General features: G+C 44.2%; 3 protein-coding genes across 3 annotated transcripts; 1 reads left to right on the top strand and 2 right to left on the bottom strand.

The window, feature by feature from the left end:
- Nucleotides 1-30,762: 30,762 nt before the first annotated feature.
- Nucleotides 30,763-36,458, top strand: LOC123038775 (replication protein A 70 kDa DNA-binding subunit C). Its single transcript, XM_044462250.1, has 2 exons — nucleotides 30,763-31,185; nucleotides 33,889-36,458. The coding sequence occupies exons 1-2, from the start codon at nucleotides 30,911-30,913 to the stop codon at nucleotides 36,206-36,208; spliced, it is 2,595 nt and encodes an 864-aa protein (XP_044318185.1). The 5' UTR covers nucleotides 30,763-30,910; the 3' UTR covers nucleotides 36,209-36,458.
- A 16,668-nt stretch (nucleotides 36,459-53,126) lies between these two features.
- On the bottom strand, nucleotides 53,127-55,715 carry LOC123038797 (protein CHUP1, chloroplastic). Its single transcript, XM_044462257.1, has 2 exons — nucleotides 53,817-55,715; nucleotides 53,127-53,728 (listed from the first exon to the last, which is right to left on the bottom strand). The coding sequence occupies exons 1-2, from the start codon at nucleotides 54,663-54,665 to the stop codon at nucleotides 53,273-53,275; spliced, it is 1,305 nt and encodes a 434-aa protein (XP_044318192.1). The 5' UTR covers nucleotides 54,666-55,715; the 3' UTR covers nucleotides 53,127-53,272.
- Nucleotides 55,716-55,954: 239 nt separating this feature from the next.
- LOC123038786 (elongator complex protein 2) lies at nucleotides 55,955-60,729 on the bottom strand. Its single transcript, XM_044462252.1, has 10 exons — nucleotides 60,452-60,729; nucleotides 60,266-60,353; nucleotides 59,869-59,954; nucleotides 59,532-59,685; nucleotides 59,175-59,335; nucleotides 58,446-59,096; nucleotides 58,016-58,331; nucleotides 57,676-57,890; nucleotides 56,812-56,989; nucleotides 55,955-56,707 (listed from the first exon to the last, which is right to left on the bottom strand). The coding sequence occupies exons 1-10, from the start codon at nucleotides 60,614-60,616 to the stop codon at nucleotides 56,211-56,213; spliced, it is 2,511 nt and encodes an 836-aa protein (XP_044318187.1). The 5' UTR covers nucleotides 60,617-60,729; the 3' UTR covers nucleotides 55,955-56,210.
- Between the last annotated feature and the right edge of the window lie 283 nt (nucleotides 60,730-61,012).

Raw genomic sequence — 61,012 nt, forward strand, 5'->3', positions numbered from 1 at the left:
GGTGTTTGAGATGGTGTGCAGTCTGAATATCCAAAACGACTCAACACCTTCTCAACATAATGAGATTGCAGAAGTGTAATCCCACCGTCATCATCTCTCAGTAGCTTGATGTTCAAGATAACATCAGCCACAACCAGGTCTTTCATCTCAAAGTTCTGAGACAGAAACGACTTGACCTCCTCAATGACTTTGAGGTTGGTTCCGAATATTAGTATGCCATCAACATACAAGCATAGTATAACTCCTTCGCCCCCACCATGGCGATAGTATGCGCATTTGTCAGATTCATTAACAACAAAGCCAACAGATGTTAGAGTTGTATTAAACTTATCATGCCTGCTTAGGTGCTTGTTTCAAGCCATAGAAAGATTTCAGCAACCTACACACCTTTCTTTCCTGACCATCTATCACAAAGCCATCTGGCTGTTGCATCTAGATTTCCTCGTTTAGCTCTCCATTCAGAAAAGTTGTCTTAACATCCATCTGGTGGACGAGAAGACCATGCGAGGCCGCCAATGAGAGTAAAACTTGAATGGTAATCAGTCTGACCACAGGTGAATAAGTATTGAAGAAATCTTCTTCTTCTTTCTGGTCATAACCCTTGTCCACAAGCCTAGCCTTGTACTTTTCAATCGTACCATCGGGCCTAAGATTCTTTTTAACACCCACTTACATCCCAATGGTTTGCAACCATAGGGACGCTCAGTGATCTCCCATGTCTCGTTAGCCATGATAGAATCCATCTCGCTACGGACCGCATCCTTCCAGTAGTTAGCTTCTGGAGAGGCATAAGCTTCTGAAATAGAAGTGGGAGTATCATCCACGAGGTACACGAAGAAATCATCACCAAAGGTCTTTGGAGTCCTTTGTCTCTTGCCCCTACCAAGGGTTTCCTCATCATCCTCTTCAGGATTTTCATCACATGTTCGTTCATAATATTCCATGGGAATGGCAGGCTCAGGAGTCTCCTCGAATTCCTGTCTAGAAGTGCTTTGCATATCTCTCGTAGGAAAAATATCCTCGAAGAATGTAGCATCCTTAGACTCCATACTTGTACAGACTTTCTGGTTAGGTACCTCAGATTTCACTACTAGAAATCTATAGCCAACGTTGTTCTTAGCGTAGCCCAAATTAACGCAGTCCACAATCTTGGGTCCAAGCTTACACTTTTTGGGGATCGACACATTGACTTTAGCCAAACAGCCCCAAGTACGCAAGTACGAGAGTGTTGTCCTTCTCTTGCCCATTTTCTCATAGGGAGTGCTCTCATTATCCTTTGTCGGAATTTTATTCAGGACATGACATGCCGTCAATATAGCCTCCCCCCACCATGCCTTGGATAAACCCAATGTATCTAACATGGCGTTAACCAAATCAGTTAGAGTACGGTTTTTCCGCTTGGCAACCCCGTTTGACTGGGGTGAATAGGGAGGCATCCTCTCATGAATAATACCATGTTCTGCACGAAAGGAATCAAACTCACTCGAGAAGTACTCTCCACCATGATCTGACCGAACTCGTTTAATTTTCTTTTCAAGTTGATTCTCAATTTTTGCCTTATAGATTTTAACGTAGTGTAGAGCCTCATCTTTAGTATTTAACAGATACACATAGCAATATCTAGTGGAATCATCTATCAATGTCATGAAGTATTTCTTTCCACCTTTAGTCAACACACCATTCATCTCACAAAGATCAGAATGTATGAGTTCTAATGGTGCCAAGTGTCTCTCCGTCGTAGCCTTGTGAGGCTTGCGAGGTTGCTTATCTTCCACACATGAAAGGCACTTAGAACCTTTGGCTAAAGTGAAACTCGAGATTAAATCCAACTTAGCTAGACGCGTCATAACACCGAAACTAATGTGACAAAGATGTGAATGCCAAACAATCATTAACATTCAAATGAATATGGTTCACGACTTTATTACAAAAATCTGCGAGGAAAAGGCGGAACATCCCTCCGCTCTCATAATCTTTTCCAAGAAATAGTCCATATTTAGTAACAACTAATTTATTAGACTCGAAGACCAACTTAAACCCTTCTCTACATAGAAGGGGGCCACTAATGAGGTTCTTTTTGATGGCGGGGACATGTTGCACGTTCTTCAGCTGCACGATCCTTTTCGAAGTAAACTTCAGATCGACCATGCCAACACCATCAACAGAAACACTCGCGCCATTCCCCATCAATACGGACCCGTGGCATGTGACCTAGCAAGAAGTGAACAATGAATGTCAGCAGACACATGAACACCTCCACCTGTGTCCACCCACCAATCGGTGGGTTGAAACACTGAAAAAACAGTAAATTACCATACCCAGATGCACCATTCTCATTGTTGCCCATAATCATGTTGACAGACTTGGAGTCTTGTCCTAACTTCTTAAACTTGTTTGGGCACTACTTGGCCCAATGTTTAACCGAACCACAAGTAAAGTAGCCCTCATCTTCTTGTTCTTCTTGAAGGTCTTCTTACCCTTCTTCTTAAAGTCGGTATTCTGTTGGACACCGTTCCTTCCCTTGGCCTTGTGGGAGTTATGGTTCCTCTGATTCACCATGTTGGCGATAGAAGTTCCTTCGACCCCTTTTCCGTATGAGTCCTTTGCCCTCGAATTCTGCTCAACACTCAGATGGCCGATGACGTCCTCTACTGAGAACTCACGCCTCTGATTTCGGAGTGGTAGCAAAGTTTCTCCACGAATTAGGGAGCTTAGCGATTATACATCCCACGACAAACTTCCTCGGTAAATCGCACTTTAGAAGCTCAAGCTCCTTAACGATACATATTATCTCATGAGCCTGCTCCAGTACAGGACGATTTTCAACCATCTAGTAATCGTGGAACTGCTCTATAATATACATTTCGCTCCCAACATCAGTGGCCCCGAACTTAGATTCGAGCGCCTCCTACAAGTCCTTGGCGACACGCACATGTAAATATGCGTCGACCAATTTATCTTCGATCACGCTAAGAAGTAAGAACTGCTCTGATAAATACGATGGTGGCCTCCCTGAACACCTTCTCCTGTTCAGGAGCAATCGTTCCCGTGGGCACACCGGCGACCCAGAACACGTTCATAGCCGTGAGCCATGAAGTGGTCTTAGTCTGCCAACTCTTGAAGTACGTACCGATAAACTTATCTGTTTTCAGTGCAGCGGCAAAGCCACTTGCCGAAAAAATCCTACACATAATAGGTTTTTGGAAAGCGGCCACGCGACTGCTCGCCTCCGATCCACTACTTCCTCTACATTTGCATCGCCTTCATCATCACCATGTCCCAGTTTGACGCCGACTGTCTCGCCACTGAGAAGCTCGAGGCCGACAAGAAGATCATCGAGGACGTCGCGGCGGCTTCTGCATGGCCTACTGGAGGGTCTAACGCATTTGTCCCTCTCCCGATTATTTCCGTATTAGCAGTACTAGCATTATGTGTAGATCTGTCTACTGTTTGCGTAGTACGTGCTTGTTTAAATCAGTATTAGTATGTCATTAATTCTGTCAAAATGCCATGCTAGTCATCTATTTATGGATTAAATTAGTCCAAAAATTGCCTATTTACTCAGCAGTACAATAATAAGTTTTATGTGTGTACTATTTTATTAGTAGTCAACCCACCTTAGAACCTCACAAAGTGTCTTGGGGTTCGTGTTAGAGCTGGCTACTAACCAAGTGCCCACTTCTGTGTCTCTCATTTTCTCTTTCCTCCAACTAAGTAAAGGTATAATATTTTAGTTCTTATAATCTGTTTATGTTACCTTATTGTACTTGCTCTAATCACGTAGTAGGGCTTATACAACTAGTAGATCAGTTACGCCTAAGGAGCTGGAACTCTCCGACACTCCATTTCTATACGTCAGTGCATTGGGTCGTGTTTTTGTCCGCGCAAACCAAGCGACCTGTCCACATAGATGCATCGGTCCGTTGAGTTGGAACACTGCGAAGAACCATTTTTTTGCGGGTGAAAGTAATTTTATTCCATACTCATAGGGTTACAATCGAGAGGCAGAAGCTCGTCAATACATGGCGGTCCTAATTGAAGCCATACTGCAATGCAACTCTCAGTGCGACTATACGATGCCAGTCGATCTGCTACCCTATTCTGTTCTCGTTTAATTTTCATGGGAATGAAAACTCTCAAAGTCATGAGGTGCTTGATTTCAGAGACAAGATGGCCATAAGCTGATCGTACCAAACCCTCTCGGGACAAAGTAGCAAGTGCCTCAGAAGAATCCGATTGTATAATCACTGGTCCTTCTGTATGTTGTAATGTTAGTGACATGCCTTGCATTAACGCATGAATTTCAGCCTCTAAAGCATCATTGCAATTGAATAAAAACCTATGCGCAGCAAATATAACACTTCCGTCAGGCCTTCTTAGAATCATACTAGCCGCCGATGTCCCATCTGCTGCTAAAAATGCCCCATCAACTGACAAGGCCACCTGTCCAGCCTGTGGTGGCGGCCATCTTAGAGCAGGCTCAACCTTCTTCATTTCCTTCACTAGTCCAACATCATCTACTATCATTTTGCCTTTTATAATTTCGTCTATACTGAATACTCTTACCAGTTGTAATGATCTCACATAGCTCTGAAGAAATTCAGCGGAAGCCTCCGGTGGAGCAACATCTTTACCATGTACCAAGTCCGTGTGAACCGACCAAATCCGCCAAAGGAGTATAATTAACATATCCCATACCGGCTCAACACAACTTTCTAGCAAATTCAAAACACATTCATGCCCAGACTCAACCAGCAACGAGTTGCTAGGTAATGGCCACACCTCACGCATCAAATCCCATAGCCTACGTGCATGGTCACAAGTCACCAAGGTGTGGAAACTAGATTCAGTATCTTTTCCACATATCAAACATAAATCTCGTTCAGACAAATGTCTATACTTCTTGCATTGATTAGTAGCTAGTGAACCCGTTGCCACCTTCCATACTATAATTTTCATTTTCTCTGGTACTCTGGACACCCATAGGCACCGCCAAATCAGCCGGTCCCCTGACGGATTACTGCTAGACGCACCTTGCTCAGCTTCAGTGGCCAGGTTCGAGGCAAGATGGTATGCACTTCTTGTTGGAAATATGAGCAATTTACCAAATGATTTTATTAAAAAAAATACTAGATAAAGCATGACTAATACAGTAGAGATAAAACAAGTCATGCGTTCTGACAGAGAGAAGGTAAATAGCTTCTGCATATATGAACCGTAGCCTACCATATCTATAGCAGACAGTAGAACTAGTTGCATGTATGAAATAGAACCTAACATGTTTAGGGCAAGTACTAGTACGAGAAACTGTGGAAGGATATCTAACAGAAAGAAGAACACATACGGGACAGCAGCAGGAGTAGCACTGGACTTGGGGTCGGTGTCCTCGCCAGCCATGTCGTCGAGGAGGTTGTCGACGTCGGGGAAGAAGTCGTCGTCGGGGAAGTGGTCATCGGAGTCCGGGGCGTCCGTGACGAATGAGTCAGTCAGTAGTCGCGCAGAGCGCTCCCCAAAAACCTTATCACCCTTCTCCCGTATAGGACTCAAAGAAGTACGGTCTCGGAGGCCTACTGTCCCGACCTGCGGTGCACGCCGCAAGCCGGGATGAGGAAGACAGCAGCAGCTCAGAGATTGGAACCGGTGGCGAGAGGAAGGAGAAGTTCTGGTGCATCTCTCTGGGAGGAGCGACCTCCCTTTTATAGGCGCAAGAGAAGAAGGCGAGAGGGCAGCGACGGAAGGCGAAACGAAGAGACGGAGGCGAAGCGAATAGCCAGCAGCCGAAGGGCTGCACCGTTCGCATTCGAACTCCACTTTCGCAAAAATCTTTTTAGCTTCCATGTGACCTTTCGTATACCCGTAGTGCGTGGCAAAAGTTTAGATATCGGCTCGGCTCATTCCCGCAACCCGCGGCGCGTCGTGACGAGGCGTGGCGTGGCGAGGTGGGCGGCGGAGGAGGAGCGCGCGTGGATATCCCTCTTGTTCTCATGCTCATACAAGTGGGGAAAGAACCTCCCTTATAAGGAGGTCCAACTCCCACTAAACTAGCAATGTGGGACTAAACTTTAGTAGTATCCCTTGCCTTGCACAAATGGGCTAAGTGGGCATTTAGGATTTATTAGGAATCTCTGAAATAGTTATTGGGCTGCCCAAATAGACTAAATTCCAGCACTTCTGACAATAAACTGGCCACTTTTCTAAGGAAACCAAGCAAAAAAGTCTTGTCTATTTCTTGGTGATGTTCGAATTTTAACAATTTTTCGGATATCCATCTCCCAAAAATGTTCCTATAACCTTTGAGTATTCCAAGCTCCATTCTGATCCAAAAAATCCGCAACCCAGTTGAAGCGACAGTTACGTTTCGGCGTAACAGGTCAAAAATCCGTGCCTCTAGGAATCCATGGATCACTCCAAGTTCTAATCAACGAACCGTCACCAACCCGCCAAATGATACCTTTTTAACCAGCTCCAGGCCATACTCAATACCCTTCCACACAACCGATGCGTTGCCTGAAAAAACTGTATCCATCAGGTTACCATTTGGATAGTATTTAGCTCTTAATAGGCGAGCACACATACTAAGCAGGGAGTTCAAAAGACGCCAAGCTTGTTTAACCAACAATGCTTGGTTAAAATCCCGCATATCCCAGAATCCCATACCACCTCTCGACTTAGGGAGTCTCATCTTGTCCCAACTTAGCCACGTCATCTTTTTCTTGCCTTTCTCAACTCCCCACCGGTATTGTCTCATCAAGCGTGTGAGATCGTCACAAACAAAAGCTGGTAGCCTGAACACACTCATGATATAGGTGGGTATTGCTTGAGCAACCGACTTAATCAAAGTTTCTTTATTCCCAGAGGAAATATATTGTTCACTCCAATCAACTAACCTCTTCCTCATTCTTTCTTGAATGGTTTCAAAATGGCCTTTATGAATCTTTCCTTCTGGCACCGGTAATCCCAAATATTTTGGTTCAAACACTTGTTGCGTAATTTCCAACGTACTCTTCATCTCCTCCGCCACCGCATCCAGACAATTATCAGAAAAAAGGATGGAACACTTGGCCGGGTTTATAAGTTGACACGTCGCCGATGCATAAGTGTTCAACAAACCTTTGACAATCCTTGCTTGTTGGGTAGAAGCTTGAAAGAGTAACATATAGTATCGTCCGCAAACAACAGATGTGATATTACAGGGGCACCACGACATATGGTAATACCCCTCAAACCTTCCTCCGCACTTGACTTGTTGATAAGAGCAGAAAGTGCATCAACAACAAATAAAAAAAGAGAAGGAGACAATGGGTCACCTTGGCGGAGGCCCCTTGTAGGGTTAAATGGCTCCAATAATTTCCAACTTCACTGAATATTTAACAGATTTAACACAAGCCATGATCCAAGATATCCAACCAACAGAGAAGCCCCATTTTTCCAAAGCTCTCTCCAGAAAATCCCAATCCACACGATTATACGCCTTTGATAGATCCAATTTATATGCACACGCAACAGACTGGCCTTGTTTTAAGCACTGGATGTAGTGGATGCATTCAAAAGAAATTATTGAATTATCCGAAATAAGCTGACCCGGGATAAAGGCACTTTGGTTCTCAGAAATTAGCTCAGTGAGGAACAGTCGTAAGCGATTCACCAAGCATTTCGAAATGATCTTATAAACAACATCGCAGAGACTAATAGGCCTAAAATCCTTAAGTTCCTTGGGGTGAGGGACCTTAGGAATTAGGACGATAGTAGTATCATTTATTCCATCCGGCATGACTCCAGTCGAAAAAAATTCAACACGGCAGCAATAATCTCCTTCTTCAGAACCGCCCAGTTTCGTTGATAGAACCTAGCAGGGAAGCCGTCCATGCCAGGTGCCTTAAGAGGACCAATTTGAAACAAGGCATCCGACACTTCTTGTTCTGAAAACATTGCACACAAAGTTGTATTCATATCAACAGTTATCTTTGGCTCTATGCAATTTAGGACCACATCAGGATTCAAGGTTGGATCCTTAGTATACACCTCCTTGAAATAGGAGGTTGCCATCCTCTTCATTTATGACGGCACACTGCACCATGTGCCATCATCCTTGCGAAGTTTCTGTATGTAATTTCTTCTTGCGCGCCAGACCGCCCGCCGATGCAAATAGGCGGTATTCCGCTCCCCTTCTTTCAACCATGTAATACGTGAACGTTGTAACCACAACATGTCTTCCCTGTAAAGAAGCTCATCAAGAAGATTCATTTTTTGACGTATATTTGCATGATCCGCATTACCCATCTGTAACTCAGAAATTTCTTTCCTCAACTTTTCTAACTCTTTGGTGACATGTCCAAAGTGTTATTTACTCCAAGACCTCAAGCTATTCATCATATCTTTCAGAGCATCACGGACTGATCCTAACTCTCCATTTGGTTTCCTCGTATTACATGTACTGGATGATACCCCACGCGTTGCTGCGGGAAATCTTAGCCCCTTACACATCATAGTAAATAGATTGAATAAGTATTACCTACAATAACTATGTTACTGGAAAACTCAATAAAATGCAGCGGGATATAGCATACACTAAAGCAATGTACTAATGGTCAACTTAGGTCGGATGAGATGGAGGCTACATGTTCTTCATATATATAATAAAATGGACCGTCTCAAGGACATAGGTTGGATGAGATGGAGGCTATCACTACTCACTTGAATAAACTTCATGGATATTATCACTGAAACACAAACGCCAACAGAAACATTATATAAACATTTACTTATGACCCATGAGCAAGGTGACGAAGAGCATTGCCAGCTAATTATGTACTCCCTCCAATTCATAATAAGTGTCATGGTTTTAGCTCGAATTATTGGAGGAAGTATGAGATAATAAAACCCTTAACAACTTAAAATCAATAAGTGCAAATGGCTTATCACACTTAGTTGATTCAGCATATGCAAATTGCAGAACACCTGAGCAAAAAAACAGTCAGCATGGATTAGTTTATTGGTATACATAACAAAAGATACTTAAGCAGAGGAAGATATGTAGATGTACAACCCATCAAGGCTTTCCATAAGCAGCATGTGTTCCTGATGATACTTATTAAACAAAGATGAGGATACTTATTAAACAAAGATGAGTGGCATTTGCAAAGACAAATACGAGAAGGGTTGAAATTTGAACTGAGTACATACCATAGCTAACATATTTTCCTGATGATATGTTCCATAACTAACATGTGTTCATGATGATATGTTCAAATATATCTTCCTTCCGAAATCAGAGAAAAGGATTTACACCGCCCTAATTTTCTAGCACTTTGTTTAAACACCTGAATAACCACTTTCAATATCTTCTGCATACCACACGTCGCAACAAAACAAAGGTCAAATGATAGACAATATGGAGTATGTGAGGTCCATCGTAGGGCTTTATATAAGTCCTCTAGGGACAATTTTCACATGACTGTAATCTTGGATGTATGGAATCTTTTTATAGAACCGAACACCATATTTCTGTTTTAATCTCATCAGTTCCCACAATGGGCTCTTGTAGGAACAATCTTCTCATGACCATAGTCCTAGATGTACCGAATCTTTCCATACAACTGAACATCATACTTCTCTTTTAATCTCATCAGTTCCTGGGTTGCGCAAGTATGGCAATACATGGTTAGCGAGCATGGAATTTCATGTTTCTCAAAGCAAAGAGACATCATGGGATAAACTAATCATTACAGATCCATAGCTCTGAAGAAAATCAAGGAGGTGATCATCTCATACAGAGTAATTAGCAATCCTTGTCGAAAATGGAAGACCTTTTACATAGTTACATAGCTCATTGGTTTCACATGGTCTGTACATAAAGTGTTCCTCTGATGTAAGATGACCTGGGTGTGGAACTTTTATGTTCGACTGACAATGCATTCCTTGGATAGGTACCCTTTGTCAGGTAGCTAAAACAAAGAACTGGGGAAACACTTAGTAGTAACCAATAGTCGTGCAGATCTTGGACTGAGCAGCTACCTGGTAAAAAACAATGGATGACCAACAGCCTTATGAGAGTCTAATGGTGTATCGGGTGTCGTAAACAATTTGCTTCTTTAGTACTTACAAAACGAATCATCATACACACCACTTACCAGAGTCACTTGAACAGAAATCAAAAACTCTAGAGGAGGAGAGCAGCGCGGCCGCGCTCAGGATCCAGATTGCGGCAGGCGACCACACGACCACCCCTCCGTCCTGGGCAGCAGTAGGTCGACGGCGTGGCGTGCCAATAGATCATCAGCAACCACTGACCCCTCGGCAAGGCGCATGGGGCGGCAAGAGGAGGTTAGGGGGGAGGCGCAGTGCATCGTGAGGCCGCCGGCAGCGTGGGCAGAGAACAACGCAGGAGGTCAAGATGGAGATATGACAAGGACACGATGACGACTTTTCTATCCTGCGAGACGAAGTGGACAGAATCAGTTCATGGAAGAGTGTCCCTCAGACTAACCCGTCGGTTAGGGAATAAGAAGAGGAAGCGATCGCTAATTTACTTTGGCGACCAGCCGTGTTCTTTCGGGAAGAGAAGCCTGGGCGTCTGTTAATCTAAAGAAAAAACAATGACATGGCACTATAGTGACATGGATGTGCTGCATGTAAAGATAATTAGGATAGTGGGGGTGGAAGGATGATGTGTCACATCGCTGATGTGGATAGTGTGCATGATGAGAGAATAGGAAGTAGTGAGGAGCAACTTCTTAAGAATGATAGTTTAGCAACCAGCCCAGACAAAGCCGGGTCCCTTTCCCACATTATCTCGTAACGCGGGAAGGGCCGAAAGCACTTGGTAACATCCTTGTCCAGCTTAATTTGCATAGGGCTATGATCGGAACAAGAGGTAGCCAAGTGCACCACCCGCGCGTCCGGAAACAGCCCCCTCCACTTCTCATCCGCGCACGCTTGGTCTAACCGAACTCGAACGTTTCTGTCGCCCTGCTGCCCATTGTCGTACGTGAATGGAGCACCAGAGAAACCCAAATCCTCAAGTTCACACACTATCAAACAGTCCCGGAACAATGCTATCTGACTTTCCACACATGTCATCCGTGAAAAGTGTTCGTGCTGCCACATCGCCTCATTAAAGTCTCCGCACACAATCCATGGCTCTGTCGATATCGCCCTGAGATTAGCAATGTGATCCCACATACGATGACGGTTCTCGACGCGTTGTTCTCCATAAACAAAGGTGGCTCTCTAGGTTTGATCATTTTCCATATCCACAAACTGAACGTCAATATATCTTGCACAAGAGTCTTGAACTATAACTTGCAAACTTTCATCCCAGTATAGGGCCAAGCCCCCACTAGAGGCAATAATAAAAGCATTATTATTATATTTCCTTGTTCATGATAATTGTCTTTATTCATGCTATAATTGTGTTATCCGGAAATCGTAATACATGTGTGAATAACAGACACCAACATGTCCCTAGTGAGCCTCTAGATAACTAGCTCGTTGATCAACAGATAGTCATGATTTCCTGACTATGGACACTGGATGTCATTGATAACGAGATCACATCATTAGGAGAATGATGTGATGGACGAGACCCAATCCTAAACATAGCACAAGATCATATAGTTCGTTTGCTAGAGTTTTGCAATGTCAAAGTATCTCTTCCTTCGACCATGAGATCATATAACTCCTGGATACCGTAGGAGTGCTTTGGGTGTATCAAACGTCACAACGTAACTGGGTGACTATAAAGGTGCACTACAGGTATCTCCGAAAGTATCTATTGTTTTATATGGATCGAGATTGGGATTTGTCACTCCGTATGACGGAGAGGTATCACTGGGCCCACTCGGTAATGCATCATCATAATGAGCTCAGAGTGACCAAGTGTCTGGTCACGGGATCATGCATTACGGTACGAGTAAAGTGACTTGCCGGTAACGAGATTGAACGAGGTATTGGGATACCGACGATCGAATCTCGGGCAAGTAACATATCGATAGACAAAGGGAATAACATACGGGGTTGATAGAATCCTCGACATCGTGGTTCATCCGATGAGATCATCGTGGAGCATGTGGGAGCCAACATGGGTATCCAGATCCCGCTGTTGGTTATTGACCGGAGAGTCGTCTCGGTCATGTCTACATGTCTCCCGAACCCGTAGGGTCTACACACTTAAGGTTCAGTTACGCTAGGGTTGTAGGGATATGTATATGCAGTAACCCGAATGTTGTTCGGAGTCCCGGATGAGATCCCGGACGTCACGAGGAGTTCCGGAATGGTCCGGAGGTAAAGATTTATATATGGGAAGTCCTGTTTCGGGCATCGGGACAAGTTTCGGGGTTATCGGTATTGTACCGGGACCACCGGAGGGGTCCCGGGGGCCCACCGGGTGGGGCCACCCATCCCCGGGGGCCACATGGGCTGTAGGGGGTGCGCCTTGGCCTACTTGGGCCAAGGGCACCAGCCCCACTAGGCCCATGCGCCTAGGGTTTCCAAGGGGGAGGAGTCCTACTAGTGGAAGGCACCTCCTAGGTGCCTTGGGGGGGAGGGAAACCTCCCCTTGGCCGCCGGCCATAGGAGATTGGATCTCCTAGGCTGCGCACCACCCCCCCTTGGCACCCCTATATATAGTGGGGGAGAGGAGGGACCTCATACCTTGAGTCCTTGGCCTTAGGTTGCCTCCTTCTCCCTCCCCAACACCTCCTCAACCTCCTTAGTGCTTAGCGAAGCTCTGCCGGAGTACTGCAGCTCCATCAACACCACGCCGTCGTGCTGCTGCTGGTGCCATCTCCCTCAACCTCTCCTCCCTCCCTTGCTGGATCAAGAAGGAGGAGACATGGCTGTTCCGTACGTGTGTTGAACGCGGAGGTGCCGTCCGTTCGGTGCTAGGATCTCCGGTGATTCGAATCACGTCGTGTTCGACTACATCATCCCCGTTCTTTGAACGCTTCCGCTCGCGATCTACAAAGGTATGTAGATGCATCCAATGACTCGTTGCTAGATGAACTCCTAGATGATCTTGGTGAAACGAGTAGGAAAATTTTTGTTTTCTGCAACGTTCCCCAACAGTGGCATCATGAGCTAGGTCTATGCGTAGTTCTTCTTGCGCGAGTAGAACACAATTTGTTGTGGGCGTAGATTTGTCAACTTTCTTGCCGTTACTAGTCCTTTCTTGCTTCAGCGGTATTGTGGGATGAAGCGGCCCGGACCAACCTTACACGTACGCTTACGTGAGACCGGTTCCACCGACTAACATGCACTAGTTGCATAAGGTGGCTGGCGGGTGTCTGTCTCTCCTACTTTAGTTGGAGCGGAATCGATGAACAGGGTCCTTATGAAGGGTAAATAGAAGTTGACAAATCACGTTGTGGCTTTAACGTAGGTAAGAAAACGTTCTTGCTAGAACCCTAATTCAGCCACGTAAAACATGCAACAACAATTAGAGGACGTCTAACTTGTTTTTGCAGCAAGTGGTTTGTGATATGATATGGCCAAAGTTGTGATGAATGATGAATGATCTATATGTGATGTATGAGATGTTCATGCTATTGTAATAGGATTCACGACTTGCATGTCGATGAGTATGACAACCGGCAGGAGCCATAGGAGTTGTCTTTATTCTTTTATATGACCTGCGTGTCATCAAGAAACGCCATGTAAATTACTTTACTTTATTGCTAAACGCGTTATCCATAGTAGTAGAAGTAATGGTTGGCGAGCAACTTCATGGAGACACGATGATGGAGATCATGATGATGGAGATCATGGTGTCAAGCCGGTGACAAGATGATCATGGAGCCCCAAGATGGAGATCAAAGGAGCTGTGTGATATTGGCCATATCATGTCACGTTTATTATTTGATTGCATGTGATGTTTATCATGTTTTGCATCTTGTTTACTTAGAACGACGGTAGTAAATAAGGTGATCCCTCATACCAATTTCAAGAAGTGTTCCCCCTAACTGTGCACCATTGCGACAGTTCGCTGTTTCAAAACATCACGTGATGATCGGGTGTTTTATTCAGACGTTCACATACAACGGGTGTAAGACAGATTTACACATGCAAACACTTAGGTTGACTTGACGAGCCTAGCATGTACAGACATGGCCTCGGAACACAGAAGACCGAAAGGTCGAGCATGAGTCGTATAGAAGATACGATCAACATGAAGATGTTCACCGATGTTGACTAGTCCGTCTCACGTGATGATCGGACACGGTCTAGTTTAACTCGGATCATGTAATACTTAGATGACCAGAGGGATGTCTAATCTAAGTGGGAGTTCACTAATAATTTGATTAGTTGAACTTAATTATCATGAACCTAGTCTAAAATCTTTGCAATATGTCTTGTAGATCAAATGGCCAACGTAGTCCTCAACTTCAACGCGTTCCTAGAGAAAACTAAGCTGAAAGACGATGGCAGCAACTATACGGACTGGGTCCGGAACCTGAGGATCATCCTCATAGCTGCCAAGAAAGATTATGTCCTACAAGCACCGCTTGGTGACGCACCCGTTCTCCCTGCAGAACAAGATGTTATGAACGCTTGGCAGGCACGTTTCGATGACTACTCCCTCGTTCAGTGCGGCATGCTTTACAGCCTAGAGCCGGGGCTCCAAAAGCGTTTTGAGAGACATGGAGCATATGAGATGTTCGAAGAGCTGAAAATGGTTTTCCAAGCTCATGCCCGGGTCGAGAGATATGAAGTCTCCGACAAATTCTTCAGCTGTAAGATGGAGGAAAACAGTTCTGTCAGTGAGCACATACTCACTATGTCTGGGTTGCATAACCGCTTGACTCAGCTGGGAGTTAATCTCCCGGATGATGCGGTCGTTGACAGAATCCTCCAGTCGCTTCCACCAAGCTACAAGAGCTTTGTGATGAACTTCAATATGCAGGGGATGGAAAAGACCATTCCTGAAGTATTTGCTATGCTGAAATCAGCAGAGGTAGAAGTCAGAAAGGAACATCAAGTGTTGATGGTCAATAAAACCACTAAGTTCAAGAAAGGCAAGGGTAAAAAGAACTTCAAGAAGGACGGCAAGGGAGTTGCCGCGCCCGGCAAGCAAGCTGCCGGGAAGAAGCCAAAGAATGGACCCAAGCCCGAGACTGAGTGCTTTTATTGCAAGGGAAGCGGTCACTGGAAGCGGAACTGCCCTAATACTTAGCGGATAAGAAGGCCGGCAAAACAAAAGGTATATGTGATATACATGTAATTGATGTGTACCTTACTAGTGCCCGTAGTAGCTCCTGGGTATTTGATACCGGTGCAGTTGCTCACATTTGTAACTCAAAGCAGGGGCTGCGGAATAAGCGGAAACTGGCAAAGGACGAGGTGACGATGCGCGTCGGGAATGGTTCCAAGGTCAATGTGATCGCCGTCGGCACGCTACCTCTGCATCTACCTTCGGGATTAGTTTTAAACCTTAATAATTGTTATTTAGTGCCAGCTTTGAGCATGAACATTGTATCGGGATCTCGTTTAATTCGAGATGGCTACTCATTTAAATCTGAGAATAATGGTTGTTCCATTTTATGAGAGATATGTTTTATGGTCATGCTCCTATGGTGAATGGTTTATTCTTATGAATCTCGAACGTGATGCTACACATATTCATAGTGTGAGTACCAAAAGAAGTAAGGTTGATAATGATAGTCCCACATACTTGTGGCACTGCCGCCTTGGTCACATAGGTGTCAAACGCATGAAGAAGCTCCATGCTGATGGACTTTTAGAGTCTCTTGATTATGAATCATTTGACACGTGCGAACCATGCCTTATGGGTAAAATGACCAAGACTCCGTTCTCAGGAACAATGGAGCGAGCAACCAACTTATTGGAAATCATACATACTGATGTGTGCGGTCCAATGAGTGTTGAGGCTCGCGGTGGCTATCGTTATGTTCTCACCCTCACTGATGATTTAAGTAGATATGGGTATGTCTACTTAATGAAACACAAGTCTGAAACCTTTGAAAAGTTCAAGGAATTTCAGAGTGAGGTTGAGAATCAACGTGACAGGAAAATCAAGTTTCTACGATCAGATCGTGGAGGAGAATACTTGAGTCACGAGTTTGGGGCACACTTAAGAAAATGTGGAATAGTTTCACAACTCACGCCGCCTGGAACACCTCAGCGTAATGGTGTGTCCGAACGTCGTAATCGCACTCTGTTAGATATGGTGCGATCTATGATGTCTCTTACCGATTTACCGCTTTCCTTCTGGGGCTATGCTTTAGAGACTGCCGCATTCACTTTAAATAGGGCTCCGTCGAAATCCGTTAAGACGACACCGTATGAATTATGGTTTGGGAAGAAACCTAAGCTGTCGTTTCTAAAAGTTTGGGGATGCGATGCTTATGTCAAGAAACTTCAACCTGAAAAGCTCGAACCCAAATCGGAAAAATGCGTCTTCATAGGATACCCAAAGAAACTGTTGGGTACACCTTCTACCATCAGATCCGAAGGCAAGATCTTTGTTGCCAAGAATGGGTCCTTTCTGGAGAAAGAGTTTCTCTCGAAAGAAGTAAGTGGGAGGAAAGTAGAACTTGATGAAGTATTACCTCTTGAACCGGAAAATGGCGCAACTCAAGAAAATGTTCCTGAGGTGCCTGCACCGACTAGAGAGGAAGTTAATGATAATGATCAAGATACTTCTGATCAAGCTCCTACTGAAATTCGAAGGTCCACGAGGACACGTTCCGCACCAGAATGGTACGGCAACCCTGTCTTGGAAATCATGTTGTTAGACAACGGTGAACCTTCGAACTATGAAGAAGCGATGGCGGGACCAGATTCCGACAAATGGCTAGAAGCCATGAAATCCGAGATAGGATCCATGTATGAAAACGAAGTATGGACTTTGACTGACTTGCCCGTAGAACGGCGAGCCATAGAAAATAAATGGATCTTTAAGAAGAAGACAGACGCGGATGGTAATGTGACCATCTATAAAGCTCGGCTTGTCGCTAAGGGTTATCGACAAGTTCAAGGGGTTGACTACGATGAGACTTTCTCACCGGTAGCGAAGCTGAAGTCCGTCCGAATCATGTTAGCAATTGCCGCATTTTATGATTATGAAATATGGCAAATGGACGTCAAAACGGCATTCCTTAATGGTTTCCTTAAGGAAGAATTGTATATGATGCAGCCGGAAGGTTTTGTCGATCCTAAGAATGCTGACAAAGTGTGCAAGCTCCAACGCTCGATTTATGGGCTGGTGCAAGCATCTCGGAGTTGGAACATTCGCTTTGATGAGATGATCAAAGCGTTTGGGTTTACACAGACTTATGGAGAAGCCTGCGTTTACAAGAAAGTGAGTGGGAGCTCTGTAGCATTTCTCATATTATATGTAGATGACATACTTTTGATGGGAAATGATATAGAACTCTTGGACAGCATCAAGGCCTACTTGAATAAAAGTTTTTCAATGAAGGACCTTGGAGAAGCTGCTTATATATTAGGCATCAAAATCTATAGAGATAGATCGAGACGCCTCATAGGTCTTTCACAAAGCACATATCTTGATAAGATTTTGAAGAAGTTCAAATGGATCAGTCCAAGAAAGGGGTTCTTGCCTGTGTTACAAGGTGTGAAATTGAGCTCAGCTCAATGTCCGACCACGGCAGAAGATATAGAAGAGATGAGCTGTTGGAAATATGCCCTAGAGGCAATAATAAAAGTATTATTATTATATTTCCTTGTTCATGATAATTGTCTTTTATTCATGCTATAACTGTATTATCCGGAAATCGTAATACACGTGTGAATACATAGACCACAATATGTCCCTAGTGAGCCTCTAGTTGACTAGCTCGTTGTGATCAACAGATAGTCATGGTTTCCTGGCTATGGACATTGGATGTCGTTGATAACGGGATCACATCATTAGGAGAATGATGTGATGGACAAGACCCAATCCTAAGACTAGCACAAAGATCGTGTAGTTCGTTTGCTAGAGCTTTGCCAATGTCAAGTATCTCTTCCTTTGACCATGAGATCGTGTAACTCCTGGATACCGTAGGAGTGCTTTGGGTGTATCAAACGTCACAACGTAACTGGGTGACTATAAAGGTGCACTACAGGTATCTCCGAAAGTATCTATTGTTTTATGCGGATCGAGACTGGGATTTGTCACTCCGTGTAAACGGAGAGGTATCTCTGGGCCCACTCGGTAGGACATCATCATATGCGCAATGTGACCAAGGAGTTGATCACGGGATGATGTGTTACGGAACGAGTAAAGTGACTTGCCGGTAACGAGATTGAACAAGGTATTGGATACCGACGATCGAATCTCGGGCAAGTAAAATACCGCTAGACAAAGGGAATTGAATACGGGATCGATTGAGTCCTTGACATCGTGGTTCATCCGATGAGATCATCGTGGAACATGTGGGAGCCATCATGGGTATCCAGATCCCGCTGTTGGTTATTGACCGGAGAACGTCTCGGTCATGTCTGCATGTCTCCCGAACCCGTAGGGTCTACACACTTAAGGTTCGATGACGCTAGGGTTATAAAGGAAGCTTGTATGTGGTTACCGAATGTTGTTCGGAGTCCCGGATGAGATCCCGGACGTCACGAGGAGTTCCGGAATGGTCCGGAGGTAAAGATTTATATATAGGAAGTCCTGTTTCGGCCATCGGGACAAGTTTCGGGGTCATCGGTATTGTACCGGGACCACCGGAAGGGTCCCGGGGGCCCACCGGGTGGGGCCACCTGCCCCGGGGGGCCACATGGGCTGTAGGGGGTGCGCCTTGGCCTACATGGGCCAAGGGCACCAGCCCCAAGAGGCCCATGCGCCTGGGGAAACCCTAAAGGAAGAGTCCCAGCAGGGGAAGGCACCTCCTAGGTGCCTTGGGGGGGGAGGACTCCTCCCCTGGCCGCCGCCTCCTTGGAGATTGGATCTCCTAGGGGCTGGCGCACCCCCCCCCCTTGGGATCCCTATATATAGTGGGGTAGGAGGGCCTCCCAAACACACCTTATGCCTTTGGTGCAGCCCCTCCCTCTCTCCCAAGTTACTCTCCTCTTCTCCCATGGTGCTTGGCGAAGCCCTGCGGGATTGCCACGCTCCTCCACCACCACCACGCCGTTGTGCTGCTGTTGGATGGAGTCTTCCTCAACCTCTCCCTCTCTCCTTGCTGGATCAAGGCGTGGGAGACGTCACCGGGCTGTACGTGTGTTGAACGCGGAGGTGCCGTCCGTTCGGCACTTGATCATCGGTGATCTGAATCACGACGAGTACGACTCCATCAACCCCGTTCACTTGAACGCTTCCGCTTAGCGATCTACAAGGGTATGTAGATGCAACTCCTCCTTTCTACTCGTTGCTGGTCTCTCCATAGATAGATCTTGGTGTTACGTAGGAAATTTTTGAATTTCTGCTACGTTCCCCAACAGTGGCATCATGAGCTAGGTCTATTGCGTAGATTCTTTGCACGAGTAGAACACAAAGTAGTTGTGGGCGTCGATATTGTTCAATATGCTTGCCGTTACTAGTCTTATCTTGATTCGGCGGCATCGTGGGATGAAGCGGCCCGGACCAACCTTACACGTACGCTTACGTGAGACCGGTTCCACCGACAAACATGCACTAGTTGCATAAGGTGGCTAGCGGGTGTCTGTCTCTCCCACTTTAGTCGGATCGGATTCGATGAAAAGGGTCCTTATGAAGGGTAAATAGCAATTGGCATATCACGTTGTGGTCTTGCGTAGGTAAGAAACGTTCTTGCTAGAAACCCATAGCAGCCACGTAAAACATGCAACAACAATTAGAGGACGTCTAACTTGTTTTTGCAGGGTATGCTATGTGATGTGATATGGCCAAAGGATGTGATGAATGATATATGTGATGTATGAGATTGATCATGTTCTTGTAATAGGATTCACGACTTGCATGTCGATGAGTATGACAACCGGCAGGAGCCATAGGAGTTGTCTTTATTTTTGTATGACCTGCGTGTCATTGAAGAACGCCATGTAAACTACTTTACTTTATTGCTAAACGCGTTAGTCATAGAAGTAGAAGTAGTCGTTGGCGTGACAACTTCATGAAGACACGATGATGGAGATCATGATGATGGAGATCATGGTGTCATGCCGGTGACGATGATGATCATGGAGCCCCGAAGATGAAGATCAAAGGAGCAAAATGATATTGGCCATATCATGTCACTATTTGATTGCATGTGATGTTTATCATGTTTATGCATCTTGTTTACTTAGGACGACGGTAGTAAATAAGATGATCCCTTACAAAATTTCAAGAAGTGTTCTCCCCTAACTGTGCACCGTTGCTACAGTTCGTCGCTTCTAAGCACCACGTGATGATCGGGTGTGATGGATTCTTACGTTCACATACAACGGGTGTAAGACAGTTTTACACAGCGAAAACACTTAGGGTTAACTTGACGAGCCTAGCATGTGCAGACATGGCCTCGGAACACGGAGACCGAAAGGTCGAGCATGAGTCGTATAGTAGATACGATCAACATGAAGATGTTCACCGATGATGACTAGTCCGTCTCACGTGATGATCGGACACGGCCTAGTTGACTCGGATCATGTAATCACTTAGATGACTAGAGGGATGTCTATCTGAGTGGGAGTTCATAAGATGAACTTAATTATCCTGAACATAGTCAAAAGACCTTTTGCAAATTATGTCGTAGCTCACGCTATAGTTCTACTGTTTAGATATGTTCCTAGAGAAAATATAGTTGAAAGTTGATAGTAGCGATTATGCGATCAGTAGAAAGCTCATGTCCTTAATGCACCGCTCAATGTGCTGAACCCCAAACGTCGTTTGTGGATGTTTCGAACATCGAACATACACGTTTTGATAACTACGTGATAGTTCAGTTAAATGGTTTAGAGTAGAGGCACCAAAGACGTTTTCGAAACGTCGCGGAACATATGAGATGTTTCGAGGGCTGAAATTGGGATTTCAGGCTCGTGCCCACGTCAAGAGGTATGAGACCTCCGACGATTTTCTTAGCCTGCAAACTAAGGGAGAAAAGCTCAATCGTTGAGCTTGTGCTCAGATTGTCTGAGTACAACAATCACTTGAATCGAGTGGGAGTTGATCTTCCAGATGAGATAGTGATGTTTCTCCAAAGTCATTGCCACCAAGCTGCTAGAGCTTCGTGATGAACTATAACATATCAGGGATAGATATGATGATCCTTGAGGTATTCGCGATGTTTGACACCGCGAAAGTAGAAATCAAGAAGGAGCATCAATTGTTGATGGTTGGTGAAACCACTAGTTTCAAGAAGGGCAAGGGAAGAAGGGATACTTCATGAAACGGCAAATCAGCTGCTGCACCAATGAAGAAACCCGAGGTTGAACCCAAACCCGAGACTAAGTGCTTCTGTAATAAGGGGAACAACCACTGGAGCAGCATTACCCTAGATACTTGGTAGATGAGAAGGCTGGCAAGGTCGATAGAAGTATATTGGATATACATTATGTTAATGTGTACTTTACTAGTACTCCTAGTAGCACCAGGGTATTAGATACCGGTTCGGTTGCTAAGTGTTAGTAACTCGAAATAAAAGCTACGGAATAAACGGAGACTAGCTAAAGGTGAGCTGACGATATGTGTTGGAAGTGTTTCCAAGTTGATATGATCAAGCATCGCACGCTCCCTCTACCACCGAGATTGGTGTTTGCGTTGAGCATAGACATGATTGGATTATGTCTATCGCAATACGGTTATTCATTTAAGGAGAATAATGGTTACTCTGTTTATTTGAATAATACCTTCAATGGTCTTACACCTAAAATGAATGGTTTATTGAATCTCGATCGTAGTGATACACATTTTCATGCCAAAAGATATAAGATAGTAATGATAGTACCACTTACTTGTGGCACTGCTGTGTAAGTCATATTGGTATAAAACGCATGAAGAAGCTCCATGTTGATGGATCTTTGGACTCACTCGTTTTGAAAAGTTTGAGACATGCGAACCATGTCTATTGGTGTATATGCATGAAGAAACTCCATGCAAATGGATCATTCGGACTCACTTGATTTTGAATCACTTGAGATATGCAAATCATACCACATGGGCAAGATGACTGAAAAGCCTCATTTTCAGTAAGATGGAACAAGATAGCAACTTGTTGGAAGTAACACATTTTGATGTGTGCAGTCCAATGAGTGCTGAGGCATGCAGTGAATATCGTTATGTTCTTACTTCACAGATGATTCGAGTAGATGTTGAGAATATTTACTTGATGAAACACAAGTCTGAATTATTGAATGGTTCAAGTAATTTCAGAGTGAAGTAGAAGATCATTGTGACAAGAGGATAAAATGTCTATGATATGATCATAGAGATGAATATCTGAGTTACGAGTTTTGGCACACAATTAAGACATTGTGGAAATTGTTTCGCAATTAATACCGCCTGGAACACCATAGTGTGATGGTGTGTCCGAACATCATAGTTGCACCCTATTGGATATGGTGCGTACCATGATGTCTCTTATCGAATTACCACTATTGTCATGGGTTAGGCATTAGAGACAACCACATTCACTTTAAATAGGGCACCACGTAATTCCGTTGAGATGACACCGTATGAATTATGGTTTAGAGAAACCTAAGTTGTCGTTTCTTAAAGGTTTGGGGCTGCGACGCTTATGTGAAAAAGTTTCAGGATTGATAAGCTCGAACCCAAAGCGGATAAAATGCATCTTCATAGGACACCCAAAACAGTTGGGTATACCTCCTAATTCAGATCCGAAAGCAATATGGATTGTTTCTAGAATCGGGTCCTTTCTCGAGGAAAAGTTTCTCTCGAAAGAATTGAGTGGGAGGATGGTGGAGACTTGATGAGGTTATTGAACCGTCTCTTCAACTAGTGTGTGGCAGGGCACAGGAAGTTGTTCCTGTGGCACCTACACCAATTGAAGTGGAAGCTTATGATAGTGATCATGAAGTTCGGATCAAGTCACTACCGAACCTCGTAGGGTGACAAGGATGCGTACTACTTCAGAGTGGTACGTAATCCTGTCTTGAAGGTCATGTTGCTAGACAACAATGAACCTACGAGCTATGGAGAAGCGATGGTGGGCCCGGATTCCGATAAATGGCTTGAGGCCATAAAATCCGAGAGAGGATCCATGTATGAAAACAAAGTGTAGACTTTGGCAGAACGGCTCGATGGTCGTAAGGCTAATGAGTACAGATGGATTTCAAAAGGAAGACGGACAATGATGGTAAATGTCACCATTAAGAAAGCTCGACTTGTCGTTAAGATGTTTTCCGACAAGTTCAAGGAGTTGACTACGATGAGATTTTCTCACTCGTAGCGATGCTAAGAGTCTGTTGGAATTATATTAGCGATTACTGCATTATTTATGAAATCTTGCAGATAGGATGTCAAAACATTGTTTCCTCGACGATTTTAATGAGGAAAGGTTGTATGTGATACAACCGGAAGGTTTTGTCAATCCCGAAAGATGCTAATAAGTATGCAAAGCTCCAGCAATCCTTTTAAGGACTGGAGTGAGCATCTCGGAGTTGGAATGTATGCTTTGATGATGATCAAAGATTTTGGGTTTGTACAAAGTTTATGAGAAACTTGTATTTCCAAAGAAGTGAGTGGGAGCACTATAGAATTTCTGATGAGTATATGTTGTTGACATATTGATGATCAGAAATGATGTAGAATTTCTAGAAAGCATATAGGGTTATTTGAAAGTGTTTTTCAATGGAAAGCCTGGATTAAGCTACTTGAACATTGAGCATCAAGATCTATAAGGATAGATCAAAATGCTTAATAATACTTTCAAATGAGCACATACCTTGACATGATCTTGAAGGTGTTCAAGATGGACCAGTCAAAGAAGGAGTTCTTGCCTGAGTTGTAAGGTACGAAGTTAAGACTTAAAGCTCGACCACGGCAGAATAGAGAGAAAGGACGAAGGTCGTCCCCTATGCTTAAGACGTAGGCTCTTCAGTATGCTATGCTGTGTACCGCACCTGAAGTGTGCCTTGCCATGAGTCAGTCAAGGGGTACAAGAGTGATCCAAGAATGGATCACAGGACAGCGGTCAAAGTTATCCTTAGTAACTAGTGGACTAAGGAATTTTCTCGATTATGGAGGTGGTAAAAGAGTTCGTCGTAAAGGGTTACGTCGATGCAAGCTTAACACCTATCCGGATAGCTCTGAGTAGAGAGACCGGATACATATAATGGAGCAACAATTTAGAATAGCTCCAAGTAGAACAGTTATTTGGAATAGCTCCAAATAGAGCGTGGTAGCTGCATCTAGGAGATGACATAGAGATTTGTAAAGCACACACGGATCTGAAAGGTTCAGACCCGTTGACTAAAACCTCTCTCACAAGCAACATGATCAAACATAAAACTCATTGAGTGTTAATCACATAGTGATGTGAACTAGACTACTGACTCTAGTAAACTCTTGGGTATTAGTCACATGGCGATGTGACCTGTGAGTGTTAATCACATGGCGATGTGAACTAGATTATTGACTCTAGTGCAAGTGGGAGACTGTTGGAAATATGCCCTAGAGGCAATAATAAAAGTATTATTATTATATTTCCTTGTTCATGATAATTGTCTTTTATTCATGCTATAACTGTATTATCCGGAAATCGTAATACACGTGTGAATACATAGACCACAATATGTCCCTAGTGAGCCTCTAGTTGACTAGCTCGTTGTGATCAACAGATAGTCATGGTTTCCTGGCTATGGACATTGGATGTCGTTGATAACGGGATCACATCATTAGGAGAATGATGTGATGGACAAGACCCAATCCTAAGACTAGCACAAAGATCGTGTAGTTCGTTTGCTAGAGCTTTGCCAATGTCAAGTATCTCTTCCTTTGACCATGAGATCGTGTAACTCCTGGATACCGTAGGAGTGCTTTGGGTGTATCAAACGTCACAACGTAACTGGGTGACTATAAAGGTGCACTACAGGTATCTCCGAAAGTATCTATTGTTTTATGCGGATCGAGACTGGGATTTGTCACTCCGTGTAAACGGAGAGGTATCTCTGGGCCCACTCGGTAGGACATCATCATATGCGCAATGTGACCAAGGAGTTGATCACGGGATGATGTGTTACGGAACGAGTAAAGTGACTTGCCGGTAACGAGATTGAACAAGGTATTGGATACCGACGATCGAATCTCGGGCAAGTAAAATACCGCTAGACAAAGGGAATTGAATACGGGATCGATTGAGTCCTTGACATCGTGGTTCATCCGATGAGATCATCGTGGAACATGTGGGAGCCATCATGGGTATCCAGATCCCGCTGTTGGTTATTGACCGGAGAACGTCTCGGTCATGTCTGCATGTCTCCCGAACCCGTAGGGTCTACACACTTAAGGTTCGATGACGCTAGGGTTATAAAGGAAGCTTGTATGTGGTTACCGAATGTTGTTCGGAGTCCCGGATGAGATCCCGGACGTCACGAGGAGTTCCGGAATGGTCCGGAGGTAAAGATTTATATATAGGAAGTCCTGTTTCGGCCATCGGGACAAGTTTCGGGGTCATCGGTATTGTACCGGGACCACCGGAAGGGTCCCGGGGGCCCACCGGGTGGGGCCACCTGCCCCGGGGGGCCACATGGGCTGTAGGGGGTGCGCCTTGGCCTACATGGGCCAAGGGCACCAGCCCCAAGAGGCCCATGCGCCTGGGGAAACCCTAAAGGAAGAGTCCCAGCAGGGGAAGGCACCTCCTAGGTGCCTTGGGGGGGGGAGGACTCCTCCCCTGGCCGCCGCCTCCTTGGAGATTGGATCTCCTAGGGGCTGGCGCACCCCCCCCCTTGGGATCCCTATATATAGTGGGGTAGGAGGGCCTCCCAAACACACCTTATGCCTTTGGTGCAGCCCCTCCCTCTCTCCCAAGTTACTCTCCTCTTCTCCCATGGTGCTTGGCGAAGCCCTGCGGGATTGCCACGCTCCTCCACCACCACCACGCCGTTGTGCTGCTGTTGGATGGAGTCTTCCTCAACCTCTCCCTCTCTCCTTGCTGGATCAAGGCGTGGGAGACGTCACCGGGCTGTACGTGTGTTGAACGCGGAGGTGCCGTCCGTTCGGCACTTGATCATCGGTGATCTGAATCACGACGAGTACGACTCCATCAACCCCGTTCACTTGAACGCTTCCGCTTAGCGATCTACAAGGGTATGTAGATGCACTCTCCCTTTCTACTCGTTGCTGGTCTCTCCATAGATAGATCTTGGTGTTACGTAGGAAAATTTTTGAATTTCTGCTACGTTCCCCAACATGAGGTATATGCCTATCAAGGTTCTATTATGATGCCATAGCGTAAGTACCAGGCATCTGATTGGTTAAACCTTGCGTAAGTATTGTAGGAAGGTACCAAACGTAATCCCCGGAACAAAGAACAACCGGACAGCGGTCAAGAATATCCTAATATGGATACCTGGTAGAAAAGGACTAAGGAATGTGTTCTCGATTTATGGAGGTACGAAGAGCTCATCCGTTAAGGGTTCAGCCGTCGACACGGCAGAAGATAAGAAGAGATGAATGTCATCCCTATGCCTCAGCATAGTTTCATGTATGATGCTGTGTACCAGACATGATGTAACTTGCGTAAGTTGTAGAAGGTACCAAAGTAACAAGGAACACTGGACAACGGTCAAGAATATCCTGAAGTACTGAAAGGATAGGAAATGTTCTCGTTTAGGGGTGACGAAGAGCTCGTCGTAAAGGGTTACGTCGACCGCTATCTTCGACACAGATCTCGGATGACTCTAAGTCACAAACCGGATACGTGTATATTTCTGAATGGTGGGGCAGTAAGCTGGTGCAGTTGCAAGCAAAGCGTCGTTGGCTGGGATCTACATGTGAAGCGGAGTACATGGCAGCCTCGGAGGCAGCACATGAAGCAATATGGGTGAAGGAGTTCATCACCGACCTAGGAGTCATACCCAATGCGTCGGGGCCGATCAAGCTCTTCTGTGACAACACTGGAGCTATTGCACTTGCCAAGGAGCCCAGGTTTCACAAGAAGACAAGGCACATCAAGCGTCGCTTCAACTCCATTCGTGAAAATGTTCAAGATGGAGACATAGAGATTTGTAAAGTACATACGGACCTGAATGTAGCAGATCCGTTGACTAAACCTCTCCCTAGAGCAAAACATGATCAACACCAGAATTCCATGGGTGTTCGATTCATCACAATGTAACTAGATTATTGACTCTAGTGCAAGTGGGAGACTATTGGAAATATGCCCTAGAGGCAATAATAAAAGCATTATTATTATATTTCCTTGTTCATGATAATTGTCTTTATTCATGCTATAATTGTGTTATCCGGAAATCGTAATACATGTGTGAATAACAGACACCAACATGTCCCTAGTGAGCCTCTAGTTGACTAGCTCGTTGATCAACAGATAGTCATGGTTTCCTGACTATGGACACTGGATGTCATTGATAACGAGATCACATCATTAGGAGAATGATGTGATGGACAAGACCCAATCCTAAACATAGCACAAGATCGTATAGTTCGTTTGCTAGAGTTTTGCAATGTCAAGTATCTCTTCCTTAGACCATGAGATCGTATAACTCCTGGATACCGTAGGAGTGCTTTGGGTGTATCAAACGTCACAACGTAACTGGGTGACTATAAAGGTACACTACGGGTATCTCCGAAAGTGTCTGTTGGGTTGACATGGATCGAGACTGGGATTTGTCACTCCGTATGACGGAGAGGTATCACTGGGCCCACTCGGTAATGCATCATCATAATGAGCTCAGAGTGACCAAGTGTCTGGTCACGGGATCATGCATTACGGTACGAGTAAAGTGACTTGCCGGTAACGAGATTGAACGAGGTATTGGGATACCGACGATCGAATCTCGGGCAAGTAACATATCGATAGACAAAGGGAATAGCATACGGGGTTGATAGAATCCTCGACATCGTGGTTCATCCGATGAGATCATCGTGGAGCATGTGGGAGCCAACATGGGTATCCAGATCCCGCTGTTGGTTATTGACCGGAGAGTCGTCTCGGTCATGTCTACATGTCTCCCGAACCCGTAGGGTCTACACACTTAAGGTTCAGTTACGCTAGGGTTGTAGGGATATGTATATGCAGTAACCCGAATGTTGTTCGGAGTCCCGGATGAGATCCCGGACGTCACGAGGAGTTCCGGAATGGTCCGGAGGTAAAGATTTATATATGGGAAGTCCTGTTTCGGGCATCGGGACAAGTTTCGGGGTTATCGGTATTGTACCGGGACCACCGGAGGGGTCCCGGGGGCCCACCGGGTGGGGCCACCCATCCCCGGGGGCCACATGGGCTGTAGGGGGTGCACCTTGGCCTACTTGGGCCAAGGGCACCAGCCCCAAGAGGCCCATGCGCCTAGGGTTTCAAGGAGGGAAGAGTCCTAAAGGGGAAGGCACCTCCTAGGTGCCTTGGGGAGGAGGGATTCCTCCCCTTGGCCGCACCCCCCTAGGAGATTAGATCTCCTAGGGCCGGCGCCCCCCCCTTGGCCTCCTATATATAGTGGGGAGATGGAGGACTTCTTACCTTGCCTTTGGTGCCTCCTCTCCCTCTCCAACACCTCCTCCTCCTCCATAGTGCTTAGCGAAGCCCTGCCGGAGTACTGCAGCTCCATCACACCACGCCGTCGTGCTGCTGCTGGAGCCATCTCCCTCAACCTCTCCTCCCCCTTGCTGGATCAAGAAGGAGGAGACGTGGCTGTTCCGTACGTGTGTTGAACGCGGAGGTGCCGTCCGTTCGGTGCTAGGATCTCCGGTGATTCGAATCACGTCGAGTACGACTTCCTCATCCCCGTTCTTTGAACGCTTCCGCTCGTGATCTACAAAGGTATGTAGATGCATCCAATGACTCGTTGCTAGATGAACTCCTAGATGATCTTGGTGAAACGAGTAGGAAAATTTTTGTTTTCTGCAACGTTCCCCAACACGACCATCACTAGCAACACATGCAAAACCCTTCAAACCGATTCTCCACTTTAACCTCTCCATCTTTACAACATCCTGCCTTGTCTCGCTAAGGAAAACAAAGCTTGGGGAAGTGGCTTTTGAGAGGGCCACAACCTCCCGAATTGTCCGGCGATTTCCCCCACCCCGGCAGTTCCATGCTAGCAAACTCATTGAGAAGAACCATTGCATTGTGTTCGGTGATGCGGGACCTTGTGAGCAGGGCCGGGCCCACAGTGGTGCAAAAGGTGTGGCCCGCACAGGGCCCAAAATTCTAGGGGGGGCCGTATTTTTTATGCAGGTCTAGTAATAGTTAACGTTACTGGGCCGAGCATCGAGCGACCAGGCCCAATTAAGCGATAGCGACCAGGCCATCGAGCGTCGAGCGCGATCCCTGGACTCCTCCTCCTACTCGATCGCTAGGAGGGTTGCACGCGACGAGGCCATCGCTACGTTATCCGGAAAAAAAAACTACATCGCTACAACCTATAGGGATCGGGATCGTGGCTACCCTACACAGGAAAAGAACGCCTCGTCCCTTGCCGCCTGGAGCCCTCCTCCCACGCCGCCTGGAGCCCTCCTCCCACGCCGCCTGGAGCCCTTGACATCGACTCCTCATCCCGCCTCGTCCCTCGGTGGCTCTGGCTCGGTCCCTGCTCCCCGGTCCGTAGATCAATCGGAATTCGGACTAAGCGACAGGCCGTTGGCCGCTGTCGCCGTTTCCTTCCTGTCTCCTTTCTCAAATTTCAGACTCATTGACGTCGTCTCGTCAGTTGATCGGCGACCGACTCTAGCTTTCAGGTTCTTAGTGAGTCATTCTTTTTTATTAACTTTGGTTCCTATTCCTAATTCCCAATTTTCTAATTAATTATTGGCAGGGATCGTTACTTCATTAGATATTGGTTCTTACCTCCTCGGTTAAAGATCACAGGACCGAATATTAGGTTACCAAAAAATATTTGGTTTCTTATTTACCTCTAAAACATTGTGTTCATTGGATAAAGATAGTTTGAAATCTTCTTGTGTTAATCTTGAGACAACCCTTATGAAGGATAAACAATCTGATATTGATGCCAATGATCTATTTGTTGAGTTGAAGTTTCTTCAAAAATTTCATGCCAAAAGAAAATATCGAACCTACTGAAATTCTGAATTTTTTAAAGCAGCATGATTGTTTTGCATATAGAGTTCTGTTGACCATTCCTGTGACAGTTGCATCGGCAGAAAGAAGTTTTTCTAAATTGAAGCTATTGAAGTCCTATATGCGCATTACTATGACACATCAAAGACTCGATGATTTGGCTACGATAGCATGGCACTTAAGAGTGAAGTGTTGGAGAAGATTGATTACGAGGGTATGATTGAAGATTTCATTTTAAAGAATACTACAAAATAAGGATGTTCAAATAATTAACAAACTGGAGTTGGATAGGTATAACCTTTTTATATGTCCAATTGTTATGCAAGACATTACATTATATACATTATAATTTTTTATCATATATATATATATATACATTATAATTGCTTGTTAGTTCTTTTTTGTGAAATAAGACCTTATTTTTTAGTTTCGCATGGGGCCTCGGATTTTGCGCCCGGCCCTGCTTGTGAGCAACCAGACGGCATCCCATGGGATCAGACACGCCACAGTTCACTCGCAAAGCGCTACACACGCGTCTGCTCCCACCCGCGGCACGACCCGCCTCGGAATTCGTGACACAACCGCGGCTTCCCTCGTACGCCACCGCCCCCTCCCAACCAATAACTGCCCCAAGCCCGTCCCCATCCTCCCCTCCGCAGTTCCAAACCCCTCCACAGCCTCGCTCCCTCACATTCGCACCCGTGAACGCTCTCCTCTCCCTGAACCTTCTTCCAGAAGCCAGGGCCACTCTCTCTCGGGCTCCGCTCCACCGCCGCGGCGACATGGGGGGAGGCGCTATGGAGGTGGACCTGACCCACGGCGCGGTGGCGGCGATGTCGCGGCTGGCGCGAGGCCTGCGCCCGGTGCTGCAGGTGGTGGGCGCCCCCGCCTCGGCGGGCGGCACGGATCGGTACCGCTTCCTGCTCTCCGACGGCGTGCACTCCCAGGAGGGGATCCTCGTCCCCTCCCTTGACAGCCTCGTCAGGACCGGCCGCCTCCGCGACGGCACCGTCATACGCGTCCTCGACTACGTCTGCAACTCCGTCTGCGGCCGAAGGTGACGGCCAGTCGCTCTCCCGCCCAATCCCCCCGCGATCTGCATTGGTTGTCCCACGAGATGGATTAGGGTTTTGATGTGCTTTATATGTGTGCTAACTGCTAAATGGGGGGAAATGCTAGGGTTCTGCACGGTTTTCCTGTACTAATTTCCCTCGTGCGGTGATTGCGCGAGCAGTATGCCGCGAGATCTATGGCTCTCCTTTTGTGGCTGGTGCATGCACGCTTTCGGTGGGCTTGTAGTTCATTCCTCGCATTACATGCTAATAATGCGCATTTGCGAGTGCTGGTTTTGCTGTGATGTGTACATGACTGAACTTTTTACATTTTAGTAGCAAGTTGCAACGGAGTTATGTGGTCAATATACGGCGATGATGGGTAGGTGTCCAGTCTAGCTGGTTCATTTGGTACAACTTAAATCAGTTATCATAACCTTGCCTGCCAATCTGGAAGGAAATAGCTATCCGGTACTACCAAAACTAAAAGACCGACTTGTGCATTTGTGCTGTGCCGTGAGATCTAGCCTTGTCTATTTGTATGGAAACAAAGATTTATATTTAGAGTTCAAATCAATTATTTTGATGTACATTAGAGCACACAAACCTTCCATTATCAGATATATATTTTTGCTGCATGCAAGGCCACCTGACAGCACAAGTTTATTGGCTAGATAGGACTTCCGTTTTCCTGATCTCAGGCTTCTGCCTGAACGTTTTACCTTCTGTTTGTGTGGTTTAATGTCTGCGCCACCCTTCGTGCTTGTTTAGCTTTATACCATTTTGGAGAACTTTTTTCCAATATACCATGACACGCCTGCCTTTTGGTTTGAGAATGGCTCATGTGACACCGGCCTTTTGGTTCGAGAATGGCTCATCCGCTCATGTGACAATGTGAATACTAGTATGTATATGCTGTTACAATATTACTCGTGTATTGACTATTGACTATAAAGAAAGTGCCTATTGGGGACCATGCCAATCTGATTCTAATTATTGCATCCTTATACACAATCTGATTTGAATTATATAGACTATAGACTTCTTAAACAATATGTATCCCACAATATGGACTATAGACTTCTTAAACCTTATGTATCCACCACTATAGCTGTTTAATATAATGCTCTCCACCACTTCAACAGTTGTGTTATCAAACTAACCTCCAGATTCATTTCTTTCTCCCCATTCACGTGGGAACTTGCCTTTTGATTGTTACCAGTGTCTATTAGTTGTTACCAAGTGGATTTGTATAGTTTCTTTGTCTAGTTATTGTGACACGTCTAATATTACATGTTGTTTTGATTTGTCGAGATTAATATGATGTATATAGACATGCATAACAACACTCCTGTGACAAGGCTCCTCCTTGGCGTGGAAGAGAAGTTTTGAGGCTTAGACAAGTTTCGTTTATTTCATCGCTTGATTTTGGTGGAGTACATGGGGTCCCTTCTGTAGGGAGAGAAGACTTGACTTGACCACCAAAAATAATGTCTCTACTTTCCTAACAAACTCTTATCTCTCCTTTCTTTTAAATTAACATATATCTTTTCCTATTGCTTTTTTTACTGGTCTTTTCCTATTGCTTTGACTATCTTTACTTCTTTAGTATCTTCTTTGATACTGCTGGTTCCTGACTAGGACGTGTGTTACATACCAATTGCGTTGGATGTGCCATATTTTTAGGCCATAACATTACAACCCTTTTTGCTAGACAGCTGGCATCTGGGGTTCCATTTCTAGAATCCACCTTGTTGAGGGGAGTGAAGTCTGTGTCTATTGCTGATGATTGAATGATGTCCATCCTCAGGAGCCTGAACCTGAATGGATCATTCTTTTACAAGAGCCTGCCCAGGCCCACACTGGTCGGTCATGCCAGGATCAAGTGCCACTGTGCCACACTCAGGAGAAAGTGGCATTCCCAAAGTGACACCCAAAGCGGTTGACAAAACTCTTACCAAATCCTGTTCAAATTCCCTAATACACTAGAAATGTTTCCAGACTTCCAAGTCTTCATGGCCTTTGAAGAGCCCTTGGCGGGGAAGTCATGAAGCCAGCCACGTCATGGCGCTCACTAACTGAGCATTGTAAACCCTGCTGCTAACCATCTGATACCAAATGTTAACCTTGATCCACAACAAGATACTTTGGGTAGGATAATCGTTTGAAGCTCGGGGATATGTCACTCAGCCTCCACAATCTGGTGACAGGGCTCTTCCTGTTGTGGAAGAGAGGCTTGGGCTTAGGAAACTTCTCTATTTATTTTCATTTTATTTTAGCAGAGTATAAGGGTCCCTTATCGGCAATCTCTACTTTCCCAAATTATCTTTCTTTTTGCTACGCCCTCCGTTCATAAATATAAGATGTATTGGATATTTCAATATGGACTACATACAGACTGAAATGAGTGAACATAAAGACTAAAATAAGCCTATATACATCCGAATCAGAAAAGAAGTTAGAACATCTTATATTTGTGAACGGTGGGAGTATTAAACATATATCTTTCCTATTGCAATAACTTGCTCTTTAGTATCTTCTAATCCTATTGGTTTCTTGCTAGGATGTATGTTACATTGTTACTTTTAGCCCATAACAGTAAATGGAGTCCATTCCTTGAAACTTCTCCTCTGATAGAGCTACTTATATATGTCTTGTCCATTGACAATTCTATAATATTTCTGACGTATATTGGGTTTTCGTTTCAGGGTCATCATTGTTATCCAACTTGAAGTGGTGCAAACTGAGTGCACACTGATCGGGAGTCCTTCAAGTTATCAGGTCAATGCTGCTCAACCAAATATCAGATCTGGTAGTCTAGGCATCCATGGGTCAAGGGCTGAGCAAGGTGTTACTGACATGGCATTTTCTCCTGCTCAAGGCCTCTTGCGCTCTTCTATTGCCGCAAGGGCAGAAAATGCTGTGAACAATCTGCCGCTCAGTGGACTTAATAGTTCAGTGATAAAGCAAAACACAATAAAAGCCAAGATGCAGCAGCTTTCACTGAACTCTCATCAAGGGAAAATGCCTGCAGTTCGTCCCAGTGGTCAGGGCTTTGGCCCATGCCCTGCAGAGCTTTCGTGTCAGCAGCCACCTCCAGTATATGTGAATAGAGGATCTGTCGCTAACAATGGCACTCCTTATGTCACCCCTATTGCTGCCTTGAACCCATACCAAGGTAGATGGACAATCAAGGGTAGGGTCACTGCAAAAACTGATAACTTGCACGGGAGAGCCTTATCCTTTGATCTCCTTGATGCACAGGGTGGAGAAATTCGTGCAACATGCTTTGGTTCGATGGTTGCTCAATTCTCTGACCAACTTGTTGTTGGAAATGTGTACTTCATATCTGGAGGATTGTTGAAACCAGCACACAAGTTGTTTAACCCTTTAAACAATGCGTATGAACTGATTTTGGATAGTTCAACATCTATAGAAAATTGTTGCAGTGACGACAGCGGCATCCCTTGGCAGCAATACAATTTCCAACCGATCAGTGAAATAGTAAATATGGACAATGGAGCTATGGTTGACTTGCTTGGGATTGTTACATCAGTTAGCCCTTCTGTTATGATAACGCGGAAGGATGGCACAGAAACCCAGAAGAAAACCCTTCAACTGAAGGACATGTCTGGTTGCAGTGTGGAAATAACCTTATGGGGAAATGTCTGTAATGCTGAAGGTCAGCTGCTGCACTCGATGTGCATTTCTGGTTCTAATCCTATACTTGCCTTGAAAGGTGGCCGCATCTGTGAATTCAACGGCAAATCTGTGGCCACAATCAGCTCAAGCTTGATAAAAATAAATCCAGACTTGCCTGATGCAGAAAAGCTGATGCAGTGGTACATAACTGAAGGGAAATTAGCGGTTTGCACTTCTTTATCTCAGGAAATCTCAAGCATGGGCAAGATGTATTCCCGAAAAACAGTTGCACAGATCAAGGACGAGAACTTGGGGCGATCAGATCAGCCAGATTGGGTCACTGTTGAAGCTACAATTTCACACATCAACACCGATAAATTTTCTTATCCAGCTTGCACAAGGGAGGTTAATGGTAAGCGCTGCAACAGAAAGGTAACAAATAATGGTGATGGGATGTGGCATTGTCCCAAATGCCAGCAGAGCTCTCAAAATTGTGAGCATCGCTACTTGTTTCAGTGTAAGATCCAGGATTACACCGGGACTACCAATGCTACTGCATTCCAAGAAGCTGGCCAGGAAATAATTGGCCTCTCAGCGGAAGAGCTTTTCATGATAAAAAATGTGGATCTAGATGACGCACGATTCGCAGGAATAATACATGGGACCTGTTATCAGCAATTTCTGTTGAAGCTGAAAGTCAAGGAAGAAACCTTTGGTGACGAGGCGTGTATGAAGGTCAGCATCATGAAGGCTGAAAGATTGGGCCACACATCAAATACGAGTCGTGTCTTTGATCTTGGAGCATTTGATGGCCTTTTGGCGGATGGCCGAGGCTCAGCACCTGGTGCGAATGGTGTTGCTACTGCTGTGAATGCTGGTTTCACCAACTCAGATGCCGGACGGCAAGCTAAGGTATCTGGCGGGATGCCTAATGCAGCACCATCAGCAGCACGATATGCCTGCAGTACTTGTGGCTCCACTGGGCACAAGGTGCAGAACTGCCCTGCAGCCATGGATATCCAGCTACCAGCAACAGGTTGGGGCTTCACGCCGAGTTCATATGGCTCTTCTGCATCCAATGCTCGCCGGTGCTGCAAGTGCGATCAGCCTGGGCACTGGGCTAGAGACTGCCCATGGCAGGCCACCTCGTACGGCTCTTCTGCATCCAAAGCTCACCTGTGCAGCAAATGCAATCAGCCTGGGCACTGGTCTAGAGACTGTGCGGTGCAGGCCGCCTTACACGGCTCTTCAGCTGGAAACGGCAACGGCAGCCTTGGTTTCTGCTTCAGATGTAATCAGTTTGGGCACTGTCCCAGTGACTGCCCAGCCCCCTACTCTTCTGCAGGTGGTAACGGCGGGCGCGGGTGGTCTGGGCTTCAAAAATAATCAGCCTGTGCGCCTCGCTGGACTGTCCCCCCTCCAGCGGCAGGCTGCGCCGCATCAGGAGGATGCCTGTGTTGGTAATGTCTGAAGTATTCTGCCGATCATATAGCATCTTGATTCGGCTTAGTTGCACAGTATGTTAAATCAACCTGCTCCGTGTGGCTTGCTATCGTTGTTCACTTGCTACCTACGTATGTATGGACCTTTGTATTAGCACTTTATTAAGCTTTATATAATCAGCGTATGTTAAGTAGTACTATGTCGTTGCATTTCTGGTATTTTGCGGTGCGGTTTGCTTGTTATTATGCCTCTATGCAGTGGTTTACAAGTAGGCTAGTCAGTTCAATGTTCTGATTATTAGACCTCTTTGTAGCATTGCATATTTTCAGTTGGACCTGTTGTTATTTGGATGATGCATCATCGGCACATGCCGGAGAGTCACCGTGCCACTGTGGAGTGTACATTGCAAGTCGGATCCATGGTCCAACGGCTTTGCAGTTGCAGCGCCCGCTCAATCCTCCAATCCTCCCAAGGAAGAACCTACAGCATGCCGAAGACGAGATCCTGATCCGCTGCCTCTCGTGGAACTCACAGCATGCTGAATACGAACCCACGGAGGAACCAGACCAGCTCGCCATGTTGGCACGGTGCGACCAAGCACGGCACGCAGCAGTCATGCCAAGGCGCGTGGCGGCTGTTGGACCGTTGCGCTGTTGAGCATCTGCGGGCGGTCCTCATATCCGTCCTTCAAGTCCATGTAAGCCATATAACGTGATAAGCACTATGTAGATCAACATAGCAACATAGGAATATAGCATCATATCATACAACACAGGGCATTAAAATTTTGCACAATCATGCCCCAAAAAGCAAGTTCATCCACTTGGATATATAGATTAACTAAAATGCTAGCAAGATCGACTAATTAAACGAAGATGGGCGCCGATTTCCTCACCGGTCCTTTTCTTTTGCGGTCAAGCATCGACAGCCGAGGAGGATCGTTGCCGTGCCGCTCTCGGACGACAACGAGGAGTTGATGATGGTGAGTCGATTGTGGCATGGGCCTATTCCTTCGCCAGCTGGACCGCTTTTGCTGTGGCGGTCGCCCTCTCTGCTGGGAGGCGCTTGGACTCCTCAATGTTGAGCCCGACGGAGATTTTCTCTTCTTCTTTTGTACTCCCTCCGTCCCGAAAAACATGTCGCAGACTTAGTTCATTTGTAATTTTGCTAAAAAGCCCTCATAGATTTAAAACCATCTCAAATAAGTCCCTCCATCCCCGTCTTCTTCCTCCACCTTCCTCCGCCGTTGACAGGGGCCGGCACCGCCCAACTGCGCGATTCGTCGCCCACCAGGAAGTCCTCCGCCGCCGTCGCCACGTACCCGCGCCCGCCTCAAGCTCCAGCGCGTCCTCCTTGAGCTCCCGCGGATCCTCCTCGAGCTCCCGCGCGTGCGCCGCCGCAGTTCCTCCTGGCCATGATCCCCTTCGGGCGTCGCGGGAAACTGGACCAGGAGCTCGCGTGCTTCCTCCTCGATCTCCCGCGCGAGCCCCTACTGCTCCTTCTCCCCTGCCCGCGCGCCCGTGCGGTTGCTTCTCCCCTGCCGCCGGTGGAGCTCGTCTACCCCTGCTGCTGCTCATCTTCCCCTGCTGCTGCTGCTCGTCTGCCCCGACGCTGCCCGTGCGGCAGGGTCGTCGCCGCCGCTGCTTGATTCCAGTGTCAAGAAACAAATTGATTCCAGTGTCAAGCAAAGTGATTCCTGTACACGATTCCAGTATTTTTGGAAACAAATTGATTCCAGTGAGAAAATCAAGCAAAGTGATTCCAGAATTTTTGAAAACAAATTGATTCTAGTGGTATTAGTGAGAAATTCAAGAAAATTGATTCTAGTGAGGCGCAGGACCTGCTACTTTGCTCCCGTGAGCCTGCCCGTCGTGCTGCTACTCTGCTCTTGCTAACTGCTTGCAGTGTTGCTGCTGCTGATGCTCCATCACCCGTGCTGCTGTTGCTGACCATCTGTTGTTGATCCAAGTGACCGTGGCGCTACTGTTTGATCTCTGAAGAGGGTACTGCTACCTGAAAATTGTGTGCCTGGTAGATCAAATGACTGTGTTGCTTTGCAGTCAAATTTAAAAATCTCTGTTACTGTAATTGCAGTAGATCAAATGATTCAAATCCAGTCACTGTTACAAGATCCTGAAAATTCAAATTCAGTCACTGTTACAACCCCAAAAAGAATTTATGGGTGCCTGATAGATTAAAATTTTAAATTGTGTGATTGATAGTGTTGGAAGCAATTGTGTGTGACTATTGACTGCAAATTTTCGGAATGCAAATTTGTAATGCATGAAACATAAGGCACATATTCACACTAAATCAATTTCGATAGTGTCAAAGCATACAGTAGTAGTGACAGTAATTTTGATAATTCAAGCAAATTAATTGAACCTATCTATGCTTGACATGGCACAGAAAAAATCAGTAGATGCAGAGCAATTATGATATAAACAAACATTGTCTCTAGAACTGTTACTAGAGGAACTACTGTAAGTAGAGTAAAGTTGGTGGTGAATGAAGGGAAAAAAACATGGGCAAGTTGTTAAGCCAAGCAGAACAAGATGATTTAGTGGCATTAGCACTTTAGCAGAGCACATCACGGTTCAGAGACAAAGAAGAAAAAACCTGCTCCAAAGTAGCAGAAATAAGACAAATTCATTCATGGCAGTAAAAAAGAGGTCAGGAGCAGAATCATGAGATGATAAGTAGAGTAGTTATATATGGCACTTGCTAGAGGAACTGCTACTAGCTCTGGGACCTCTATCAGTACTAGAGGAACAAACAAGTGAATGGCTGTAGAAACTATTGTAAGTAGAGTAAAATTCAATTAAAACTACTGTAAGTAGAGTAACTTCAGTTAAAACTATTGTAAGTAGAGTAACTTCAGTTAAAACTACTGTAAGTAGAGTAACTTCAGTTAAAACTACTGTAAGTAGAGTAAAGTTCAGCAAAACTACTCTAACTAGAGTAAAATTCAGTAAACTGGATTAGTTTGACATGAAGGTACACTGAATGCATTTCTCTGACAAAATCCTGTTACAGAAATTGACAATATATACACATACATAAAGTAACTTCCCATTGGAAGTCAAGAGAAGCAAGCAAGCAAGAAAGGAACAAGACATGGTCAAAATTCAGTTAAGATACATACAGTAAAATCCAATTGTATGACAGGAGTTGAAATCCAATTCTTTCTGAAATGACAGGAGTTGGAAGTTTCATAAGAAATGAAATGGTGTTACAAAGGCTCCTGTCATAACATTTCTTAGTTAGTAGTTCACATTTTTGTAATGGTTGCAAGGCTCCTGTCATTCTACTCATTTTTTGTGTGTATATCCTTGTTATGGTACCATGATGTACTCATCTTTTGTCATTGCTAGCAGGAGTATGGATTTGAACATGATGCCTCAAGAGGAAGACGATGAAGGTATTAATTTGAATTTGATGCCTCGAGAGGAGGAACCTCAAGTGGCAGAGAATGTAGTTATGGATTTGAACTTGATGCCTCAAGAGGAAGACGATGAAGATATGAATTGGATGCCTCAAGAAGATGAAGGGAAAGAGGATGAAGCTCAAGAGGAAGAGGATGAAGTTATGAATTGGATACTTCAAGAGAAGAGAAGAGAATTGTCAGATAAGGAGAGGCATGGTGTTTACTTTGCCTTGCTGGTAATCGAGCTCAGAGATGGGTCTGTTCAACCAGACGACAAGCTGCTAGTCTCAAACCTGTTGGACATAAGTGTACGATCTGTTGAAAGAATCTGGGAACAGGCTAAAAAGCAAATTGCCGATGGCAAAGAAGTAGATGTCTCAAGCAAGAAGCCAGGAAGATCCGGCCGAAAGAGAAAGGAGCTAGATCTAGAGAGGACCTCAACAATCCCACTGAATAAAAGAAGAACAATTCGATCTCTGGCATGGTCTCTAGGTGTGGCCCGATCGACCCTACATAAGAGGTTCCAGTTGAATGAGCTCAACCGCATCACAAGCACCGTGAAGCCTCACCTCAAGCTAGAGAACAAGCTTGCGAGATTGAAATTTTGTATGTCCATGGTCGATGACAATTCGATCTCAACTTCTCGGGCTATGTTAAAACCAATGACGAATATGGTTCACATCGATGAGAAGTGGTTTGACATGACGAGAGTGAAGAATAGTTACTATGTACTTCCAGGAGAACCTGAACCGAAGCGCACCGTGTCAAACACTCACAGCATTGGGAAGGTGATGTTCCTAACAGCTGTTGCCAAGCCTCGATATAACAATGAGGGGGAGCTAACATTCGATGGGAAGATCGGCATTTGGGCATTCGTCGAAGAGACTGAGGCGAAGCGGACAAGTCAAAACAGAACAAAGGGAACAAAAGTGTTGACATCAGTGAAAGTAACCAGGCCTGTGTGCAGAGATTATCTAATCAATAAGGTTATCCCGGCAATTCAGGATAAGTGGCCTGACGATGATGAGGGAGCAACAATATTCATCCAACAGGATAACGCAAAGCCTCATGTCCTTCCCAATGATGTAGCTTTTCGAGAACCTGTGGAACAAACTGATCTTGACATCCGATTGCTACAACAGCCCCCAAATAGCCCTGAGTTAAATTGTTTGGACCTCTGCTTCCATAACTCTCTCCAGCCTCTAACCGGCTGCAGGTCACCTACAAACATCCAGGAACTGGTACAGGGTGTGGAAGAGGAATTCGAGAACTACGATCCCGACAAGTTGCACAGAAGCTTTATCACATTAGAAGCAGTTATGTTTGAAGTTATGAAAGACAAAGGAGGAAATCAATATAAGTTGCCCCACTTGCACAAGGATCGCGTTCAGAATGCTGGAATGGAAATAAGCGGTGTATATTGCGACAGTCGGGTAGTTGTTGATACTAGGGCCATTATAGAAGAAATGGAAATTGCAATAGGAAAAGAAAGTGAAAGGAAAGAATTAGCTAGAGAAGGGAAACGAAAGAAGAGTAAAGGGAAGGGAAGGGAAGGAAGTGAAGAATGGCCAGAGAAAGGAAAAGAATGTAGTCAAGAGGGGACAAAGAGGCCCTTATGTCATGTAGTCAGGTAGTCGTGATACAGGTGCTCCTTGTGTATGTCTTGTGTAATCTTGTGTCAAGAGGGGACAAAGAGGTCCTTATGTCATCTCCTTGTGTATGCCTTGTCTAATCCTTGTATATCAACTCCTTGTTGAAATTTATTGGAATTATGTGGGTTATTTGGATTAATTGAATTATCTGGGTTATTTGAATTAATTTGGGTTATTTGGATTTATTTGAATTATTTGAATTGATCTGGATTAATTTTAGTTATTTGAATTAATTTTAGTTATCTGAATTAATTTAAAATATTTGGATTTACAATGTGCCTCAACTATCCTATCTTGGAGCAACAAATGATCATGTACAATTTGAATTTGAATTTTTTGTTCTAAAGACGGTTTGAGCATTATGGTTATGGTTCTTCACAAATTACACTGTCAATTTCATTCTTTAAACAGTGTGTTGCAAGAGAGATAATTCTAAGAAGTCAGAAACATTCAATCACAAGAAAATTAACAAAAAATGAAAGATAACCTAACATTACTCCTCAGTTGTACTCCAGTGGAGAGCATTATAACAGAAATGCTCAATTGTAGGTAATGCAACATCATGGGAGCCAAAAGAAAACAAAGATAGTGGCTGAAAAAATTACTCCAGTTCATTGTGCTGGAGTACTCCATCAGCAACAATCATAAGTGGCAAAGAATATTCAACTTAACAATCAGCAGCAGCTTCATTATTCCATTAACAGTACTGGAGTAAGCTACTGAAGCTACAACCAATTAGGAGGCCCACACTACTATCCTGGAAGATGCAGCTATTACTCCTTTGGTTTACAAACTGGACTTTTAACTGACTTTTAAACTGAATTTTTACTTCAAAATAAGAGTACCATGCCTTCTTAATTGAATTTTTAACATAATCTCTCTCTTGGCCTAGGAGTACTCAATTTCAATCTCTCTCTTAGCGTAGGAGTACTGAATTTTTACAGTAGATTTACACTGATTTTCCAACTCAAGCAGTATCCATTCACTTATTTTGATTTTCCAACTCAAAATAAGAGTACCATGCCTACTTAACTGAATTTTTAGCATAATCTCTCTCTTGGCCTAGGAGTACTGAATTTTTGAACAATAAATGGACACACATGACGGCTACTCTTGTTTGCAGTAAGATGAATGTATTACAGCTAACTTGGGCAATTTACTGCATAAGCAAGTTTTAGGCTCTCAGAAACAACTGCACAGAGTATAATTCACAAGTTGACATCGCACTTTACAAAAGCACATCTCAGTTTACAGGAGTACATCTCACATTCACTAAAATTCAATAGACAGAGAATAAGTGGTTCAGAGAATACACACATTCAGTAAATTCAGTAAAGATGAAGTTGGTGACTAGCAGAGATGAAGTGATTTAGTAAACATGAAGTGACTCAGTAAATTCAGAGAATACTCAAATTCAGTAAATTCAGTAAGTACTTCATCTCGGGCACTGGTTTACAGAGAATACTCAAATTCAGTAAATTCAGTAGACAGAGAGGTTCATACCTAGGTTGTAGCCGCCGTCGCTGCTGCCCAGGCTATAGGACTTGGAGATGCTGGAGAAGATTTGTAGCGGCCGCCGCTGCTGCCAAGTGAGCAGGCACGACCCACTGGACAGCCGCTGCCGCTGTCGCGGTGTTACAGCCACCACCGCCGCCGCTGCCGCTGCCGCGGTGTTACCGCTGCCGCGGGTCTTCCACTAGAGAAACAACGAAGAAGAAGCCGCAAATCCACATGCAAATCCACGAGCTTAAGCTTGTTGTCGTTGTCGGGCTCATCAGCGCGGCGGTAGCTGGGGAAATCTAAGATTTTTATGAGGAAGGGGGGAGCTTGGGGAGGAAGGCGAGCGGCAGATGCAGCGGCGGAGCAGGAGGCAGCTGCGGCGAGGGAGCAGCGGAGCCGCGGGGCGGGGAGCAGGGCAGCTGCAGCGGGGGAGCGGGGAAGCGACGGCGGCGGGGAGCAGCGTAGCTGGGGATTCTGTCGGAGGAGGAGGACACGAGGAGTGCGGATTTGGTCGGGAGAAACTGAAGGGTTTTTTTTTTGAAAAAATATCCTCGCGACATGTTTTTCGGGACGGAGGGAGTAATAAGTTGGTTGTGTGAATCATTGATGTGTTGAGTGGCTCTTGAGTTGTGTTGATACAGAGGCTAGGTATAATTGGCATGGAGTTTGTGCATTCGGATGCAGTAATAAAATCAGAAAAATAGAAAAAACAAAAAACTAATATTTCTGTGATCAACATTGTTGAATGTTTTACCCAAATAATTATTTTTGTGGTGAAAAAATATTCATGGAGATCTGGGCAAAAAAATGCTCCAAAAGGGTAAAAAAATAAGCATTTGAAATATCAATTTTGTTTTTCTCCATGCCTCACCGAATGTTTTTTCATCATGAAACTTTACGTGTTGGTAGCACATTCAACAATGTTTATCACAAAACTAAATTGTTTTCTCATTCTTTTAAAAAAAATTACTATTCATTCGGGTGCATATGAAGATGTAATTGACATCTTGTCGAAGAAAAAACTGAACATAAGCTACCTCATCACCGCTAGTTGATACGTCTCCAACGTATCTATAATTTTTTATTGCTCCATGCTATATTATCTACTGTTTTGGACATTATTGGGCTTTATTATCCATTTTTATATTATTTTTGGGACTAACCTATTAACCGGAGGCCCAGCCCAGAATTGTTGTTTTTTTTCCTGTTTTAGGGTTTCGAAGAAAAGGAATATTAAATGGAGTCCAAACGGAATGAAACCTTCGGAAATGTGATTTTCTCATCAGATAAGATCCAGGAAACTTGGACCCTCCGTCAAGAAAGCCACGAGGCGGTCACGAGGGTGGAGGGCGCCCCTCTAGGGCGCACCCCCTGCCTCGTGGGCCCCTCGAAGCTCCACCGGCGTACTTCTTCCTCCTATATATATCCACGTACCCCCAAACGATCAGATACGGAGCCAAAAACCTAATTCCACCGCCGCAACTTTCTGTATCCACGAGATCCCATCTTGGGGCCTGTTCCGGAGCTCCGCCGGAGGGGGCATCGATCACGGAGGGCTTCTACATCATTATCCAAGCCTCTCCGATGAAGTGTGAGTAGTTTACTTCAGACCTACGGGTCCATAGTTAGTAGCAAGATGGCTTCTTCTCTCTTTTTGGATCTCAATACAATGTTCTCCCCCTCTCTCGTGGAGATCTATTCGATGTAATCTTCTTTTTGCGGTGTGTTTGTTGAGACCGATGAATTGTGGGTTTATGATCAAGTCTATCTATGAATAATATTTGAATCTTCTCTGAATTCTTTTATGTATGATTGGTTATCTTTGCAAGTCTCTTCGAATTATCAGTTTGGTTTGGCCTACTAGATTGGTTGTTCTTGCCATGGGAGAAGTGCTTAGCTTTGGGTTTGATCTTGCGGTGTCCTTTCCCAGTGACAGAAGGGGCAGCAAGGCACGTATTGTATCATTGCCATCGAGGATAACAAGATGGGCTTTTATCATATTGCATGGAACTATCCCTCTACATCATGTCATCTTTCTTAAGGCGTTACTCTGTTTTTAACTTAATACTCTAGATGCATGTTGGATAGCGGTCGATGAGTGAAGTAATAGTAGTAGATGCAGGCAGGAGTCGGTCTACTTGTCTCGGACGTGATGCCTATATACATGATCATACCTAGATATTCTCATAACTATGCTCAATTCTGTCAATTGCTCAACAGTAATTTGTTCACCCACTGTAGAATACTTATGCTCTTGAGAGAAGCCACTAGTGAAACCTATGGCCCCCGGGTCTCTTTCTCATCATATCAATCTCCATTACTTTATTATTGCTTTGCTTTTACTTTGCTTTTACTTTTTACTTTGCATCTCTATACCAAAAATATTATTTATCATCTCTATCAGATCTCACTTTCGTAAAGTGACCGTGAAGGGATTGACAACCCCTAAGTGCGTTAGTTGCGTTGAGCTATTGTTTTTGTGTAGGTACGAGGGACTCGCGCATAGCCTCCTACTAGATTGATACCTTGGTTCTCAAAAAACTGAGGGAAATACTTACACTACTTTGCTGCATCATCCTCTCCTCTTCGGGGAAATCAAACGCAGTGCTCAAGAGGTAGCAAGAAGAATTTCTGGCGCCGTTGCCGGGGAGTCTGCGCAAAAGTCAACATACCAAGTACCCATCACAATCCCTATCTCCCACATTACATTATTTGCCATTTGCCTCTCGTTTTCCTTTCCCCCACTTCACCCTTGCGTTTTATTCGCCCTCTCTCTCTCTATCCTCCCTCTCTTTCTCTATTTGCCTCTTCTACCCGTTTGCCTTTTGTTTGCTTGTGTGTTAGTTTGCTTGTTCGTCGTGATGGCTCAAGATAATACTAAATTGTGTGATTTCACCAATACCAAAAACAATGATTTCCTTAGCACTCCGATTGCTACTCTTACCGATGCTGAATCTTGTGAAATTAATACTGCTTTGTTGAATCTTTTCATGAAAGATCCGTTCTCCGGCCTTCCTAGTGAAGATGCCGCTACCCATCTTAATAGCTTCGTTGATTTGTGTGACATGCAAAAGAAGGAAGATGTCGATAATGATATTGTTAAATTGAAGCTATTTCCTTTTTCGCTTAGAGACCGTGCTAAAGCTTGGTTTTCATCTTTGCCTAAGAATAGTATTGATTCATGGAACAAGTGCAAAGATGCTTTTATCTCTAAGTATTTTCCTCCCGCTAAGATCATCTCTCTTAGAAACGATATTATGAATTTTAAACAACTTGATCATGAACATGTTGCACAAGCTTGGGAGAGAATGAAATTAGTGATACGTAATTGCCCTACTCATGGTTTGAATTTGTGGATGATTATACAAATTTTTTATGCCGGATTGAATTTTGCTTCTAGAAATCTTTTACATTCGACCACGGGGGGCACTTTTATGGAAATCACTTTAGGTGAAGCTACTAAACTCCTATATAATATTGTGGTTAATTATTCTCAATTGCATACTGAAAGATCTACTAAAAAGGTGCATGCGATAGAAGAAATTAATGTTTTTAGTGGAAAGATGGATGAACTTATGAAATTATTTGCTAATAAGAGTGTTTCTTCTGATCCTAATGATGTGCCCTTGTCTACTTTGATTGAGAATAATAATGAATCTATGGATGTGAATTTTGTTGGTAGGAACAATTTTGGTAACAACGCGTATAAAGGAAATTTCAATCCTAGGCCTTATCCTAGTAATCCCTCTAATAATTATGGTAATGCCTACAACAATTCTTATGGAAATTATAATAAGATGCCCTCTGATTTTGAATCTAATATTAAACAATTTATTTCTTCGCAAAAGAATTTTAATGCTATGATTGAAGAAAAATTTCTTAAGATTGATGATTTGGCTAGGAACATTGATAAAATTGCTCTTGATGTTGATTCTTTGAAACTTAGATCTATTTCACCTAAGTATGATATCAATGAGTCTCTCAAAGCCATGAGAATTTCCATTGACGAGTTCAAAGAAAGAACCGCTAGGATGCGTGCTAAGAAAGATGCCTTTATAAAAGCGTGTTCTTCTAGTTCCTATGAAAATAATGATGAAGATCTAAAAGTTATTGATGTGTCCCCTATTAAATCTTTGTTTTGCAATATGAATCTTGATAATGATGGGACTGAATATGATCCACCTTTACCTAGAAGGCGTTCTAAGAATTCGGAATTTGTTGATCTTGATGCTAAATTTGATAAAAGTGGGATTGAAGACATTAAAACCCTAGATGTTGCTAAACCCACTATATTGGATTTTAAGGAATTTAATTATGAAAATTACTCTTTAATTGATTGTATTTCCTTGTTGCAATTCGTGCTAAAATCTCCCCACGCTTATAGTTAAAATAAAGCGTTTACTAAACATATCGTTGATGCCTTGATGCAATCTTATGAAGAAAAACTTGAATGGGAATTTTCTATCCCTAAAAAACTTTATGATGAGTTGGAACCTACTATTAAAATTAAAATTAAAAATCATGAGTTTTATGCTTTGTGTGATTTGGGTGCTAGTGTCTCTACTATTCCCAAAACTTTGTGTGATTTGCTAGATTTCCGTGATTTTGATGATTGCTCTCTAAACTTGCATCTTGTGGATTCCACTATTAAGAAACCTATGAGAAGAATTAATGATGTTCTTATTGTTACAAATAGGAATTATGTGCCTGTAGATTTTTTTGTTCTTGATATAGATTGCAATCCTTCTTGCCCTATTATTCTCGGTAGACCTTTCCTTAGAACGGTTGGTGCAATTATTGATATGAAGGAAGGGAATATTAGATTCCAATTTCCATTAAAAAAGGACATGGAACACTTTCCTAGAAAGAATCCTTCTTGCCCTATTATTCTCGGTAGACCTTTCCTTAGAACGGTTGGTGCAATTATTGATATGAAGGAAGGGAATATTAGATTCCAATTTCCATTAAAAAAGGACATGGAACACTTTACTAGAAATAAAATTAAATTACCTTATGAATCTATTATGAGAGCCACTTATGGATTGCCTACCAAAGATGGCAATACCTAGATTTATCCTTACTTGTTATGCCTAGCTAGGGGCGTTAAACGATAGCGCTTGTTGGGAGGCAACCCAATTTTATTTTTATTCCTTGCTTTTTGCTCCTGTTTAGTAATAAATAATTTATCTAGCCTCTGTTTTGGTTGTGTTTTTGTGTTTAATTAGTGTTTGTGCCAAGTAGAACCGTTGGGAAGACTTGGGGAAAGTCTTGTTACACTTGCTGTAAAAAACAGAAACTTTAGCGCTCACGAGAACTGCTGTCATTTTTATTTGGAGAGTGCTATTTAGTTAATTCTTTTTGAAGATGATTAATAGATAAATTCCTCACGTCCTGAAATTTATTTTAGAATTTTTGAGGTTCCAGATCTTGCGCTAGCTACAGATTACTACAGACTGTTATGTTTTTAACAGATTCTGTTTTTCGTGTGTTGTTTGCTTATTTTGATGAATCTATGGCTAGTAAAATAGTTTATAATTCATAGAGAAGTTGGAATACAGTAGGTATAACACCAATATAAATAAAGAATGAGTTCATTACAGTACCTTGAAGTGGTCTTTTGTTTTCTTTCGCTAACGGAGCTCACAAAATTTTCTACTTTAAATTTTGTGTTGTGAAGTTTTCAAGTTTTGGGTAAAGATTTGATGGATTATGGAACAAGGAGTGGCAAGAGCCTAAGCTTGGGGATGCCTATGGCACCCCCAATATAATCTAAGGACGCCTAAAAGCCAAAGCTTGGGGATGCCCTGGAAGGCATCCCCTTTTTCGTCTACTTCTATCGGTAACTTTACTTGGAGCTACATTTTTATTCACCACATGATATGTGTTTTGCTTGGAGCGTATTTTATGATTTGAGTATTTGCTTATTAGTTTACCACAGTCATCCTTGCTGCACACACCTTTTGAGAGAGCCATATATAATTTTGAATTTGATAGAATACTCTATGTGCTTCACTTATATCTTTTGAGTTATATAATTTTGCTCTAGTGCTTCACTTATATCTTTTAGAGCACGAGGGTGGATTTGTTTTATAAAAACTACTGATCTCTCATGCTTCACTTAGATTATTTTGAGAGTCTTAATAGCATGGTAATTTGCTTAATAATAAATATGCTTGGTATTCAAGATTTGTAAAGCTTTCTTTTGAGTGCGTTGAATACTAAGAAAAAATTGATGCTTGATAATTGTTTTGAGATATGAGGATGGTGATATTAGAGTCATGCTAGTTGAGTAGTTGTGAATTTGAGAAATGCTTGTGTTAAAGTTTGTGATTCCCGTAGCATGCACGTATGGTGAACCGTTATGTGATGAAGTCGGAACATGATTTATTTATTGATTGTCTTCCTTATGAGTGACGGTCGGGGACGAGTGATGGTCTTTTCCTACCAATCTATCCCCCTAGGAGCATGCGCGTAATAATTTGCTTTGATAACTTCTAGATTTTTGTAATAAGTATATGAGTTCTTTATGACTAATGTTGAGTCCATGGATTATACACACTTTCCTTCCTTCCACCATTGCTAGCCTCTATAATACCGCACACTTTTCGCCGATATCATACACCCACCAAATACCTTCCTCAAAACAGCCACCATACCTACCTATCATGGCATTTCCATAGCCATTCCGAGATATATTGCCATGCAACTTTCCACTGTTCCGTTCATTATGACACGCTCCATCATTGTCATATTGCTAGCATGATCATGTAGTTGACATCGTATTTGTGGCAAAGCCACCGTTCATAAATCTTTCATACATGTCACTCTTGATTCATTGCATATCCCGGTACACCGCCGGAGGTATTCATATAGAGTCATATTTTGTTCTAAGTATCGAGTTGTAATTGTTGAGTTGTAAGAAAAATAAAAGTGTGATGATCATCATTTTTAGAGCATTGTCCCAAGTGAGGAAAGGATGATGGAGACTATGATTCCCCCACAAGTCGGGATGAGACTCTGGACGAAAAAAAAGAGGCCATAAAAAAAGAGAAGGCCCAAACAAAAAAAAAGAGAGAAAAAGAGAGACGGGACAATATTACTATCCTTTTACCACACTTGTGCTTCAAAGTAGCACCATGATCTTCATGATAAAGAGTCTCTCATTATGTCACTTTCATATACTAGTGGAAATTTTTCATTATAGAACTTGGCTTGTATATTCCAATGATGGGCTTCCTCAAAATACCCTAGGTCTTCGTGAGCAAGCGAGTTGGATGCACACCCACTTAGTTTCTTTTGAGCTTTCATATACTTATAGCTCTAGTGCATCCGTTGCATGGCAATCCTTACTCACTCACATTGATATCTATTGATGGGCATCTTCATAGCCCGTTGATACGCCTAGTTGATGTGAGACTAGATTCCCCTCTTTTTGTCTTCTCCACAACCACTATTCTATTCCACATATAGTGCTATATCCATGGCTCACGCTCATGTATTGCGTGAAGATCGAAAAAGTTTTGAAAATGTCAAAAGTATGAAACAATTGCTTGGCTTGTCATCGGGGTTGTGCATGATTTAAATACTTTGTGTGGTGAAGATAGAGCATAGCCAGACTATATGATTTTGTAGGGATAGCTTTCTTTGGCCATGTTATTTTGAGAAGACATAATTGCTTTGTTATTCTGCTTGAAGTATTATTATTTTTATGTCAATATGAACTTTTGTCTTGAATCTTTTGAATCTGAATATTCATACCACAATTAAGAAGATTTACATTGAAATTATGCCAAGTAGCACTGCGCATAAAAAATTCTATTTTTATCATTTACTTACTCGAGGACGAGCAGGAATTAAGCTTGGGGATGCTTGATAGTCTCCAACGTATCTATAATTTTTTATTGCTCCATGCTATATTATCTACTGTTTTGGAAATTATTGAGCTTTATTATCCACTTTTATATTATTTTTGGGACTAACCTATTAACCGGAGGCCCAGCCCAGAATTGCTGTTTTTTGCCTGTTTAGGGTTTCGAAGAAAAGGAATGTCAAACGGAGTCCAAACGGAATGAAACCTTCGGAAACGTGATTTTCTCATCAGATAAGATCCAGGAGACTTGGACCCTCCGTCAAGAAAGCCACGAGGCGGTCACGAGGGTGGAGGGCGCCCTCCCTAGGGCGCGCCCCCTGCCTCGTGGGCCCCTCGAAGCTCCACCGACGTACTTCTTCCTCCTATATATATCCATGTACCCCCAAACAATTAGATACGGAGCCAAAAACCTAATTCCACCGCCGCAACTTTCTGTATCCACGAGATCCCATCTTGGGGCCTATTCCGGAGCTCCGCCGGAGGGGGCATCGATCATGGAGGGCTTCTACATCATCATCCAAGCCTCTCCGATGAAGTGTGAGTAGTTTACTTCAGACCTACGGATCCATAGTTAGTAGCTAGATAGCTTCTTCTCTCTTTTTGGATCTCAGTACAATGTTCTCCCCCTCTCTTGTGGAGATCTATTCGATGTAATCTTCTTTTTGCGGTGTGTTTGTTGAGACCGATGGATTATGGGTTTATGATCAAGTCTATTTATGAATAATATTTGAATTTTCTCTGAATTCTTTTATGTATGATTGGTTATCTTTGCAAGTCTCTTCGAATTATCAGTTTGGTTTGGCCTACTAGATTGGTTGTTCTTGCCATGGGAGAAGTGCTTAGCTTTGGGTTCGATCTTGCGGTGTCCTTTCCCAGTGATAGAAGGGACAGCAAGGCACGTATTGTACCGTTACCATCGAGGATAACAAGATGGGGTTTTTATCATATTGTATGAAACTATCCCTCTACATCATGTCATCTTGCTTAAGGCGTTACTCTGTTTTTAACTTAATACTCTAGATGCATGCTGGATAGCGGTCGATGAGTGGAGTAATAGTAGTAGATGCAGGCAGGAGTCGGTCTACTTGTCTCGGACGTGATGCCTATATACATGATCATACCTAGATATTCTCATAACTATGCTCAATTCTGTCACTTGCTCAACAGTAATTTTTTCACCCACCGTAGAATACTTATGCTCTTGAGAGAAGCCACTAGCGAAACCTATGGCCCCCGGGTCTCTTTCTCATCATATCAATCTCCATCACTTTATTATTGCTTTGCTTTTACTTTGCTTTTACTTTTTACTTTGCATCTCTATACCAAAAATACTAAAAATATTATTTATCATCTCTATCAGATCTCACTTTCGTAAGTGACCGTGAAGGAATTGACAACCCCTAAGCGCGTTGGTTGCGTTGAGCTATTGTTTTTGTGTAGGTACGAGGGACTCGCGCGTAGCCTCCTACTGGATTGATACCTTGGTTCTCAAAAAACTGAGGGAAATACTTACGCTACTTTGCTGCATCATCCTCTCCTTTTCGGGGAAATTCAACGCAGTGCTCAAGAGGTAGCACTAGTCATGGTATCCAACATCGTATGCAAACTGTAGCTCGGATGGTTAGGTTTCGTGCGGTGAAACCCACCAGAGTTTAGGTCCTACACTGGCACTAGTGCACACATTTCCTAGATTTATTTTAACCCTTCTGCCAATGTTCGTTCAATAGAAGAATCTTAAGATGTTGTGTTAGCTCAGTATCTCGGAGATGCTCATAGATGTAGAGTGTGGGTGTGCGGTCATTGGCGAGTCCAGTAGGGGGGCTTCAACAGGCTTTAGCCTACCATTCAAATATACATTTTTATTACTACTACATGTCCTAGGCTCCTAGCCCAGCAACCCAATCTCTCATTCTCAGCCATACAATACCAACAGCCCACAGGTAACAACACAACACCAAATATATAGTAGCAATGTGGCAAATTTAGAGCTTATTTGAAGAAAAAGGATTAAGAGATATTGACTATATTTTGCTAAATAAATTCAAATTTTGGTTAAAATTTTGATATACTTCTGTTGAAAAAACTAGCAAATACTTCATGTTTCCAGTAGTAATCTAGGAAAGTTTTACCTTGTTTGGAGCAAAACGACTAGGAGATAATGACTATTTAGGTAGATAGATTTGAACTTTCGTTCAAGAAATTTCATTAAAAATAACCAGAGAATGACAATACTAATACATATGTTTTAGTAGTACTCTAGCAAAATATTAGCTAATTTGGACAATAGGATTAGGAGCTAATGCCTTTTTCTTTTCTTTTTTGATGAAATGCCTTTTTTCTCTTCAAAATGACATTAGTTTTCTCGCTGTTAACTTTGAGCCCACCCTTCTTTTTCTTTCTGAATTCGCCACTGTATGTCAGCATCTGTGATTGAACTGGGTAAAAAAACACATCATATGCACCATATTTATTATCTTTCAACAACGCAATTTGACTCAAACATACATTATTCTCACGAGTGATCACAAGCAAATTAATCAGCACCAATGAATTATTCATCACTCACTGCTCTTGCTTGGACCCTTTCCCTTGGCCCACCCTCTGATCTTGCGGAGCAATCTCGGGCGTCCGATTCCCGTCCTGCAGCCCGCCAGCCCCATGCACGACTCCTCTCCCGCGGCGCACGACGACGCGTTGGACGACGTCTTGCGGAGCTCCACCTCGTTGATCGGCGCGGCCACCGCCACCATCTTCTCCCCCTTCTTGCGCTGCTCCTCCGCCGTCGGGTGGGTGCCATCGTCGTCGTCGTCCCCAATCGCCGCCGGGCCCTTGGCGGCGCCGCCCTCGCCGTCGCTGACCAGGAGGTCGTGCTGCAGCCACGCCGTGATCCAGCCGAGGTAGATGAGCTCCTCCATGTCCGCCGCCCACCGGTCCCGGAGCACCCCCATCCCGTCCAGCAGGTCCTTGCTGCTCGACAGCTTCCGCATGCTCCTCTCCACGGCGACCTCCACGCTCTACGCCATGCACAACACACAAGAAAAACCTTTGATCAGACGGAAATGGAAGTAAAAATGTCGACGAAGCGAAGAAGAAGATACGTACCTCACTGTCTGTTCCTTTCCCCTTCTGCAGCTGCGAAACCAGCTCCTTCATCTCCGCCATGAGCTGCTCAAAGCCTCGGCACCTCGCCGCCATCTCTGCCTCCCGGGCATCCAAGGCCAGGATCCTCCCATCAATGGCGTCGAACTCTTGCCTGCTCTTCTTGGCGACCTTCCTGAACTTGCTCTGCAGCGCGTCGAGGCCCGCCCGCATCACGGCGAACTCTTCGGCGGCGGCCCGGATCTCCGTGGCGGCCGCCTCAAGCCGCTGGTTCTGGGACTCTAGCAGCTCCAGCTTCATCCCCAGGCACATGATCTGCATCTTCTGGTACGTCGCCTCCTGCTCCTTCGCGTCACAGTAGTCCTGGAACCGCTTCTCGATGCCGGCGGCCCGCTCTTCGAGGGCCGACACCACGCGCTTCAGGCTCCCGACCTCTTCGGCGCCGGCGGGCGTCCCCTGAACGTCCTGGAGCCTCTGGTTGTTGACTGAAACTTCCGATGAGCTCTCGGTGTCCTGCGCCACCATGATTTCTTCAGTGAGAGAAGCCTGCTTCGCATGTCCACCGCCGACGACCCTGCCGGTGCTGTAGGGGGTCTCCGCTTGCACCAGCTTCCGCGGCGCCCGGTTCGGGGACTCCATTTCTCCTCCTCCCTCCTCTCCTTGAATCAATCTCAAACCGTCTGACGATGATTGATCCAACTGGATTGAGTTATCAGATGAGTCTAGGTCACTGTGCCTGATTGCTCTATCTGCTATGAGGCCGCAGATAAAAGAACCTGCCAGGGGAAAAGCCAAGGGAATTATTATCTTGAGAAGGAGATTCTTGATCTCCTCTGCTTGCTTGCTTCCCATTTAGAAGGTTTCATCATTCCTGCAGTCTCCATGAAACAAAGCTCTTTAGTAGTAATATCTGGCTGGCCAGTGCCCCACCCCGTAAGCCCTGACTTGCTTTGCCTTCAGGGCTAAACTATGCCAAGTTTCTTCAGGTCTGTAACCCAAGAACAGCTGTTTGGGTAACATCTTTGATCAAGAGTTTCAAGACACGGAAAATCTTGCTTCTTCCGTGTGATTTGACGGCATTAAACACATTAACTGTTGGAGTTGGTAACCAATTGGGATTCATCATATCTTTGCCTTGCAAGGCAAGATTAGGATTACTTTGTTTCTTGCTTGAGAGAGGAAAGGAAAGCACAACCTTAGCATGCACCAGATGCAAAGTCTTCCCCGTTTGTTTGAAGTGTACAAGATCGTCGCCTATGGGCATCGTGAGACCTTTCCTAGTAGTACATGTTAGTTGCTAGCTACCAGCATGCGTGTAGCAGCCTTCACTAATTGTGCCATGGGTGAAGTCTATGATGTCCAGATTGCTGTTTTGGGGTTGTTTGCGTATGCCCTCTTTTACAAGTATTCTATCTGTTTTCTATGTTGAAACTTCTCGTGCATTCAAACTATGTAATGGTATGTACAGTAAAGTACTAGTGAAGCAAAGCTACTTTTTCCTATTAGATGGCCTATTATGTAGTGTGATCTTTTTTTTCCGCCTTTGACATACTAGGGGACAATAAAGCATGGAAGTTTATGTTCCTTTGCAGCTTTGCTCCTGTCAATGTTGAAATAATCAGTACACCCTCTGTTCCAAAATGATTAAAGTTCTATAAACTTGGTCAAACATAAAGAAGTTTGACTTTGAAAAACACTAGAAGTTCAATTATTTAGAAACCGAAGGAGTACTAGTGAAGCAAAACCATTCTTTTCTGTTAGATGCTGTCAGGAGTCCAGAGCTTCAGAAATCTGATACTGACTATTTGTTGATTCCATCACTAAAATTGCCTGATTCACTAAGTTTCATATACAGTTCCAGTGTCGGATCCAAAGTCTGATTTTGTCGATTTGATCTACAAAATTGCCTGATCCACTTCATGCACCCTACTCCTAGAGAACTAGTGCTGTTTGAGATTGTGGCCTTCACATTTCTTGTTCACTCAGTTGCTGCATTGCTGCTGGAACCTGAAAGCTTCCCATAAAACAGCTGGAATGGCTGTATGTAACTTTCCACATACAGTTGGAAAATATAAAGCAGTTGCAGAATAGATGATACATGAGCAAAAGTTGTGCACATGGTATTCAACAATGTACCAGTCTTAGAGCTTAACAAATTGGATTGAAAATCCCAACGCACTGCATTCACCAGTCAACTAAGGTGTACATCATTGCAATACAGCAATATTATCTCACAAACAGAACGATAAAAGTTTTACAACATCAGGGAGGATTGCCAAGGGCACCAAGAACTGCCAGGATTTTAGTCCGCTAAATCTAGACTTATATGCCTATGTCATGATAACAAAATAGATGCATCTGCTCAAAATTTCAGAGTCACGATGTTGCATAAATACCTCAAGTATCACGGACTGCAAACACCCTGACGCAGTGATCAGATCCACAAGAAGCCAGCTCAATTGCTGCTTTCTCATCAGCCGAGTCGGGTTTCTGCCACCGCAAACGCTGCACCGTTGACACATGACACAACAGAGGATCAAACCGGAGCATGCATGCAACGCTGAGGGGGGACGGATCTGAGCTACTTTCTGAAGCAGCTCTCCCCCCTGAAACACTCCAGAGCTCGATCAGCCCATTGTCCATGCCAACAGCAATAATGCCGGCATTACGAGCACGGTCACGGCCCGTCCAGGCCAATGCTGTGACACTCTCACGGAACTGAGGCAATATGGCGAGCAGCTTGACAGAAGATGCATCTTGAACACACCATATCTTGACAGTTTTGTCCCTTGAACCAGTTGCAAATTCGTACCCAAATGGGTTCCACGAGCATGCCCATATGATTCTTTTGTGTGCTTCATGCTTTGTAACCAGGTGATGCTGTGCTCCTTCCTCTAAGAGTTACGTAAGTGGGATGACACCAACAATTGCAGACCATGAGCACTGGATCCAATACAACAAAAAAGGTATATGAAACTAAAAGATAAAAATCACTCACCAGTTTTCTTAATCGAAAAGACGGACAAGTGACGATCCCTTGATACACTCAGAAGATAAGCATTGTCAGAAGAAAATTCCATTTGTGTAACTGTCAGATTGTGAGACTGCAAGCGACCAACGGCTCTCCATGTTCCAACCTCCCAGAGCCAGATCTCAGCAACTGGTGCTGATTGAGCCTGCAAGAGAATCAAGTATCATTCAGAACTCCCTAGTAAATATAGACATTCTACTCCCTCCGGTCCTTTTTAGTTCGCATATAAGATTTGACTGAAGTCAAGCCTCGTAAAGTTTGACCAACTTTGTAGAAAACAGTGTCAACATTCATAATATGAAATCAATATCACTAGATGTGTCATGATTTAAAGTTTCATATTATATAACTTTAGCATGGCAGATGTTGATATTTTTTCATATAAACACGGTCAAACTTTGTGAAGTTTGACTCCAGAGAATTCTAATATGCAGAGTAAAAAGGACCGGAGGGAGTACATCAACTACCACCAGTAGTCATATGGAGACAAATAGTACTGTAATATGCATTCTTGCCACATGAGGATGCATAGATACAAAACTATTTGCGGCAGTGGCAAAACATTTAAGTGGTTCCCAGAAATAAATAAAGCCCCAGCAATACTAGTATCCATTCAAGTTTCTATGAAAATGGAAAAAAAAACATCTGTTTGCAGATTCACATTTGAGCACTTAGCTGAACCGTACATGCTCTAAACAAGAACAATCAAGTAACATAACTGTGGCCAGGTGAGGTAAATGATCATGGTGATGATGATGTCTGGCTGAACGCAACTGATACCAGGTATCATACAAAAATTTTCAGTCACAACAAGAAAGCATGCAGTAATACCTTGCACGATGATGCAACGAGCTTCCCTGCATGATCACAGCAGATGGAAAAGAGTTCATTTCCATGCCCATAAAGTTTGTGAGATTCAGGCCATAAGGTATTCCATGCAAGCTGGTCCTCCACAGGAGGCTCAGTAAACACAGTTGGCACTGCATCAGGAATCGTCTCCATGGAATCTGGACCATCATTAGAAGCGCTGCTTGGGGATTCCTTTCCTGCATAAAACCATCAATAAAAAGTATCAGTCAAATGAAAAAGAATAACTGAAAAAAAAATTGCTACTAAAATTTGTTATGAAAAGCTAACAAGACACTATGCCCAATACGTGAGGGATTTTTACCATGTGTATATATAGGTTTCTGTGAAAGCCCAAGAGCAGACATATTTGCTCCAAGGACTTGCACATCGTCAAAATCCTCATTGTCAGGTTTCAACAAAGTTGCTTCCTGTAGGGTCCTCAGGAATGATAAAGTAGCTTCAAAGACTCTACAGACCTTTTCATCAGCACCACAAACAAACCGGTGGTTTCCTGTACCCTGAATGAATGCCACGCAGTTAATGTCATGCCCATGGATTTGGGGGCGAGCGATTTCGCGCCAACAAATCACATCTCCTGGGTCAACATGACTTCTCCAAGGGGCAAATATGCGTGCTGTCTGCATAATAAACATTGATGCAAAACAGGCTTAGCAAGTAAGTACGCAAAAATGATAATAACCAAAGATAAATGTTCCATAAGACTGCGCTGAAGCTGAAGTATAAGAACCTACCTGGTCATGGCTAACTGTTAGCAAATATTCACCAGATCTAGACCATGTTAAGTCAGATACGGGTGCAAAATGACCAGAAGGGACAATCTGGGGCTGCCAATTTTCAGAATCCAGTCCAACATCTCTCCACATATGAAAAAATCCACCATAGCCATGTGCAAGAATAGATTTACCATCAGGTTCCCAATGGCCACCATAAAATCCAAGTGCTGAGTGACTTAATTCACCAACTGTCACTGAATTTATCCAAAGGCCAGTATTTTTTTCAGGCCTCCATATCATCATCATCTTGTCCATTGATGCAGATAATATGCTCATTGGCTGATGAGCTTTACCGCCAAGTAGCAGTCTAGGAGGCTGCCACTCTACTGAATATACCCAATCTTCATGCCCAACAAGAAGAGACTCCAATGATACCTGGTAACTTGTATTACCTGCCACAAATAGAGGACCTTCAATGTAGGAGGCCATCCCAATATTATCCTTCCTTTGTTGCACATCTGAAGTCATCTTCCATATCCTAATAGTTTTGTCCTGAGACGAGCTAACGAGAAAAAGGCCGTGTTTCTCACTGCTCGTCATCACAGGTAAAGAGAAGTCTAAACTTCTAATCCAGTCAGAATGGCCCTTAAGTTCACAGGCTTTAATGAACTGCACATCATAAAATGCTGGTCAGTACAGGAAATGCAAGCAGGTATAGCAATGGAAGCAATAAGAAATCTTACAAACCTTGCCTGACTGATCCCCACAATATATGTGGACCTTATGATCTAATCCTCCCATTGCTAAAATTAGGCAGCCTTCCTGTTCTGGCAACACCGCTAATGAAAGTGAAACCATTGGTTTTAAACCAACGGAAAGAGAATGCAAACAAGACACTTTGCAGGAGCCTGCAGAAGTGAAACCAAATAACTTAAATGGGATGGCAGCAAGCATTTGTAAAGCTTTAAGATCATACAAGTTAAAAAAATTGGACTATAAATTTTGCTTTAGAGATAAGCTAAAGATCAATGCGACTATTCAAGATATAATCACTAAGCTTAGGATCCGTGTAAAAAGTATCAAAATGCTAGTCGATCATCTTACCACCAGCAGTCGGCTCAACCACCATTTCCCAAATAACCACCATACCATCTGAGGAGGTGGAAGCGAAAATTGTTACCCTATCCGACACCATCCTTCCAGCAAGACAGGTCACGCCTTTCTTATGCATGGCTGGTAGTTGCAAAACATGAGACCACTGCAAAGCAGACAAACAGCAAAATCAATCAACTTGGGTCAACTTGATAAATAAACAGATAAACATATTCCAAGCAAGCAAATGAGAAGAAGAAGAAATCTAATGCCACGAAATTGCAGCAAAGGCTTCAAACAGAATTCAAACGACAACAAACATGTATATGGTGAAACAGAAGAAATTCACCTTGCCTATTCCAGAACCAATCTTCCACGCCATAATAGCACCATCAGAACTTCCGGACAACAGATAGTGTGTCTCCCTGCTTCGAACTGCAGAGGGGCAAATGAAACAAACCACCGGCCAACGGTTCAGTACTCGTTACAGGATCAGTCAAAAACACCTTTTGCTCGACTATCTCCTCTCAAGTCCCACCAATTATTCATTGAGACAATTGTTTCAGGTTGACACTCTAATTTTTACCTCAAAATGCAGCTCAGTGCATCAGCAACGGTACAAGACATGGTATTGTTTCGGACTGGTTACTCTAGCTAATCATTTCAGTTTTTCAGATGCAATATGAAGAGAATTAACAATTAAGAGAGAAGAGACATAAAATAGGTGTAAAAAGGAGGTAGCAGACCTTGGAGTACATCCTTCTTGGTCGGCAGCCACAGCGTGCAGTTCACCGCCGCCTTGTGCCCTGGGAGTGTCGTCACGATCTCCCCTCTCTGTTCCAGCACACACACGAACCGAGACCAATCGGATCAAGCAAAGAAAACAGCAGGATACCTAAAAACAGAAGGGTGGGAGGACCAGATCGACGGACCGAAGGGGAGAAAAGGGCGACGGCGTTCTGGGCGCCGAAGGCGACGAGACCACAGGCGCCCCACGAGACGTTGTTCACAACACGGTTGCACCCGGCGCCAATGAAGACCCTCTCCGCCTCCACTCCCCCGCCAGCTCCGGCGAGCTCCCCGGCCGCCGGCGGCATCGCGACGGCAAGCAGGCAGGCTCTAGCTTCTTTTCTCTCTCTTTGATTTTTGGGGAAAGCAGGCTCTAGGGTTCAGGGTTTGGTTACGGCCGGGTCCGACCGGCTCAGCCACACGCTAAGAGCATTACTAGTAGCCCCTAAACCCTCAAACCCTCAAAAATAACCGTTTTTTATGGGTTGCAACAAAAAAAGCAAAGACTAGAATCCTTAAACCCTCAAACCCTCAAAAAAAAGTAAGGGTCCAACTCTCAAACCTAATTTCAAACCGTAGAAGTGAGGGTTGGAGGGGGGCGCTCGACCCCAGCCCGCACTCCCTTTCCCGTCGCGCGGGAGGGAAGTTTCCCGTTCCCAACCTCCTGCTTCCTCCCTCCCAAGCCGCCGGCCGTCGCCCGCCGC

The sequence above is a fragment of the Triticum aestivum genome, chromosome 1A (assembly GCF_018294505.1).
Source record: "Triticum aestivum cultivar Chinese Spring chromosome 1A, IWGSC CS RefSeq v2.1, whole genome shotgun sequence".
In the NCBI taxonomy this organism is placed as follows: domain Eukaryota; kingdom Viridiplantae; phylum Streptophyta; class Magnoliopsida; order Poales; family Poaceae; genus Triticum; species Triticum aestivum.

What these genes read in the sequence shown, in the direction of transcription:
- LOC123038786 (XM_044462252.1), bottom strand. Translation starts at nt 60,616, where the DNA reads ATGCCGCCGGCGGCCGGGGAGCTCGCCGGAGCTGGCGGGGGAGTGGAG. An exon ending in GGTTGAGCCGACTGCTGGTG is followed by an intron (nt 59,336 to 59,531) that starts GTAAGATGATCG and finishes TCACTTCTGCAG; the next exon opens with GCTCCTGCAAAGTGTCTTGT. An exon ending in TCGTTGCATCATCGTGCAAG is followed by an intron (nt 56,990 to 57,675) that starts GTATTACTGCAT and finishes ATTCTCTTGCAG; the next exon opens with GCTCAATCAGCACCAGTTGC.
- LOC123038797 (XM_044462257.1), bottom strand. Translation starts at nt 54,665, where the DNA reads ATGGGAAGCAAGCAAGCAGAGGAGATCAAGAATCTCCTTCTCAAGATA. An exon ending in GGAAAGGAACAGACAGTGAG is followed by an intron (nt 53,729 to 53,816) that starts GTACGTATCTTC and finishes TGCATGGCGTAG; the next exon opens with AGCGTGGAGGTCGCCGTGGA.
- LOC123038775 (XM_044462250.1), top strand. Translation starts at nt 30,911, where the DNA reads ATGGGGGGAGGCGCTATGGAGGTGGACCTGACCCACGGCGCGGTGGCG. An exon ending in AACTCCGTCTGCGGCCGAAG is followed by an intron (nt 31,186 to 33,888) that starts GTGACGGCCAGT and finishes TTTTCGTTTCAG; the next exon opens with GGTCATCATTGTTATCCAAC.